This window comes from Epinephelus fuscoguttatus, linkage group LG6 (assembly GCF_011397635.1).
Source record: "Epinephelus fuscoguttatus linkage group LG6, E.fuscoguttatus.final_Chr_v1".
NCBI classification, from domain to species: Eukaryota; Metazoa; Chordata; class Actinopteri; order Perciformes; family Serranidae; genus Epinephelus; species Epinephelus fuscoguttatus.
Window position 1 is genome coordinate 35354428 of NC_064757.1, and position 70710 is coordinate 35425137.

General features: G+C 40.1%; 6 protein-coding genes across 7 annotated transcripts in view; all 6 read right to left on the bottom strand.

The window, feature by feature from the left end:
- Window positions 1-27: 27 nt before the first annotated feature.
- On the bottom strand, window positions 28-10380 carry LOC125890686 (UDP-glucuronosyltransferase 2A1-like). The gene is made up of 7 exons (XM_049579439.1): window positions 9619-10380; window positions 4222-4848; window positions 3874-4022; window positions 3117-3248; window positions 2552-2639; window positions 1033-1252; window positions 28-652 (listed from the first exon to the last, which is right to left on the bottom strand). Exons 1-7 carry the CDS (start codon window positions 10340-10342, stop codon window positions 361-363), a joined length of 2232 nt encoding a protein of 743 aa, XP_049435396.1. The 5' UTR covers window positions 10343-10380; the 3' UTR covers window positions 28-360.
- Window positions 5513-7440, bottom strand: LOC125889784 (UDP-glucuronosyltransferase 2B15-like). Its single transcript, XM_049577929.1, has 2 exons — window positions 7199-7440; window positions 5513-6818 (listed from the first exon to the last, which is right to left on the bottom strand). The coding sequence occupies exons 1-2, from the start codon at window positions 7438-7440 to the stop codon at window positions 6533-6535; spliced, it is 528 nt and encodes a 175-aa protein (XP_049433886.1). The 3' UTR covers window positions 5513-6532.
- A 5890-nt stretch (window positions 10381-16270) lies between the features above and the next one.
- Window positions 16271-18163, bottom strand: tal2 (T-cell acute lymphocytic leukemia 2). The gene is made up of 2 exons (XM_049579438.1): window positions 17994-18163; window positions 16271-16623 (listed from the first exon to the last, which is right to left on the bottom strand). The coding sequence occupies exon 2, from the start codon at window positions 16607-16609 to the stop codon at window positions 16271-16273; it is 339 nt and encodes a 112-aa protein (XP_049435395.1). The 5' UTR covers window positions 16610-16623; window positions 17994-18163.
- Window positions 18164-22597: 4434 nt separating this feature from the next.
- On the bottom strand, window positions 22598-39192 carry LOC125890683 (protein shortage in chiasmata 1 ortholog). Its single transcript, XM_049579435.1, has 28 exons — window positions 39122-39192; window positions 38689-38764; window positions 38467-38596; window positions 37953-38040; window positions 37652-37836; window positions 37400-37562; window positions 36865-36970; window positions 36639-36780; window positions 36442-36546; window positions 34963-35092; window positions 34655-34749; window positions 33570-33815; window positions 33029-33484; window positions 31278-31487; window positions 30954-31142; window positions 30742-30834; window positions 30301-30482; window positions 30148-30220; window positions 29880-29949; window positions 28792-28967; window positions 28595-28700; window positions 27881-27992; window positions 27544-27665; window positions 27355-27442; window positions 27001-27132; window positions 26581-26730; window positions 24420-25221; window positions 22598-22923 (listed from the first exon to the last, which is right to left on the bottom strand). Coding segments are annotated over exons 1-28 (4515 nt in total). The 5' UTR covers window positions 39124-39192; the 3' UTR covers window positions 22598-22837.
- Window positions 39193-41982: 2790 nt separating this feature from the next.
- Window positions 41983-52399, bottom strand: krt1-c5 (keratin, type 1, gene c5). Its single transcript, XM_049578458.1, has 9 exons — window positions 52249-52399; window positions 50740-51134; window positions 50292-50374; window positions 47866-48022; window positions 46352-46516; window positions 46137-46262; window positions 45390-45607; window positions 44892-44920; window positions 41983-44231 (listed from the first exon to the last, which is right to left on the bottom strand). The coding sequence occupies exons 2-9, from the start codon at window positions 51124-51126 to the stop codon at window positions 44116-44118; spliced, it is 1281 nt and encodes a 426-aa protein (XP_049434415.1). The 5' UTR covers window positions 51127-51134; window positions 52249-52399; the 3' UTR covers window positions 41983-44115.
- A 12239-nt stretch (window positions 52400-64638) lies between these two features.
- The window catches only part of lhx6b (LIM homeobox 6b), a 9971-nt gene continuing 3899 nt past the window's right edge, over window positions 64639-70710 (bottom strand). The window contains exons 5-9 of one of the 2 annotated variants that reach the window (XM_049578739.1): window positions 69895-70112; window positions 69052-69152; window positions 68867-68962; window positions 66814-66985; window positions 64639-65275 (exon numbers count right to left, since the gene is read on the bottom strand). In XM_049578739.1, the coding sequence (XP_049434696.1) occupies window positions 65193-65275; window positions 66814-66985; window positions 68867-68962; window positions 69052-69152; window positions 69895-70112 (670 nt within the window). In that variant the 3' untranslated portion in view covers window positions 64639-65192. Of the gene's footprint in view, window positions 65276-66813; window positions 66986-68866; window positions 68963-69051; window positions 69153-69894; window positions 70116-70710 lie in introns of both variants that reach the window. The other variant, XM_049578738.1, reaches the window with a different exon arrangement.

Consider the following 70710-nt stretch of genomic DNA (forward strand, 5'->3'; position numbering starts at 1 on the left):
TTAGGTGCAGTTGTCTCTATTTATAATGTAAAGCAAAAACATGGTATTTGTTCAGGCTGTTTTTATTTCAGTTTACAGGCTTACTGAACTTGAGTTTATGGTGACAAAACAAGTGAAATAAATGGCACAACACATGGTACATTGTTTGGAGATTCAGGATAATACTGGACACTGTAAAATCATTTTTTAATGTATTTTCACGTTTTTTTGTCAAAATTATTAATTACAAATTTCTGGATCTAATCCACATATTCCAATCCAGGGCATTATGTTTACATCACATGATTTAGACCAACAGGACAACCAGAGAACTGTTGTTTTTCAGCCATTACTTATTTAACCAACTACATTTCTGTTCATTTACTCAGCCTTTCTCTTTCTCTTTCTCTTTTCCTTTCTGCCACAGCACCCCCGGAGGCAGAAACTGCAGGTCTTGATGAAGAGAAAGACGAGAAGCAGAATGATGGCAAGGAGGAAGGCCAGGACATCCAAGCAGTGATACTGGTACCAGGTGAGCTCATGGGCCTGAACCCTCAGGTGCTCGGCCCCTTTGTTTCTCATGGTGTACTCAATCCAGAATACTGCCTCATCCAGAGGACTCATTGGTCTGTCATGATGGATGCTGGACAGCTGCATGACATTTTCCTTGTACCTATGAATGTGAATACACAGGTGGAAATGTGGATTTAGGTCTTATGTATTTTTTTATATTCATACTTAAGTTTTCTTTGCTTTACTAAGAACAGGGATAAAACAGGTTGAATTATTTAGTTTCATGTATTCTAAAACCTAAATATCAAAAGGAGGGAGCCAGTACATGAGGAGAAAAGGCCATCCAGTGGTTTAGTAATTTCTTTGTGACCTTGAAACTCTGTGATGGTAATTAAACAGTCACACTGCATTCCACCATGCCTCCTTTATAGCATGTTGTCAATCTTGCGTCTGTATTATTAATGTGAAGTCTCCAGAAATGCAATCATTTTTCAGTAATACCCTTAAATAGACGAAGTGGAGATAGGTAAAATAACTTACGATTTGTCATTGATGACAGTATTGATAGCATCTCTCAGGTCCTCTGTCTTCATGAAGTTCAAGTCTGCAATAATTGCAGCTCCCTTAGCCTTCATGTGGACCATGTTGTCTGGCTGGTCAGCAAACATGGGGATGCCCACCATGGGAACACCGTGGTAGATGGCCTCATAAATCCCATTTGTGCCACCATGGGTGACAAAAGCTCTTGCCTTGGGGTGACCTGATAGGTTACCAAAAATCATGAAACCTACATTATTTTTCCAATCAAAGCAGGCTGTTAAAGGACATCTTATCACCTCTACATTATGTAATTGTTATACACATATACTGAACTTTGGCAAAGGCTTGTAAGTGGAAGCTATCCAGATCAGATCCCATAGAGACTTTGGAAAAACAGCAGAAAGAGACAATCATACACCCACACCCCCCCCCCCCCCCCCAGGATTTTTGCTTTTATCACACCTTTTCCACACTTTCTTTTTTTTTTTTTGGTCCAAGTCAGTCTTAAGCTGTGTCCCAATACAATTTCCTAAATCTAAGCAGGTAATAAGTGTGTACTGTATGCACACTTTAAAAGGGGAAGTAAACATATACACTCAAAGCAGTCAGAATGTAAACTAAACAACGCTTTATTTTTATGTGTGCTGTTGATGGACACTATTGTCACACAATGTAAAGTATAATATAAATGAAGGAAATGCACACAGCCTGAAAAAACTAATTGTGGATGTTGGTCAAACAACTTTAGGCATGCTGTAGTAAAACAGGAAATAATAACATTTTTGGAAAACCATCGTTCTGTGTGAAGTTGACAATGACATCACAAAGTTGCAGTTTGAGTGACATCTGACACTACAAGCATTGTATCATTTCCTGTTTGTCCAAAACAATTAGGTAAGTTAACTTTTCATGCTTCTGTGCCGGTGATAGCTGTGGCAGAAGGCATTATGTTTTCCGGTTGTCTGTCCGACTGTTTGTCCCATCCTCATGAATGCAGTATCTCAAGAATGCCTTGAAGGAATTTCTTCAGACAACCACTTCAGTGATCAACTGGTTAGATTTTGGTGATCAGAGGTCAAGGCCATTGTGACCACGTCTTCTTGATTCTTGTGTATATCTATCTATCTATCTATCTATCTATCTATATATATATATATATATATATATATATATATATATATATATATCTTGATGAGTTGATCAAAACCACAAATAGATAGATGAATGTGTGTGAAACCCTTGTATTATGGAATTGGGACACAGCTTTGTTGTGTGGACCTGTTTGCATAGTTAACTTTTTACTGGATGAATATCACCACCTGAAATGACGTTCTCTTTCTTGCCAGACAACAAAGTTCATCAAAGTATTCTTGCTATGTTTTATCTCCTACTGTATGCCCCTTTGGTATTTTGTACTGTCAAAGTGAATAGTGAAATAAATGTGGTGGATACCCCAATAAATGTAAATGTAAAAGTCATAAGAATTACTGTCGAAGGCTTTTATAAAAGCTTTACTTGCCCAGTAGGTCATTCTGAGGGATCCAGTCGTATAGTCTGGTGTTGGCACCCAGAGTCGCTGGTTTTTCTCCACTGTATCTCCACAGCACCTGTAAACAATAGTAAAAACACTTTCAGACCCACACAGTGCCAATTTTATTTTATCATAGACCATATAGCAGTACATTTAATTAGGGCTTAAGGATATGGGAAAATGATCTAATTGTGATTTTTTTTTTTAAGACCAAAGTTGCTTATCTTTATCTTCAACTTTATCTATCATTTTATTGCTGTTGAAAAATAAACATGAATCTTACAGATCTCCCGTCAGTAACAGTTTTGTTAGAATCACACAAATGAAATTTCACAGACTGCAGTTCTACTGCGCATCCACCGTTTCTTTTCCTCTAGACCACACACTCATTATGCACACAGTACGCTACGCTACTCTTACAACAATGTAATATGCAGACGGATGTGGATGCTCTTAAACTGGGCTTCGACCCATTTTCACAGTAGTATTGCGAGCCCTAGAACTTGTGTGTGGCACATTAATTCCAGGTGGCACATAGAGATTGTCCTCTGACCTTTTGTGGTAACTGAGCGAGGGCTGAGGCGATCATGTTTCCCTTCTCTGTGGTGATGTTCGTGATGAATGACCCCAAAGTGAAGACCACGATACCAGCATCTCCAGAACTCTGCACAAACTCTTCCATATCCTGCAAGAGGAGTAACGTTACCAAACATCATGCAAACCAACCAGCATTTTCCTTTTTTCCCCTCAGCATACTATTTGCTTTATTCTCTTCATTGTTTAAGTCAGGAATACTGTGACGGTGTGATAAAACATTAATAGGAGTAACGTTACCTTAATGCAAACCAACCAGCATTTTCTTTTCTTTCCTCAGCATTTTATTGTCTAATTCTCCTCCCTAGTTTAAAGGAATACTTCACCCACAAAATCACCATTAGTATGTCTGTAACTCACTCAATGTTATACTGAATTTGCTAAGAAAACTTTGTCTTTCTCACATGCCTCAAAGATAAATGAAGAATCCAAAAACAGCCAACATTCTTGATGAATTAAAATAAAGGGGGACTGCATTTAACAAAAGCAACAGACCCCATTTATTTAAGTCATCAAGAATGTTTACTGTTTTTGGATTCTTCGTTCACCGTGGAGGCACATAAGTAAAACAAAGTTTTCGTATTGAATTAAACTCAACATGGGGCGAGTTACAGAAATACTAATGGTTATTTTGTGAGTAATATTCCTTTCAATCAGGATTACTTTGGAGGTTAAATAAAACATTAATAGGTGTGTAATAGTGGAGACAGCTCTACCTCTGGTAAAGGTTTAGCAGGTCTGCAGTGGATCCCACCAACGAATTTGAAGTTAGGGAGAGAAGGACGAGGGAAATCAAAGTCCCAGTAGGTTCGCATCAACCAGATGTCTGCTCTACCCATCATCTCACAGGCGCTGGTGGGTTTTCCTGTCACAATGCAAAAGTAAAGGCTGCTAGCAGTACATTGAAAAGTATAACAAAAACGTCAAATAATTATTATTTATTTATTTTTTTTTAACAATAAAGTGTTAAGTGTGTTGATAGATAAACATTGTGATTTATTCAGTCATCATTGGACTTTATGTGATCCATAAAAAAACAGTTGTTACACAAAGTTGTAGCTCACCTCTGATTTCAGAGTAATATTTATCTAATCCTTTCCAAGAAACATGATCGATCACAACGTCCTGCAGTGCGTAGAAGAGGAAGTTCCACACTCTGTCTCGGAAGTCCATCTTGTCAGTCAGTTTGCTCATAGCACCAGGGACAAAGGATGGAGGAGCAGGTAGCTGACCACAATGTCTCTCCCAGTTATGGGCTAGGGAAAACCGAAAGGAGAAGACCAGGGGGATGCCCAAAATATCTGCTACTAAGTCACTGCCGGGATAGATGGGGTCAGCCAGGAGAAGGTCATATTTTCCCTCCTTCAGCTTCCTCATGATGGTCTCCGATTTCACCACGCCATCCAAAAACTTCAAAGAATACTGCAGGTCAACCGTCATCATATCCATGTATTTGATGTACATCTGCAAGTAGCTCATATGATCAATCTCATACATGGAGAAGTGAAGGTACTCTTCAAAAAACTCCATCATGGTCTCCATTGAGACAGAGACGTTAAAGGGTTCATAGCCAAAACGAGAAGGCTCACTTGTATTCATGAACATTGATGTGCTCGGGACCAGAACCGTCACCTGGTGTCCCCTGTCAATCAGCGACTCCAGCACAGGCTTCATGTTAATCCAGTGGCTTCCTTCAGTGTACCACACCAAAATGTTCCCTCCATCTGCGCTCTGTGTCACACAAAGTAGCAGCAGGACACAAACCGAGAGACGCTGCCCCAGCTTCATGGTGCCTGTTTGTCAAAGTGGAAGTTGGCCAGATCACCTTTAAAATGTACCTCTGGAAAAATAATTATTAACAAACAAAGCTGAACTCTGGCTTGTAGGTCCTCTTTGTGCTGCATTGAACGTTAGATAACAGACCCACCCCAAGCAAATGGCTAGAGGTAAAAGGTAACGGCTCTAAAGTTGACAGTCTTACAGTATTACAAAACAAGAATAATTTCTATGCTGTACTAGAAATCCATGGAAAGTAGCTCCCCAGATTTTAGTTTGACTTTATCTCTTCACAGCTAACAGACATATAATGCTGCTTGTGCTGTTTTTTTGCTGACAGTAAGAAAGGAACTAGAGAGCATAAGTGTGAATGTCATACTCCATTAAAAGACAATTTGATCTGTTCTCATATAAGATCACTAGAGGGCACAGTTGACATGTGCTGTACTTGCAATGAGGCTTTCTTATCTCAGCACATTTAAGTTTAAGTTTATTCACTTTATTAATTTATTCTCTTATGATTTGATTTTTCTGTTCTGATGGTTGAAACCCTCAAGAGGATCTGTTGTCGATGTAGAGCTACAAACTCTGACACAAACTGGCAAACATCTGTAAGGAGGAGTGTAAAAACAACAATGGAAAAGGTGTTTCATGGAAAGGTGAGTATGGTTTATGCTTTAAAAACATCCAAAGTGTTTACTTTACAGCTTACACCATCAGATCATTGTCTGTATTTTTAAACTTTTAACATGGGAGCACCTGGATGTCAGGTGTTCCAGGTAGGAAAAGACATAAAGAGAGTTTATTCCATAACTTCTTACCAGTGGGAACATGTCTAATTGCTTTGGTTTTATGTTTTGTCTTGTCTTCACCAGCTGCATGTCCATGATTCCCTCAGCCTGGACGGGTCCATGTTTATCGTCTCCAGACCTTTGTCAGATACGAGCTGTCCTAGGGTCTACTCCTTGAATTGTGAAATAGTAATCGTCTTTTCTATAATTTTCTTCATGCTGAGCACCAAACCCCAACTAAACTCCAACTAAGTTGTGGAAGTTATGTCAGAATCCTTGATTAAAACTGATGATATATGACCACAGAAATTTATTCTCACGTAAAAGTAAAACTAATGTGTTTTTAAAAGAAGAAAATCTAACTTTGGGTAACTGACATAATGGAAATTAGATCACACTCGTCTGCAGTTGATGCTGGAACAAACGAGAAGAGTGTCCACCTACAGTATGTTGAGATGCAAATTCATGGTGTTGTCCATGGAGAGTCGAACAGTGTTTTTACTTCAGTTTACAGGTTGACTTAATCTGAATTCATGGTGACAAAGCAAGTGAAACAAGTAGTACAAAACATGTTACATCATTTGGAGTTTCACAGTCATACTGGACACTGTAGAGAGATTTTTTGAATGTATTTTCAGTTTTGTTACCCAAATTATTTATTTCAAAGTTGTGACAGTTTCTGGTCCCATGCCACAAATTACAGTCCAGGGCACTGTGGTTACATCACATGATTTAGACCAACAGGAGAACCAGCGGACTGTTTTTTTTATCCATCAGTTTTTTACCAGCTTCATTTCAGTTCATTCAGTTACTCAGCCTTTCTCTTTCTCTTTTCCTTTCTGCCACAGCACCTCCGGAGGCAGAAACTGCAGGTCTTGATGACAAGAAATATGAGGAGCAGAACGATGGCGAAGAAGAAGGCCAGGACATCCAAGCAGTGATACTGGTACCAGGTGAGCTCATGGGCCTGAACCCTCAGGTGCTTGGCCCCTTTGTTTCTCATGGTGTACTCAATCCAGAATACTGCCTCATCCAGAGGACTCATTGGTCTGTCATGATGGATGCTGGACAGCTGCATGACATTCTCCTTGTACCTATGAATGTGAATATACAGGTGAAAATGTGCATTAATGTGTTATGTATTTTTTATTTTCATGATTCAGTGTCTTTGCTTTACCAAGAATGGTGATACAAAAAGTTTAATTCTTCAGTTTTTGTTATTTTAATACCTAAATATCAAAAGGAGGGAGCCAGTACATGAGGAGAAAGGGCCATCCAGTGGTTTAATAATTTCTTTGTGACCTTGAAACTCTGTGATGGTAATTAAACAGAGTCACACTGCATTCCACCATGTCTCCTTTATAGCATGTTGTCAATCTTGCGTCTGTATTATTAATGTGAAGTCTCCAGAAATGCAATCATTTTTCAGTAATACCCTTAAATAGACGAAGTGCAGATCGGTAGAATAACTTACGATTTGTCATTGATGACAGTATTGAGAGCATCTCTCAGGTCCTCAGTCTTCATGAAGTTCAAGTCTGCAATAATTGCAGCTCCCTTAGCCTTCATGTGGACCATGTTGTCTGGCTGGTCAGCAAACATGGGGATGCCCACCATGGGAACACCATGGTAGATGGCCTCATAAATCCCATTTGTGCCACCATGGGTGATGAAAGCTCTTGTCTTGGGGTGACCTGATAGGTTACCAAAAATCATGAAATCTCCATTATTTTTCCAACCAGAACAGGCTGTTAAAGCACATATCATCTCTTCTGTATAATGTAAAAGTAAAGGTAAACATTTTGACCCATTGCTGGATTACGCTGTTTCCATGGGAGTGCAGCCCGGTACATCATTAGTAGTTTGGAAAAAAGGATGGACAACACTTAAGTGAGAGCGCTGTTGTACTAAGAAATAGAGCATTCTATTTCTATATGAATTAATAAATTGTTAAGTTTCAAATTTACTGAGCCCAGAGTACACTCTGCACTGTGGGTTTTACGGGGAATGATATATATTAACAGCACTTTGAATTAACGGTCCAGCTCCAAAAATAGAACATCAATTGGTGGAGGAAAAATCATGATATCATGGTGGTTACCTCCACAAATAAATGAATGTGTGTGAAACCCTTGTAGAATAGAATTAGGACGCAGCTTTATTGTCTGGACCTGCTTGCATAGTTAACTTTTCACTGGATGTATACCACCACCTGAACTGACGTTCTCTTTCTTGCCAGAGAACAAAGTTCATCAGAGTATTCTCACTATGTCTTATCTGCCCCTTTGGGAATTTGTACTGTCAAACTGAATAGTGATATTAGCGATACCCTATTAAATGTAAAAGTCATAAGAATTACTTTCGAAGGCTTTTATAAAAGCTTTACTTGCCCAGTAGGTCATTCTGAGGGATCCAGTCGTATATTCTGGTGTTGGCACCCAGAGTCGCTGGTTTTTCTCCACTGTATCTCCACAGCACCTACAAACAATAGTAAAAACCCACACAGTGCTAATTCTATACCATAATGCATATGATGCACATTTTAGTTGATGAAATGTAAAACAAAGAAATTATTTGTTGCACAGACTGTACATTTCTTCATTTCTATGTAATTTTCTATATAATCTTATCATCGTGAAGGTTGCTTCAGTGAGGGGCACCTTGGTAGTGCCCAGGAGTTTAACTGGAACCTCTCCAGTCACCAGCCCACACTTTGTAGCTGGACTGAGCTGAACTTGACCTGCCGCCTTGTGTAGGTCTAACTCGGCATCATTCGTACCCAGGTGGCACATAGAGATTGTCCACTGACCTTTTGTGGGATCTGAGCAAGGGCTGAGGCGATCATGTTCCCCTTCTCTGTGGTGATGTTTTTGATCAGTGATCCCAAAGTGAAGACCACGATGCCAGCATCTCCAGAACTCTGCACAAACTCTTCCATATCCTACAAGAAGAGTAACGTTACCTCAACGCAAACCAACCAGCATTTTCTTTTCTTTCCTCAGCATTTTATTGTCTAATTCTCCTCCCTAGTTTAAAGGAATACTTCACCCACAAAATCACCATTAGTATGTCTGTAACTCACCCAATGTTATACTGAATTTGCTAAGAAAGCTTTGTCTTTCTCACATGCCTCAAAGATAAATGAAGAGTCCAAAAATGGTGAACATCATTGTTGACTTGAATTAAAGGGGGACTGCATTTAACAACAGCAAAACATCAGTTTACAAACTCTCACATAGCTCTTGCAGAATAAACCACGTCTTATTTTCCCAGGCGTCTGCTCAGAACTTCCCAAACACATGCATTTTCGCTAAAACCTTGCCTTTTTAAACACTGACTCCTTTTAGTTAAGGTCATTTAGAATTTTTACTGTTTTTGGATTCTTCGTTCACTGTGGAGGCAAACAAAAAAACAAAGTCCTCTTCATGAATTTAACTTAACACAAGGTCAGTTACAGAAATACTCATGGTGATTTTGTGGGTAATGTTCGTTTAAGTCAGGATTACTTCAGAGATTTAATAAAACATTAATAGGTGTGTGTGATAGTGGAGACAGCGTTACCTCTGGTAAAGGTTTAGCAGGTCTACAGTGGATCCCACCAACGAATTTGAAGTTAGGGAGAGAAGGACGAGGGAAATCAAAGTCCCAGTAGGTTCGCATCAACCAGATATCTGCTGTACCCATCATCTCACAGGCACTGGTGGGTTTTCCTGTCACGATGCAAAAGTAAAGGCTGCTAGCAGTACATTTATTTTCTTAAAACATAAAACTGTTGATGATTGTTTTGATAAAAAAACAACAAAAAAAAAAACCAATTGCAATTAATCCAATCATCATTAGACCTGTGACCATGCGATCCATAAAAAACAGTTGCTACACACAGTTTTTGCTCACCTTTGATTTCGGAGTAATATTTATCTACTTCTTTAAAAAAAAAGTTATCGATCACAACGTCCTGCAGTGCGTAGAAGAGGAAGTTCCACACTCTGTCTCGGAAGTCCATCTTGTCAGTCAGTTTGCTCATAGTGCCTGGAACAAAGGAAGGAGGAGCAGGTAGCTGACCACAATGTCTCTCCCATGTATTGCCTATGGAAAACCGAAGGGAGAAGACCAGGGGGATGCCCAAAATATCTGCTACTAAGTCACTGCCGGGATAGACGGGGTCAGCCAGGAGAAGGTCATATTTTCCCTCCTTCAGCTTCTTCATGATGGTCTCTGATTTTACCACGCCATCCAAAAACTTCAAAGAGTTCTGCAGATTGCCCTTCATCAGCTCAATGAATCTGATGTAAATCTGCAAGTAACTCATATGATCCATTTCATACATGGAGAAGTGAAAGAATTCTTTCATCAAGTCCTCCATTGTCTCCTTCGAGACAGAGACGTTGAAGGGTTCGTAGCCAAAGCGAGAAGGCTCATTGGTGTTCATGAACATTGACGTGCTCGGGACCAGAACCGTCACCTGGTGTCCCCTGTCAATCAGCGACTCCAGCACAGGCTTCATGTTAATCCAGTGGCTGCCTTCAGTGTACCACACCAAAATGTTCCCTCCATCTGCGCTCTGTGTCACACAAAGTAGCAGCAGGACACAAACCGAGAGACGCTGCCCCAGCTTCATGGTGCCTGTTTGTCAGCTTGCTGTGGCCGGATCCTTTTCAAAAGCCGCTCCTAGAAAAATAATAATTAACTAAACAAAGCTGAACTCTGGCTCGTAGTTCCCCTCTGTGCTTCATGGCATATTATATAACAGACACACCCCAAGCAAGTCGTCAGAGGGAAAAGGTAATCGTGTAAAGTTACCAGTAAATATAAAAAAAACCCCAAAGCAGTCTCTAAATCCACAACAGAAAGTTAATAAAACTGGATTCTAGTTAGTGGTGGAGAGACAGAGTGAATTAACACAGATGGATCATGATTTTGTGAGTGTAGGAGTATGAGTGTGACCAAGGATGTGTTGGTTTTTGTGAGAGGGGAAATGTATCATTATTGTGATTTTAGGATTATTGGTGAGTAAGGATTGTGTCTACAAGAATTTGATGCGTGGACACTTTCATGTCCTTTTGAGGATGAATTGTAATGAGTTTGGTGAGCCTATCATCAGGTCAAATTTTCAGTTTGTCCAGCACTTTGGATCATGACCAAATACCTGATGAACTAATGACATTCCCATCAGCCTCAGCTGTAGCTTTGTTTCATGCTAATTATCAAATGTTAGCATGCTGACATGTTGAACATGAACATTACACCTGTTATTCATCAGCATGTTAAAGCTGGAATAGGCAGAAGTCTGGAAAAGGCAACAAAACCTACAATAATTCTGCCCTTTTCCCTCTCTGTGCTTGGCCCCTCCTAACAGATGACCACGGGTATTTGCACACACTTCATACAGTAACCCACTGTTCCCCATACATTGATTTATTTAACCTTATTTCACTATAGAGTAGTGCATTCACTCTGAAAATCTGTCTTTATCAGACCACAAACTAGACAAGAATTACCCAGCCACCCCATGGCCTCTCCGCCTTGTTCCCTGCCTCTACGGACTGCTTCACTTAGGGGGGAGTGGGCAGCAGCTCCAGAGACCAACGTTCAGTTGGCAGCTGTAGCAGCTTGAACTCGAGCACGCATAGCAGGCTGGTGGCCAGCGGTAGCTCCATGTCTAACCTGTGTAACAGAAGCAACAGACAGTTGCTCTTCCGGCAGGGAGTTGGGACTGTCCGGTTACCCAGAGCTGTGGTTTGCACTGGCTGGATTAAGGTTGCTGTGGCAGCTGACTTTGAGGCTCTTGCTAACTTTAGCAACATAAACATGAGCTTGAATACGCACCGTAAGCCTTTTGGTCCAGTTTACAAAAGGCTAACAATTAGCAACATTTTCTCTCCATCTCTAAGTGTTTCACCAGTATTGACGTGATTTATCTTGTTTATTTCAGACTCTTTTATAAGTCCGTCTTCCTTTTTTGGGTTGCTTTGCAGTGTAGGCAGTTGTTGCCAATGCTGAAGTAGCAACTTTCTCTGTAAGATTCTCTGCCAGTGAATCAGGCTTTTATCGAAGGGACATGCTCGTGCATCTGCATTTGTAAAAAAGCCAATGGAACACCCTCTCCCTGAAATAACCGGTGGTTTGTCAAAGTCTCCTGCCCTGGTGCAGAAGTCCACTGTTCTCTCAGTCCACTGTAATTACAATGTGTTTCAAGTTTATCATAGGATTTTTGTGCAGTGATGCCCAGACTAAGCTGCCAGTCATTGTGAGCATGTTAGCATTTAGCTCAGAATACTGCCTCACAGAGCCGTCAGCATGGCAGTAGACTGTTGTCTTGTTTCAGAGATGTATCTAGCCGTAGAATGAGGCAGCTGATTTGAGCAACCGACTGGGGCCAGAGGGGTCAGCTTGGTGTGAAAATTTAGTAGGCGGGGGTTGTCGACCATGCCTTTATGAATCAGTGGTGTTGAGGCTGTGTTGTTCTTGGGAAATGTCACCTTGGACTGTTTGGGCGTTTAAATCTTCACTCTGGGTACTTTGGCCCCCTCATTAACATTGTAGATTCCTTTTGAGGCTGGTTTCAGGAGCGTCTGGAAAAACAATAAGCATTTGAATATTGAATTCAATGCCCTGTTGAGGGAGTCAGTGGCCATTCAGAGTGTGTAAGTGTGCACTGTTTCGTCCTCAGACCTCCCCTGGTGGTACAGAGGACGTGGAAGTGAAGCTAATGATAGGTATATCAGGGTGTCTGGTACAATTGCAGAATCATTGAGTCTGAATGTGCATTTTGCCCTTCATTTTTTTTCTTGGGAATTCAAACATCTACCCATCCCTCTGCACATTCCTGCTGCTTCCTCTCCTCCTGTCCTCCTTCCTTGCTCTGTCTTTCCACCACAGGGTAAGGGTTACAGCGTATTGCTTTTTGAAGTAGATATTTGCATAATCAGATTAGGATGCGTGATTGTCAGTGGGCTCCCCCATCAGAGGGTGCTCCAGAGGAGAGAGGGTGCTGTCCAGCCCAACAATGGATGACTCCCCTCCTCTCTCACCCTCCAACCAGCCTGCACCTGCATCCCACCCACCCGTCCGGGCTGCAGGCCGGCCGCGGCAGCAGTCCACGCTTGGACTTGCAGCCGTGGAAGGGTGAGAGAGAGCGAGAGGAAAGGGAAGAAGGAGGAGGGGGTTTGAGTGCATGACGGGAGTGGAAGGGCAGGGGTTGAGCTGAGATATTTAAACATGCAGAGTGTGAATTGGCTTTAAGGGGATAAAGAGCTCAGGGCCTATCGGTTGGCACCCAACTCCAGAAATTCTTTTTCATGGGCGCCTCAGCCGGGAGAGCGAGGGGCTGCCTGCACTGATCTGGCCCATTGTGATAACAGATTCAGACAGTGTGCTAGACGCTGATAAGGAAATGTGCTCTCAATAGACGATTACCCTCATACTTGGGAGAGAATAGTCAATCAGGCAAATATACTTGGTGGAGGGAATGAGAAGCGTACAGATTTGTTATTATTTTCAATGCAGGGTTTCATAATCCTGCTAGAAAGTTGAGGTCAGAGTAATGCTCACACTGTGATTGGGCGTTTTCTGTAAATAAGGTGTATCAGCAAAATGCATTTCACAGCCTGACAGCATGTGTGCAAAAGCTGTCACACGCTTTGCTATCCAGTTTCAAATGATGACTGAATAATTAAATATTAGGGAGTCTGAATTACACCATAACAGCAAACATACAAAGAAATACTGTTTTTTTAATATTGCATCTCATAATAACTCCAGCTATTAATAACCACAGCAGTTTTATTTGGTGTTATTTCACTTCACCATGAAATTGCTCAGTTCACTGTGAAATTGCACAAGAGGTAAATACCTCCCAAATTCATGCTGTGGGAGAGGCAGGCTGCTGCTGTACAGTTGTTTCTCACTCTCCCAGTACAATATGATTTATTTAGTATTTTTGCAGGATTACAAAGAGTCACCTGTCAGTTCCCACAGGCCTCCAGTCAGTGTGTCCAGCTGCCCTCTGCTCCGTTTACACACCATTAGCCAGAGTTTAACAGCCAGAGTGAAAGCGCCTGAAACCTACTCAGTGTTTACTCTTCAGCTCAGTTAGTTGCAGCCTTTTCCCTGAAAATGGGGCACATTTTCTGCAGTCACAATAGGTGATTAGGCATGTAAATGTCTGACCTCAGTTTAAATGACAAACAAGAAGATGGGTGCAAACAAAACTGCTGGTATCGGAACTAGAGCTGAAACACATAATCCATTAATCAGTTTGTCGATTGACAGAAATCTATTTTGATAGTTGATAAAATGCCTTAGTAATTAATACGCAAAAATTACAAATGTTTTTTTCGGTAGGAGCTTCTCCAGTGTGAGGGTGCTGCTTTTCTCTGTTTCACGTTATTGTAAACTGAATCTTTTTTTTGTTTTGGACTGTTGGTCTAATAAAACAAGTCATGTGAAGACCTGGAAATTATAATGAGCCTTTTTCACTATTTTCTGAGATTTTATAGACTTGACAATTAATTGATTAACTGAAAAAAAATGATAGTCTAATCAGTAATGAAAATGATATTCAATTGCAGCCCTAAGTGGAGCTGTAGTTGATTTTCATATGTTGTTTTTTGATAGTTTGATGGTGTTTCCCATCAAAAACATCAATCTAATCTAAGTAAAATTTTGTTCATTAATACGTTGAATTAAAGGGTTTACATGGACGATTAAATCCAACATGAATGAGTTGATGGCTTCTGTAATTTCTGTTAAGAAATCCCTGCCTTTATAGTTGATGGTTATGACATCAGTGCTGTCAAATACTACACATTGCAACAAAGTGATGTTTACCTTAAGAGAAAACTCCATCTGCACGTTAGTCAACCGGACAGTGTTTGACTGCAGAGTGACCTCCCACCCCAGGGTCATAAGTTAAGCTGTCACTTTCAGGGCTCTTCTCACAGACCTCTGGTCAGTGGACAGAGAGCAGAGGTCAGCTTTGTGTCCACATAGTCATCATAGGACTTGTGGACAAATGTTTCTGGGCTTATTAAGCACGAACAAAGACGTAGCAGCTCCACTCTTAACTTATGGTCAGATGTGTCTCACAAAGTGTGAAATAATTTCATTAGAGTAGAGAGAACAGTGTGCTCTAATGTCACACCACGTACTATTTTATATACAGTTTATACTTCTTGTCTCAGTAAATGTTATTTTTCTAGGTGGTATACAAAACAATTAACATTCTAAATTGTGTTATACTATATGGAAATGATACAGCATTTGTGCAGATGCATTTTATTTAGCTGTGACTGACAATGTTTATCCAAGGATTTAATCGTAATTTTTTGCTTTCTTAGGTGTTTCTGGGCTGTTATATCACAACTTATATATATTTCTTTGCAGCTTCTCCTCAATTTTCTTTGTGCAATGCAAAAAAAAAAAACTTTGAAAAATCATTCAAAGTGATGTGCATACAGACTGGAATATACTTTCTTTTGTCATTTTTTCAGTGCGATCACACTTAGATATAGTGAAGAGCTTGGAGTCCACTCGGAAATTCAATGTTTGGTAGCGCTTAAGTGTTTCCTGCAAAACATATGATTGATTTAAGTGATTTGATTAAAAAGATTCAGAAGGTGTTTTATTAACAAATCATTTATTAAATAAATAGTTCAAATAAATAACATACTGTATATTCACAAGCACACCAAAATAAGTTACAAAAAGAGGTATCAGAAGATAATTAGCACACTCTTCACAGTAGACAATCAATTCATAATCTTTGGCTATATGACATGCGTATTTTACAAAAACTCAAATAAAAACACATTTAAATGTAATTACTGAAAGAGGATTGTCAGTTTTGCCGAAATTCCTCAGCCCAGTCCTAAATACCACATATCTGTAATCAACAAATACTGAACATTGTTGTGTAAAAGGGTGAGAAACAGGAAAAGTGTTTCACAGAACTGATATTTCTGAAGTCAGGTAACCTTGGTAAGTGAAAATAAAGGCCAGATTTTGTCTTCTTGAGAAAAAAAAACAGCATGTCGATGAAAAAGAAAAAAAGAAGATGAAGAAAAAGTGCCCTTGGCTATTTTGAGACGATTGCAGTCTGGAGAATTGGCTGAGCCATTATCTATTTAAATGCTGATCTATTGCTTGAAATGAGAAATTCCTTAATCCCCTCCATTTTCCTCATCGGCAAAACACCCCGTCACTGCAAAACTAAATTAGTTCCAGGCGGGCCGGCAACAAGGAATATTAATATGAAGACATGAGGGGAATATTGTACATCCAGGTTTTTACACATCCATGCAGAATACAAATTAATTTTCACCTGCAAATTATATTTCAACACTGATCAGCGTGAAGGCTGCGCCCACATTTTCAACCACGTTTGGAGTCCACAATTATCACACAATATTGCATCTCCTGCACTGAAATGAGTCACACACAGGGTGAGAAATGCAGAGACAAAAAGAGTCTTGAGGAAGGACTAGATCAGTTTTTAAACCCAGTGAAAGGGTCAGAAGGTCCACTCAAGAGTTTATTTTTTGTGCTTCTACCAGGCCTCGGAGCTGTCGCAGCTGGATCCAGGTGACGGGACTTCTGTGTCGCTGGTCATAGCCCAGGGGTGCGGAGGGGAGTGCAGCTGCTCCATATTCCCTCTGAGAAAGGTGAGCAGTGCGGTGGGGGAGTGGCTGGCCGGCTGACCGCTCTGGCTCTCCAGCAGCTGCACCAGGAAGTTGATGTAGCGCATGGCCAGACGCAGGATCTCATTCTTGCTCAGCTTCTTCTCTGGAGGGTGGGTGGGGATGAGCTTGCGGAGCTCGGCGAAGGCAGTGTTGACGTTGTGCTGGCGCCAGCGCTCCCTCGTGTTGGTGAACACCTTCCTGGTCATGGTGCTGAGTAGAGCTGCAACGATCAGTAGAGTTACTGATTAGTCAATTGACAGAAAATTATTTAGCAACTATTTTGACAACTGAATAACTAAGTAAACGTGAAAGTTCCAGCTTCTTTGACGTGAATAATCCATGCTTGTCTTTGTCTGGTATGATAATTAAGTAAATATGGGTTTTGTACTCTTTGGTACTCCTCTGGCTATACATTTTATAGACATTGATTAATCAAAAGGGTTAGGATTAGGATATGTTCGGAGGGAAATGGGCCCCCTTATTAAATTAGGGGGCCCATATTGATAGAAATCATTCATAAAATCCTATGAAAACATTTTACAGAATTATTTTGTAGTTTGTTACTTTTTTCTGCAAAATACAACTCTTGATATTCCTCCATATTCAAGAGGCTGCTTGACTCGCACCAGGTATTCACTTTAAATATAGACATCAGTAACACTTTAACCCCGCCTAGAGTATATCAGCAGTTTATCAACTTTTAACGGATGGTTTGAAACCTCACTACAATGTAGCTGTAAACAGATACAACTTAAATTCCTCCTGTGGACACCAACAAATAGAGGCTGGTGTAAAGACAGATAATGAATGCCAATATAGTAAAATACAGGTGTAATAATATAAAATATGTTTTCATAGGAGGGTATTTAACTGTTGACAAATTCAGCACATTTTGAAACACTTAAAATATCTATTATAGCTACATTATAGTGAATTGTAAGAATAATAATGTCTTTCCAGGAATTAAATAGTTATGTTTTGATTTCCTAGGTGTTTCTGGGTTTTATCACAATTTATTTATTTTCCAGCCACTCCTCCATTTCCTTTGTGCATTGCATTGTGGAACAATTGTGTCCTTAGACAAAAGCAGGTGTATTACTAAATGTATTACTATGTGTACTCACTGTGAGCATGCCCCTTCCTGTATATACCTCCTACACATCATCATTTTTTTCCAGTGTGAACACACTACAGTTCAAAACAGGCTCAGATTTTGTAAATAGTTTTAAGTCCACTCAGGAATTGATTGGTTTGGTAGCTCCAAAATGTTTGCTGCCGTAAAATGTATTCGATTTAAATTTGTCGATTTAAAAATGGTTATATGGTGCTAAACTGAATGTTTACATAAGGCTGTTCTATGACAACAAAAAACCCTCTGAAATTATCATTATGAACAGATTTAAGAACATTTTATCTTAAGGCAAAGTCTGGCATAAATGCACATGATTTATTTACCTTAAGCATCAAGCAAAGAGTACACATTATCTTTTTACAATAAAACCTTTTGTCGATTAATTATTTATGTGTGTATACAGGACACACATGGCCTAAAGGGGGAAAAAATCCTTCAATATACCATAAACATCTCACCTGTATGTGTGTCGAAATGTGCAGAAATGTCAGTTGCAGAGTCGTCCTCTGCAGGTCATCAGTGTCCAGGAGTCCGGTGTGAATGTCCTCTCAGTGTCTTCTCATGCTCACTGAGAGATCCTTGTGAGCGAAAGGGAAGGAGAGAGTAAAAGAGAGAGTATGAGGGAGGGAGGGAGGGATGGGGTAAGACTGCTGCATGCTCGCATCCCACATTTTATAGCAGGGTGAACCCTATTGTGTGACGTGTGCTGTCGTGGAGCCTCTGTGGCATTGTGTGTGAGGTTGGTGTTAACTGAGGGGTGATTGTTAAAACACCCCCTCCCCTTCTATCATTTAGAACCAATGGAGGTGGCTTTATGATTACATTGTCCATAAATCATCACGTTAAATGATTTCTAGAGGTGTCTCTGTGTATCATTTGAAGGGATTCTGGGTCTTTTTTTCCCCAACAGCCTTTTAAGTGACTATTCGTGCTGCTTTTATGATTCATTGCTGGTTTAATCCTTGAAGGTTCGCACTAAAGGTGACAAATACATTTCTATTGAAGTGAAACTGAGACGTTCATCTCTCTGATCCTTCTCTTACTGCTGTGGACACTTGTTCCTTTCTGTTTCTCTGACATTAGGCATGGACAACCCACCATCCCCTGCACCGCGGAAAAGACCTTGATATCGCTGCCCGCTCCGCTATTGAATTCAGCCTGATTGGGCCACAAAAGGTAAAAATACCATATCCAGATTGACAGTTGAACAATACAGGTTTTGTTATGACTATGGTAATCTTGTTGAGCCATTCCATGGGGCCACACATAAATTACAGCGTCCTGACTCACCTCTCTCCAACCACTCCTCACTCCTCTCTCTCCCCCCTCCTCTGCCTCCCACTTTCAACCTCCCTTCAGATAAAAAAAACAAGTCTAGTTTAACCAATTGTCACTGTTCCTTTTACACCCTTCAAGTGTTGTTTCAAAGACGCAGCCTTCCATAAAAGTCTCTGTGTGGAGTAGGAATTTACATAATCCGATTAGGGGCTGGGATTAGCCCTGGGCCTGGAGAACAGGCCCGATGGGGGCCGTTTTCTGAATCGGCCATTCATGGGCCCTGCTGCACGTCCAAGAGGCTGCACCTGCAGGCCAGGCGCCGCCGCTCTCTGGATCCATCCAGCCTCCACTGCAGGCTGAGGGTCTGCAGACACACTCACTGTAGGCTATGGTCAGTGTCAGTGTGGTAACTTTCATTACGCCAACAAGGCCAGGTGAAGATTATACCTGATGTGTTGTAATTTATCCATAATTCAGGTTTGGGCTGAAGGCAGAATGACAGGCTGTGTAGCCACTTGTTAATCATGTTGAATTAAGAGCAGTATTTTGATACGTAAGCACCCTGTGAGAGACAAAATGAGATGACTCATAAAGCCATTCTCATGAGGACAAGTCTCGCAGTGAGGACCTTGAATAACAGAAGTTACTGCTGTGTTGTGTGCTGATATGTGCAGAACATTTTTGAGCACAGAATTGGTAATGCAGCTTCAGAGTAGGTTGAGTAAGTTGGTCGTCAAACTCCATGTGATTCTCTGCTGACTGTTGTAAACTATGTGTGCTTTGGAGCTGATATATGGGAGCAAAAGAGTGAACATGTGCGTGTTTTTCCCTTCACATGCCACTGTTGTTTCGTAAAGAAGTAAAAGTTGGTACCCTAAGTTAGATAAATAAAATAAATATGGTTTTAGTGCCCCAGTGCTGGTCACTCTTAAATGCCCTCACACACCAAGCAGACAGTTGGCCGTCAGTGAGTGTCTGTTGCCCTAGATTCTGTGCTGTGTCTCACACTGTTGGCCTTCCTCGGCCCTTGTTGGCTTTTTTTTTTTTTTTTGGCTGATTCAGCAAGTTGAATCGTCATCAGAGACGGCGGAGCCCATAGATGAGTGAAATCACTCTGACTGGTAGTTTAGCTCACTCCATGATAAGACAAACAAAAGCAAGGAATGTGAACAGACACATTGAGTCAAAAAGGATTGAGATCGAAAAAAATGTGTTAGATTAGGTAAGATTTTGTTTTGTCAACCACTAAGCTCTTTAGCAGAAACGGTTCGTAATTGTTTGTGTTATTAACTGGCTAAGTGGTGTTTTGAATCTGTCCTGTCGGTCTACGGTTTTCCTTTTTTATGACTAATACAGACTACTACTTCCTGCTGACAGGGAGAATTATTTCCTCTCATGCAGGCGCTGAATGTATGTCGTAGTTGGCTGTTGGTTGTAGTCTTTGTAGTGTGTTCATGTGCAACTTTTTTGGGTGAGGTGACGTGAGGCAATGCAACAGTTGGACTTTGTCCACACCAGTTCTTTGATGTTAGTTTGGTGTGCCCTTGTTTAGAGTTGCCCTTTCTTGCTTGCAAGATGCAGTGACATTGATTGTAAACCAATTAACAGTTAATTAAATTACGTTCTGCCAGCAGATTTATTCATAAGACTTGTGGTAGGTCAAAATACCATGACTTCATATTGTTTTTTAAAGTAAATAAATACGTTGAATATGCCTGTCATGATAATTACAATCGATATTTCGAAGTCCGCATAAATTATCAAGGTCATATACTGTATAATATTTCCCTTGTGTTTATATGCATTTGTTTATGGAAGAACATCACCAACATTTAAGCCAACATGTCAGAATAAGCAGTAAGGTTTTCCCTACGATTCTAAGACTTAAACGCAGTTTTTTTCAAGTGCCTGTGCTGAAAAAGAAAAGTAGGTTGAGACATGTTTGGCTGCCCTCTTGTCTGCTCTCTGTCACGTTCACTGTGGGTAGTGCTCCTCCTCACACAGACACACACACACAAACACACACACATTTATTTGTTCAGGATATTTTAGTTTTTTTGTCTATTTCAGTTCGAACGTATAAATAGTCTTAAAAATTGAAAGTTCACTGCTCTTTAAAAAGCATGTACTTGCAGTCTTGTGCCATTATATAATGGCTTTATTAGTGGCATAAAACAGTCTTAAAATAACCACAATTACTTCTTATTTCTTAGTTGCTCACCTAAAGTAATTTTTGTGACAGGCCTGACAATGAACCCATGGTATAATTGAGCTGCAATTCTGCATTCTGTGTGTCCATACACTGTCTATAGGAAGGATAAACTGGGCACTTTATCACTTTTTGTTTTATTTTTTATCTACTTAATGCTGTTTGTCCTGATGATGATGCACGGTGCCTCATCTTTCATTAGCTCATCTTATTATCATGTTGCAGTGTTGGTTATTGTGTTGCTTCTGCTGATATTTCCTCCAGGGAAATGTCCTTTGTCTTATCTTGAATCACTTCAGGTGTTAACAAATACATGTGCACCTTAGTCACAGGACCCCTCCCCCCCCCTCTGCTGAGGCTGTGCGTTTTATTTACAGAGGAGCGGAAACACACAGGTGACACAGTTAACTGCTGCCTGTGATTAACAGATAACAGCGGTGTGACCTTTACAGCTGCAGTCAGAGTGGGATCCAAATCTAAAGGATGGCTTCGGTTCAAACAGCCTGTTAATTCCCACAATGTGTCCCCTGTCCCATTCAGTCCAGAGCTGTAAGTATAGTCAGGGGCAATTACTGCACCATTACTGCTGCTATTTACCGAGCCTTCATATGGGGACTCCTTTGACCGTCCTGCCCCACAGCTTTTGTTGCTGTGCCATTAAAAAACAAAACATTTAGTCTGTCTCTTTGTTTGCCTGCTGCTTGTTAGAAGGCAGAGGCCACGAAGACACACACATAGAGCAAGAGAGATGTTTAAAAAAAAAAAAAAAGCTGGCAGGTTATTGATGGTGACCAGCCAGTGCTGGATATGGCCGTCCGGAGGCAGGGAGGCTTGGAGTCGGTGTCCCCCGGGGTTGTCTTTGTCTGGGGATCATTCCTGAGGGAGCTGGCTTCACTCTGCTGGCTCGTGAAGATAAGCACTCTCTCCACATGCTGAGAGACGATGATAAGGGGATTGCTTCACTAAATGAAAAAAAAAAAAAAAGAAAAGAAATGGCCCCACCATTGGAGCTGCTAAAATGAGAGGCTTTATCAGTGTAGCTGGGAAAGACCCTCGATCCCATTCCATAAATCACAATTTGTTTTTCTCTACTGAGCATGCTCAGTGCGGAGGAAAAATCAAAACAAAAGCAAAATGAGCACACAGTTGTAATCCTTATTTCTTATTTTATAAAAAAAATAATCTGTAATGACCCCTTTATATATTATGTAGAAGCATTATATAAACAAATTATTAAAATGCACTATAATGTAGTTGTAAGGTGTTAATGTGCCTGTTTTCAACAATTACAATCTTACCTAAAAACACATTTTCTAAGATAACAAATCGGCATTAATTATCTGTTTATAAATCAGCATCCAGTTATGAATGCTTTGCAGGAGGAGTTACAAGGTGCAGAACACTAAAATAATATGTAAAATATTTAACAAGTGTTGCAATTTTAATTTAATAAATGAATCAGTACCATTTCTGCTGTGCAATACAAAGTTAAAATCTTAAAACAAGTCATACTATACTGTAACACTATATTTTACAAAACAAACTGATAGTAGATTAGTGTTTATAAATCATTTACTTCATGTTACTGTTTTTTTTTAACAGCAAAAAAAACAGGAATGAACAAGAGCACTGTTGACATTTTATCTAAAAAATAAACCTAAAATAGAAACCTTTTAGCAGATTAACATGGCAAACATACATTAATTCATCAGGATAAAAATTCAGAAGCAGAAGTTGAATTATGCAATAAATAACTTTAACTCAACAAATCATTCTTGTCTTTACAAACAAGCCACAGGAACAAACCACTCATGCCTAAAATAATTTCAGCCTCGTCTGTCCATCAGTTCTGCCGGGCACCTTCTCATAGCTTAATCTCCCCCTCTTCAGTGGCGTCAACACTGCAACATTAACACAAAAAAATCTGTTTATTACCATTAAAGTTAAAAAAAAAGAAGAAAGAATCAAAAACAGACATAAGACGTTTCATCCAAATGTAGTGAAAAAGTTTAAAAAAAAAAAAAAAAAAAGGCAAAAGAAAATTGCAATTTAAGGCCCCAGAGTGTTTTTAAATTGTTTCCAATGAGAGTGAAGCGTTTTGCTCGCTGTTTGTGCTAAGTGCCTTCCGTTTTACAGCTCATGAGCCTCGTGTTTTTGCAGGAAAACTCGAACGCCTCAAGTTGACAACTTAAACTCAGAGCAGAAAAGCGGTTATTATTGTTATCCATTGTTCAATTAGATGTATTGAAAATCAGGCCTCATCTGGCAGTGATGACAAGTGGTAGTTAAGCTAATGTTAACTCACTTCCATTGTCGCCCTACGCAAGCCGCAAGAAATTTTTGAGAAAACTGTAGCCTCATATACGTTCTAATCTTTTACTAACTGCAGTTAGGCCCAATGATTGGCAGAAGATCGTCACACTGTCCTTGACTCGTCTTAAAATAAGCCTTAAACTGGCATTCATCCAGGTAAAACTCGCAGACCAGACATTGGTACTCTGTAATTTCTCCTCCTTATGAGGGTCTCATGTATCCACATAGATCTCTGCCCAAGTGCCCTCTGCCTGTCCATATTTTAGGCAGATCATAAAGGTCCATTGTTTAGGATTTAGGGGCATCTACTGGCAAAAATAGAACATAATATTTTAAATTACTTTATCATCACCTTGAACTAAGAATCGTGCTTTCTTTACCTTAGAACGAGCTGCTATATCTACATATGAACCAAGTTCTCTTCCATGGAATCTGCCATGTTGTTTCTACAGTAGTCCAAAACAGACAAACCAAACAGTGGCTCTAGATAGAGTCATTTGTGTTTTTGCGTTTTTACGTCAGCCACTGTAGTTCTTCTACACGCCTGGCACTCAGGAGAAGTTTCAGTTCTGCAATCTCACTACTAGATGCCACTAAATCCTTTACACAGGACCTTTAAGGTACAGATCTGTGAGTTTACGTCACAGCAAACTAGCAGATAAGCTATGGACTGGTGATTCTGTAATTAGGTTAAAAAAAAAAAAAAAGACGCAGCAAGCTGCAAAAAGTGCTCTGTTTGATCGGGTCAGGCTTCAACAAAAGTGACCTCGTATTTTGCAACCTGCAATACATGCTCTGTCTGACTGGGGCCTATTTTTTGTTTCCATCCACTACTGTTATGCTAATATTAAGAGATGACTCACTGTGAAACTGCTGTGGCTATTTAACAACTGCAGAAGAAGAGGGTGAAGACAAGATGATGTAAGTTAAGTGTGCTGGTTAAACCTCAGGTGGTGGAAAATATGATGCAAATATGGCATTTATGTTTATATTATGTGCTATTTTTAGTCTCTTCCCACACCACTTTGTTGCATTTATTTAAAAACAGGGTGATTGAAACCTGATTATAGCCACTATCACTCACCTGCTCCCACCAAACCTGCAGCCTCGCCCCTCCTCTTCCTTTCTTGTCTGATCCAGCATTTGGATCCATAGATGGCTGAAACCTTTGTTGTCTCTCCACTGTTGGTGAGACTGTTGTTGCCGCTTTGACCTTGACCCCACAGCATGACCTCTGTAGGGGGGCTCAGACTGTGGGAAACATGGTGGCTGTCTGGATGCTGGGGGTCGCTGTAGACTGTAGCGTATGTGGACATTTGACTGTTGGTTGGCTGCTGCAGGATCGGGCTGTAACTGAATGTTGAGTCCAGCTTGAAAGGACTGTTGAGCAGGACTCCAGGCATGTACGAGTGTGTTTGTTTGTTTGTAGCCCTCGGTGTCCACTCATCGTTTACTCTTCCAACAACTCTCCCTGCTGCTCCAGCTCTGCCTCCCCAGCCAGAAAACTTCACCTCCCCTGTGCCTCTGTCCTCCTCTTTCCATGGATCACTGCTGGTCCAGCTCCTCTGGAAGTGAACCTCTGGGCTGCCAAAGGAAGAACTCAGGTCGAGTCTGAAATCTGTGTTGCCCTCCTGCACCATTGAGTCTGGGTCTGGTTCACAAAAGCTGCAGTCAGCTCCAAACAGGAAGCTGGTGTTTTGGTCACCACAGAATAGTTCAGGATGAGGGCTGATGAACAGTTCTGGTTGTGGGTTCAAGTGCTCGGGGTCCCAGGTGACCCAGGGGCTGTTTGGGTGACTGGTTTGTTGGTGTGTCTCAGTGTTGATGGTCTGAGACTCTGGCTGGTCTGTGGTCAGTGTGTACAGGGACGTGGTGTCACTGAACAGCTAAAAACAGAAACAGAACAGGGACTATTAAGTACTGAAATGTCACTGAAAAAGATTCAGTTTTCCTTGAAGAGATAGTGCACACAAAAATGAAAATTCAGCCATTATCTACTCACCCATATGCCGACGGAGGCCCTGGTGAAGTTTTAGAGTCCTCACATCCCTTGTGGAGATTGGCGGGAGGAGCGGCTAGCACACCTAATGGCAGACGGCGCCCCGGACTAACATCCAAGAACACAAAACTGAATCCACAAAGTATCTCCATACTGCTCATCCGTAGTGATCCAAGTGTGCTGCAGCCCCGACATAAAAAGTTGTTTCGAAAAACGTCATATGAACTCTGTTTTTAGCCTCACTGTAGCCTGTAGCTCTGACTGCTTCTCTGTGCTCTGCGTGTACGTGCTCAGGGTGATCGGTGATGCACGTCCTCTGAAGAGCAGCTGTCTCGTCAGTACTGATGTCCAGATTCTCAAGTGCAGGCATCGCCAATTCCCAGTCTGAGCAGCAAAGACTTTCCTCATCCGTTGGCAACAACACCACCAGGTTTCCAGTGCTCGACTCCGGTATTCTGCGGCTGGCTGAGGCTCATGAGGTGCGGCGGCTGCTTCGTCCAGTAGCCTGAGTTCCGTCCGTATACTCGGGCTCAAACAAATACGGCTCAACAAAGAAATGCTGTTCCTCCTCAATTTCAAAGTCTTCAGACATGTTGGGCTGTCCTTTGCTAAAAGACCATAGTGCAAATTATCTTTTAGCTCTGTGGTTACTGCTGTCTCCCCCCTGCATTGCACGTGTCACGTGATGTAAACACAGGTGAGCAAAGCTCATGCTTTTGCTGGTCTCGCTTTTGCTGGTCTCTATGCTCCATGAACGCAGAGCACAGAGAAGCAGTCAGAGCTACAGGCTACAGTGAGGCTAAAAACAGAGTTCATATGACGTTTTTCGAAACAACTTTTTATGTCGGGGCTGCAGCACACTTGGATCACTACGGATGAGCAGTATGGAGATACATTGTGAATTCAATTTTGTGTTCTTGGACGTTAGTCTGGGGCGCCATCTGCCATTAGGTGTGCTAGCCACTCCCCCCGCCGATCTCCGCAAGAGATGTGAAGACTCTAAAACTTCACCAGGGCCTCCTTCGGCATATGGCTGAGTAGATAATAGCTGAATTTTCATTTTTGGGTGGACTATCCCTTTAAGCCACTTAGTTTTTTTTTATGTGATAACACTTTGATAAAACTTGGGAAATGCAAAAACACATTGCTATTTTAGCAGAGCTAAAAATAATTTTGACTATTTTAATCGACTGCATCCATGTCACAGGTATTTCGGCTGTAAAAGTAGTGAAATATCTGTGATCACCTTGAGGACTTTATGTGGCACCTCAGGGAGCTGCTCCGTCAGCTGAGACAGAGAGGCCCCCAGAAGCCACTGGATGGATGGTGCTCTCCTCAGCATGCGCTGACCAACCAGGGGGTTAATGCATGGGAACTTCAGCAGACACTTTTCCTCCTGGAGGGACAGAAAACAACAGCAGCACACAACTCTTATTAGAAGAGGGAGGAAAAAATGAAAGCCATCTATGGTGTTGAGTTGCAAGGTATATGTGTTAAGTAATAATACCTATAAATAACAAGAATTCAAAGCTCAAATTGGAGCCACAGCAGAGGCCTTTCTTCAGGCATTTTACACTTTAAATAGACTGTATGAGTTAGGCTGAAGTAGCTCATGAAACCAAAGAAGAACCAGACAAATCTGTGTAACTTGTTGTGTACAGATCACCTCTGAGGGAATCACAGTAAGCCAATCTCTGTCCAGGTAGCTGAGAGGATCCTTCTCACTGGCCATCAGGCTGTGGAAGCAGATCTGGCTGATCCATTTGGCTATTTCCATCACCTCAGACACAATCAGCACCTGAAAAACACAAGCGAAGAATAAGTGGTTTGTATTGTTGTTATATTATAGAAGAATAACATGTGGAGTTTAGAGCAATTCAAGTCTTGGTTGAAGACAACTATTTGTATTTAAATGATGTGGTGAACTTTTCAGACTTTGAGATTTTTTGACAGCAAGGACATTTAGTTGAAAGAACATATTGAGTTGAGGGCAGAAAAATAAATCATGTTTGTTTTCTGCCTTGACGTCTAGATCCTCTGACTTCATGCCGAACAGCACCAGAGACGAATAAATCAACACCAAGTTGCTGAAAGCTTCGCTGGTAAATCTGCCAACACAGCAACAGACAGAAGCAGTGACGGTGAGCCTTTGTGTACAAGATGCATGTGTGTGTACTGTATTTACATATGTATGTGTGTGGACACTGACCCTCCTCCCTGGCTGTCTCTGCAGTGCAGGATGAGCCAGCAGCAGTTATATTGCAGCGAGAGAGCAGTCAGCCTCATCACTACTCTCTCACTGGCTCGCTCCTGACACAGCTCATCCTCCTCCTACACACACACACACACACACACACAGTTGAAGAATTAAAGTATTAGTTGTTGCTTTCAAGGTGGAAATTTTGTTTTTCAGCATTTTCATGCAATACCCAATAAGCTCAGTAGAGGGAGATAAAACAAGGAACAAATTCAGCATCATAATGGATTATTGTGTGTGTGTGCATGCGTGCACTGAAGGATGCAGTATGTATCTCTGCCCCTTGTACCTGAATGAGGATAGCGGTGCTTTCGTCCACTGTGATCACAGCGTAGTGATCGGTCCCTCCAAGCATCTGCAGGGATGGATGGTGGCTCCTCTCCAGCACAGTTATATTAAACCTTTAAAACAACACACAATATGGTATTTAAATGATAACTTATCACTGGCAAGTATGGTAGAAACACAAATTTTCAAAAGTCTGCTGTAAAAATAGTGTTGGAGAGATGTATTCTCTAAATGATATGATGAGAAATGATAATAGAGATACAGTAGTATAACCACTAAAGTTGAGACAATAAATTGACTGCGAAGTGTCAGTTGCATGAGTCTACGGTTGATGTGTGAAACTTGCCAGTTGTACCAAGTTACATGCCCCACTGCATGTAGAGCTAAGAATTGCATGCACAGCTCAAATTTTACATACACTATTGTGAAGATGCATGTGGTATTTCAACCTCTGAGAGCATAATCTTCCAGTGGATCATATAAAATGTAGATTATGGTGCAGGTTTGTGGTTGCCATGGACTAATGATGTAAGTAAAAAAATACCAAACCATTTTATGAATCGTAAAATTATCAGACTATTGATTTTTGGTAATATCATGTCTAATTAGTATTGTCTCAATGTGGCAGTGTAATGGAACTTCAGGTATGTATCATTGTTACTAGCTGGATATCATTTAATATGACTGACTGGATGAGTGGGGGGAAAAAAGTTACCCTGACTCGAGTGTCTGTAGCAGCAGTGGACAGTTGAGAAGTCCCTCTGTCACAAACAACACATATGGAACATTGTCCTCCAGGCACCACAGAGCTTTTTCCTCCTCTTTTGAGAAAAACACATTAACAGAAAAAAAAATTCAAACAACACATAACTGAACAACTGTGTGAGTAATGTGTATTTGGTGGCAGCTGACCAGTGTGAGTGATGATGGTGTTGAAGGTGAGATGATTTATACTCCTCTCTAGGCAGATGGTGGCCCACGGTGACTGGCCTGGATGGTTGTACTCCACCACCATAGAGAAACAGCTCCAGGGGAAGTCGGGCCCTATGTGCTGCTCATACACCACCACACACACACTGTCGCACACGCTGGCGGAACAGGATGGGAGTGAGAAAACAATGTGTTCAACATAACACAGCAGCTTGAAGTATTTCCTTTAACACAGCAAAACAATCACCATTTAGTCCCATAAATCAAAACACCCTTGTTACTTAATCACAGAGTAGGAATGAGATGAGGAATGACTTGATTTTACTTGTTCTTAAAAAACAACCTCAAACTAAAAAGTACTTTAATTATTTGCTGTATATGTCATATTAGTACCATGGTATTAAAGGTCCAGTGTGTAGGATTTAGGGGAATATACTGGCAGGACTTAAGTATTTTATATTCAGTATGTTTTCTGTTTTTTAATTTTAAATGCTCTTGACAATAAGAACCAGCATGTTGTCATTGCCTTAGAATGAGCTGTTTATATCTACATAGGGAGCTGGTCCTCATCCACTGAGTCTGCCATGTTGTACCACCATGTTTCTACAGAAGCCCAGAACAGACGGACCAAACGCTGACTATAGACAGAGCCATTCACGTTTTTGCATTGGCCAGCTAAGTTAGCAACCCCTCAACGATGAGCCTTGTCTGAAAAACACTTTTTTTTTTCTTTTTAACATAAACTGCTCTATTTAGCCTTTTTCCCAGTTTAAATAACCTGGGGTCTCATTTATGAACATTGCATGCGCACAAAACGAGGCCTGAAAGAGGGGTACGCCACATCCCATGCAGAAGTTGTGATCTATAAAAACAGACTTAATTGGGGAAACTTTGACCCATGCTTACGAACATTTTGGAGACAGGAAATTGGCGACGCAGATGGTGAGGTGGGCGCCTGATTGCAGAAATTATATATTATATATATATTAAATATTTTTTGGCACACGCCATTTTTGGTTTTGTCCTATGTACATTTTTAAATACTGATAAAACCAACTGTTCATTTTTACCTGCTGACCACACTGGCACCATTCAGTTTTTTCTTGTCCTCCTCAGGACAAATCACAGTAACAGCAGCACCTGAGACGACAATGAAGCAAACATACTTTGTGACACGTATGTGATCATGTGTTTATTTGATGTAAATCAGTTGACTGGATTCCTTAACAAACGTTTATTTGTAGCCACAACACTTGTTCCCACAGTTGCATTTAGTTTATTAGTAGTGCTGTTGTAGCTGATTAGTGAAACTTTTCTTTTCTTCTAAGAGTTGCTCACCAGTCACTTGGCTCAAGCTGCTGATGATTAAAGAGCTGATGTCATCAGAGTCGACTGATATTATGACAAGAATCTACAGAAAGAAAAAATCAACCAGGGTCTCAGTGTTTCACAGTTAAACATTGAAATGTGATGGATGTTTGTGAAACTGACTTTCTCCGCAGTGCTCTGTCCTGTCCTGCTGTGCAGCCATGCAGCCAGCAGCTGCAGCAGCTCCTGCAGTTTGAAGTTGGACTCCTGGTTCTTTTGACTGAGGTGGAAGATGATCTGCATCCTCTTCACCAGCTGCTTCAGACTTTGCTCTGCACACGCCTCAGCTGCCTTAGTCAGGTAGTCTTTAGTGCAGGAGGAGACAATAATGACCGAAACATCACAATATTGTATATACACCATGCTACAGTTAGGGTTGGGAACTTGTTTAAACACACACAAATATGAACATCCTTACAAGTGTAAAGGCCCTGAAAACCCTTCATTTTCATTCAGCTTCATATCATGAGTGATGGTGAGTTATGGTTAAAAGAGAGAGTCAGAAATAGTTTGTTAAAATAATCTGCAGTGGACATCACTCAATTGAAAAAAGTTTATACTGACCCAAAGCAGTGCTGAGGTCACACTTCAGCAGCAGCTCCTTGAATGTCACCAGCACATGAATCAGAGCGGCCTGGTTGAAAAGCAGCTCCTGATCTGTATACAACACAAGCCAGCAGTGGGACTTTACGCCTTTTCTAACACAGATTTATTAAATTAATATCTTAGTTCTACAATGAATGTGTTTTTTTGGATTATGAAATGTTATTCTGTACCTCTGATCTGCTCTTCGTTCTGTGTCCTGCAGAGTGCCTTCTCCTGCTGTTTGAGGAGGAAGTGTGTTTGGTCCGGGGCCAGGCAGCTGAAGTCTCCCCATGCCGGGAAGTGGAGCCCCAGCTGTCTGGCAGAGTTTAAACGAGGCTGAGCGAAGGCCAGTAGCTCACAGTGGGCGCGCTGCTGGCTGTCTGCAGTGAGCGAGAACACCAGGGGATAAAATAACAAACTTCTAAACCATCTGAACCATGCTCTTCTCCACAAAGGACAATTTAAGACACATGGTTTTGTATATTTTCACTGAAGGTAGCGTGAAAGTGTCATACCAGTAGCTTGGACCTGTACGACTCTGCTGTCCTGAGGGATGGACTGACAGACAGGTTGACCCATCGACTGAAAAGCTGCTTTCTGCTCTCTGGTAGCATTTCCAGACACAGCACCGCTTATATATTTTGGCCTCTGATCTGATCTTTGTATCTTCTCTGGAGGAGGCTGATGATGCTGGGATGGAGGCGTTTGTTGGTCCACATTTGGTTCTGATAAAAAGGGGATGAGGTTAAAGTGTGCAGCATGAATGTATCTTTAGATCATGAGTAGAGTAAGCTATGTATTCAAATGAGGTATCTTGAACTTGAAACAAAAAAAGGTTAGCATTTTGGAGCCACCTTCCTGACTGCTGAATTTCATTTAATAAGTTCATGATAATTCAGTCATGTAAGGGGGATGCTAGTATGTTTAACACTTTAACTAATGATTAGTTACATAATCAATTGAAGGGACAGTTCTAACGAGATGGCACTCGGTTTGCGGTGCACAAAGCACCCAAAAAACAACAACAAACAACAGTATCATCGCGCAGAAGGAACCATGCATCTACTCCTAGCTCACCTTGCACCACTGAGCTACCTACTGTCACAGTTCAGCCGAGCCATTAATGTGTACAATTCACGATGTCACAAGTACAAGCCTCTTGTCCATGAGTAGATGCATGCTTCCTTCTGCACAATGATACAGTTGGCAGGTGTAGATCCATAGAGAGAAAATAGTTCCTACATGACACTGCTCACAACAAGGTCTGTGGATTATCTTGAGTAACCGCGTCATGATTTCTGGAAAGAGACATTGCTGTTGAGTTTTTTGGGTGCTTTGAGCACCACAAGCCGAGTGCCATCTAGTTCTGTTATATTTAAGAGAAAGCAGACATCTGTACAGCTGATATCTCCAACGCTCAGCAACTCATTGATAAATAATAGCACTACAGGTAAGAGGAAAAATATGTATTTTTGATTTCGGGGTGAACTGTCCCTTTCAGATGTCGTCTTTTGTCCTACCAACAGTACAAAACCCAAATATATTCAGTTTTACTATAGACTTAAAAAGAACTTTGAACGTTAACATTTGAAAAGCCCAAAACAGAGATTTTATCTTAAAAAATTGTAACAACTAATCATTTATCAAAATTTGTATTAACTTAAACTTGATTGATTGACAAATTGCTTTGGCTCTGTGTTATTTATAATTTTGTTCAGCAATAAAAATAAAACATTTAAAACCACGTACATAAATAATGTCAAGTACTATGTGGGGACTTTTATAGTCACATTAAAAAAAAAAAAAAAAAAAAAAACATTGGTGGGCACATTCTTAATATGACCACTAGATGGAGCCAAAGTTTAAAAACTAAATCATAACCTCAATGCACATTTCTGTTGCCTAAAAAAGGACCAAAAAGATATTTTGCCCTCAAAAATATATATATGAAAATCTTAACAAAATAGAAAAATAAAATGTTTCCAAAGACTTATTAGTACCATAAAGGCTTAAACTGAAAATCATCAATTTCACTATGTGGTTTTGATATCAGTATGTCCAGCTAATGTTGATCATTTTTTTTACCGACCTACTACTAACCTATAATTCATATATTTTTTGTAGCAAGCATACAAACTAAAAACATCAAAGTTACCAGGAGAAAAATGTACAGTTGCAAATTATATTGAGGCTTTTTTTTTTACGGAGATACACTTAATAAATGCATCATCTGCGTTTTCATTTCATCCGCATTATCACAGCGTACCTGGAGTTGAGCTCTGAGGTGTTGCGGTGACTGGAGCAGTCTGCTGAGATCTCAGTAACATGAAGGTGGACAGAGGATCCAAGTCCTTCTCTGGTGGACGTCTCTTAACCAGTGGACCTCTGGGATAGTCTCTGAGGGACGCCGCTCTCTGCTCCACCTTGTAGTCATCTCTACCCTTGTTGAGGACGTTCTTGCGTGCAGAAAACATGGCTGCAACTTCTGAAAACCTCTTGTCTGAAACTTGATCTCTAATGTTGGGTGTAGATTTTACTTCCTTATTGTCTGTGTTGACGGTGTGCATCAGGAAGGCGTTCTGAGACATAACAGCAGCTGTTTCGTTTTGAAGATGGGCGTCGTCTGCAAGAGCTTCAGCATGAAAAGCAGCAATTTCAGATTTCTTCAAGAGAGGTAACTGAGTTTTGTTTGTGGGGTTCTTCAGGATGGATCTGAGTGGGACTGAAACCAGAGGATGATGTCAGAAATCTGCTGCCACATTCATTCTAATCTTCTAATAAACCTAATAAAATAAATACCTACTCACTCTCCACATGTTCAAGTGACAGTTTTTTGAAATCCTCCATCTTTTCCTCATTGGTTGAAGGAGACTCGCACCTCAGGCTCTCTGTGAACTCAAGACTGCTGCACAAGTACACCTGTGGAGCTCCTGTCTCCACCTGTAACTGCAGTTTGTCACCACTGCAGACGAAGCTTTGATCCTCCAACTTCATGACTTTACAGGCTTCAGACAGCGGCTGGAAGTCAACGGCTGCTTCATATATATGTGGCTCTGTGAGACAATACAGCAGATTAAATATTTAATGACATCATTTGTAGATTTATTTGTATTGTAGGTCTCTATAACTGTCAAGATTAGAGATTCAGTAACCACATTAAACTTGTAAAGACTCAATTCTACAACAGCACTTCACATTTGTCAAAATTTTGTGATTAATTAACACATTTCACAATAAAGTGTTTAAAAATAAGGTTTGCTGATACTGTGAATAAATAATGCACCAGCAAACTATCTTCTTCAAATGACTATCTACTTCTCAGGGTTGCACTGCAGCAGGAGCTGAGATGTCCTGACTTAAAGTCTCGTCAAAATCTAAAAACTCAGATGAAACTTTGTGAGGCTTTGGAGCTTTCTTTTTGTTTGTGCTGAAAAAAGATGACATCTGGTGGTTTGATACGCTTGTAACAGCCCTTCAAGACTGAGGTAAAAGCAATATAACATGGATTTTCCATGTGAATTCTGTACTGTATCTGCACTAGGATCTAACAGCAACTTTACTTTTTGCACTCATGGTGTTTGGGGCTGGACAGAGGGTAATGATATTATATCATCATGCTAGGATAGTATCTTAAATTGCAATATCTCAGCTTGGTTTGGTAATTTATCAGTCAAGTCCACACAGCAATGAAAGTGATGGGGGTGAGGGAGCAGGCTCTCCACAAATGTTTATTCATTTACATATTTTTTATGTCCAAGACAAATTTCCCTAGGGACAAATAAAGTAAACTTGAATTTTGAACATGCTGCTATTTGTGAAATTTTAATCTTATAAGCTCTGATTCAACATCATGAAAACACTGAACAATAAATCTGTAAAACTTAACATGTACCTGCCAACAGAAAGCCCACCACAAAGTTTGGATGCTTCTCCGCCATCCAAAGTGCTGCCTCCATCTCTTCCTGAGCTTTGGCCGACACCAAAGATCTACATGATGATCAGATAAGTTACAAGAGCTTTTCTACATACTTATTTATTGATTTATCCTCTGTATGTGTGACAGGAGAGTTTGGCATTTAAACTGAGACCATGTTAACTATCAGCTATTTTAGTTTTCTTCATTAACTTGGTAATTAGCTCTTTATTTGTAAGTTCAGTGAAAATAAATTGTGACTTGTTTAACCACATGTTGTCACTTACTGTCTGCAGAGCTCCGACATCTCTTCTTCTTGGAGGTCACATGTAGAGACACAGATTTGGGTTTGACTTATCTTGGGAGTCGCAGTCAAAGTCACGTCCAGCTCCATTTCAGTCAGAAGCGTCAGTCGTCCTTAAAGGAAGATTAAGTTTAATCACAGGTTTACAGCAGCAGCTGATAAATACTTATGAAAAAGAGTTGTAGCTGCAGTTGGTTCGTCTTTCAGCCACATTCGGATGCATCAGTGGGCAGTGGAGGAAAAAGTACATTTACAGAGGTCCAATTTTGAGTATGTGTTCTTTACTTAAATATTTGTATTTTATACCACTTCATACTTCTAATCCACTTCATTTCAGAGGGAAACATTATGTTTTTTTAGTAGATTTATTTAACACTTATAGTTACTTTTCAGATTAAGATCTAATTTAGACATGTATGGACATGTTTGACGAATTTATCAAATATGATCTAATATTATAGATTAAACTATCAAACGGTGTAGAAAGCGATGAAATAGCTTCACCTCAACCATTACAAAATGTAAGCACATATTCAATGTAGTCAGTTACTGAATACAAATTACACGGCAATTTTTATAATTAGTACTTGTAATCCATTGAATTACAAAAAAAAATTTAATCTGAATATTTCTGAATTCCTACAAAACTGAACATTGAAAACTGTGTACCTTATATTAAATAAATTGACACAGCAACAAAAATGTGAGTTACATGAATATTCCTTTTTCTTTTTAAACATCACAAAAAAAGGATCAGATATATTAGAAATGAGCAGGTGAATTTATTTGAAGCCATTCAATATCTGGAGAAGATAACAGTGTAATGCCATTTGCAGATTCTTAAATGTAGGATCCTTCAATTTTGTTTTGGGTGTCTCGATTCGGTGCTTTATCTTTTTTTCTTTCTGTTGTGTTTATTTCCTTATTTGTATATATTCTAAAAGACAACAGTGTCTATCAGTTTTATAAATGCACTAATTATCTAATCAAGTAATCCTTGGCAATGTTACTGTTAGATAACTACATTTTTTTCCCCAATGTAATCTAAGATGATTATAGTTATTTTTTTGTAATCTGATTACTAAATCCTGATAAAGTGTAATCTGCCTGACCATGTTTATACATAAATAATAATGATCCGATAACATAACACTGACAGGGCCAGTCTGTCTATGAGTACCATTAATTTTGATATTTTAAGTACATTTGTTGGTAATACTTTCATACTTTTACTCAAGTAAAGTTAAGTAAAATGTTGAATGCAGGACTTGAGAAACTGAGTATTTTAATAGTGTGGTATTTCTACTTTACTGAAGAAGTAAATTGTTTGAGTATGTCTTCCACCACATCTGATGAGTATTAAGTGGTAGATTTATATAAACCAGCTGCTGTATAAAAGATTTCTGTCCAAACATGATAAACTAACATGTTGTTCTTTATGTTTTCTCTCTGTAACTCTTACCTGTCAGCTCTGACTCCATCAGGCCTCCATCCATGCTGCATTCTTTACTGGCCTCTTCTGGTGCTTCATAATGGGAAATGTCCACTGACACTGACACCTGTGAAGCTGAGAGAAATGTGACTCTAGTATATCAGGTTAACTTTCTGACCTACTGTGCAACTGTACTTATCTTATGTAAGTTATATATTGATCATTACATTTATGAAGCATATCCAGGACTGGAGGCTCCTCATCAAGCTGTTCAGGAGCAACATCCATGTGAGTACAGATGTTTGATAAGGCGGAGCAGTTTGCTTGGCTCAGACTCAGCGTGTCCATGGTAACCGGCAACAACAGATACTACACAGAAAAAAAGTTTTCAATTTTAAAGTCTTCCTACACAAGAATTCCTACATTGAATTTGTCATTTTTATTACTAGTTACCTTGTCTTTCATCAGTGACTCTTTACCAAACTCCTCGTGAATGTGTGAACTTGACTGAATGTCGCTGGTGCACACATCAGGAGGTTTTTCATAAGACGCGTAGTGCCTGAAAAGCAGCAGTGGAAAGTAACTTAGTTAATCTACTCAAGTACAATTTTGATGCACTGGTACTTTGAGTATTTACATTTTCTGCTACTTCATACTCCAACAGTAGAAGTACTTTTTACTCCACTACATTTATTTGATACCTTTAGTTAAATTGCAGATTCAGATCAACAAATAAATTATGATGAAAGATTAAGATAAAACTTGATTGATCCTCAGGGGAAAACACATTTAGTCACTAACCCACTATGTTTATCATAAATATTACCAGTATTATGCTGCAACATTTCTGGAGCGTTCTGCATAATGACCACTACTTACTTTTGGTACTTAAACTATATTTTGATGCTAATACTTGTTGGTAATTTTAAGGTGCAACAACCTCTTCATCACATAACTATGAAACACATGTCAGGATGAACATATACACCTGAATATGCCGTCTTCAGTGATAACATCTCCTGTTGAGCTCAGCAGAGGGTCAGCCACAGGAAGCGTCCTCAGACGGGACAGTTTGGCTTTCAGTGTGGGTAAATGCCTCTTAAAGTGTGGCAGGTAATCAACAGCCATGAGCTCCTCTGGCAGGAAGAGATCTGTGACAGAGGAGAGACGATCAGTGAGAATAGACAATCCACTGCACGAGGGAACGATGAAATTAAATAGCTGACAGATGTTGAATTACCTTTGTCCTCATTTTCATGTTTCATCTGGTCAGTTGTCCACTTGAAAAATGATTCCTGACATGGATTATTTATCTGTGACTCTTTTAAAAGGCAGACATACTCATCCTGGTCTAGATCCTTCAGTGAGTCAGGATTAGAGCTGGGAATCATGTCCAAGTTCACCTCACTCAGAGTCACTGTAAATCTGGAATGTAACAAAACTTTTAATCAAAACTATTCATCTTGAACTGCTCAGCAAGTACAACTCAAACAATAAAAGATAAGAAGGGTAAATTGATACATAGTGAAACTGTTTTTAACCTTTCTGGTGGAATAACTTCTTGTTTCTGGCCCAGGTCTTCAAGCACAGAACCACTGACAAAGAGTTTGCAGGTGGAGATCACCTTTCCTATAATAATACAAAACAATTAAAAACCCCAGGGTAGTTTGATACCAATAAGTGTTTATGTACTACATTTCAGTAGGACTTTACTGAACTATGTTAGCTATCTGCCAAAGAGTGATGAATAATTTGCAGAAAAGCTGTGAAAATAGCTTTTAGAGAAACTAGTTTTAGAGAGACTAAAACCTGAGTAGTTCCTAACTGATGGGTCCCAGTCCAAAAGTCCATTCACTTTAATTTCCTTCTCCCACAAATGATGCAGTTGGTGCACAATGGACCAAGGTAGAGATCTTGGGCTATATACTGTGTTAAAATTAAAAATAAAACCCCTTGCTGAAACATAAAACATGGCAAAACCAGTAAATATGGTGGTTCTTTGACCTTTGCTGGACCAACAGACCAATTATTTCTGTGGTCGGACCACTTGAATACCTCTGATCCACGGTGTCCTGTAGGTGACTTCAGGTAGTTTTCCACTGTGTGGGTACAGGTCACTGGTATCAGTGTAGTAAGGTGCTGGCAGTGCCAGTAGGTTCATCATTACTTTTAGACTGGTGGTGGTCTGAAATAAAGATATAAGAGGGAGGCAGGACAGCTTATCCTTGGGGTTTAATGATAACACTCTGCGGAAAAATTAACAAGTCACAACCTCACCTCAAACACATAATCCAGAGCTTTAAATCTGACAGCAGAGAAAGCCTGAGCTGGAAAACAACTGTCGTTTTCACACCTGTTAATATAATAAAAACCACAATTCAATCATAAATTAGTATATTTTTAGGAAAATATTAAATTCTTAATCATTATTTTTCTTAATGAAAACCTAAAATAGATCACTCTAAACAAGTAACTATTACTAAACTAAAATAAGGGAGTCTATCACAAAATAACTCTTTAACAGCAACGTTAGCTAGCTTTGTTTAGCTAACGTTAGCTTAGCTAGCTATTACAAGTATAGCAAATTTAGCTAACTTGTTTTCGACGAACTTTTAATTAATGACACTTTTCGATTAAATTTAAGATTAACAGCATTGATTGAACAATATAACTTGAATAATTAGACCGTGTTGGTTAAATTCAAACTTACATAATAACTTCGCTTTATTTTGGCGTTTTCTGACAGGTGAGGTGTCAATCGAGCTAATGAGCCAGACTCACTTTCTGAACTACAAAGATGGGTTTTAACTGTCACGCATGCGCTTTAGGGCGTGCGTAGAGCATCTTCAACTGGAGTTGAAAAGAATAATACTATTATTAGAATAATAAAATAAAATAAATTCTAATTGTAATAATCAATAAACAATAAAATAAACAAGAAATAAAATAATCATTTAGAAAATGCTGTAATTGTTTTATTTCCCAATAGTGTAAAAGTGCTAATTATCAGTAGAGTGACATTCCCAATAGCTCAAAAAGCAGTTACATTTTTATTCTATGTGTTGTTATTTTATTTTATTTGTTTTTGATATGTTATTATTTTGTTTTATTTTTTAGAATATATTTCAGTACAATGTATGTGTTAGATTATTTGCTTTAGGGTTATTACTTTATTTATTTATTCATTACCACAACAGTAGGTTCGGTTCATTATTAGTAACATGTTATATAGGCTAGGTCATTATCACTGTTTTACTTTACTTAAGTTGATGTATCATAATCGTGTATTTGTACAGACGGTAATGTTCACATTTTTCCACATACAATGACAAGATGCCGTAAATACATTATTTAGAATTTAAAAAAAAAAAGAAAAAAAGTTTAGAGACATACAGAGAGCATCGGAATCATCATGAGGGTAAAACTTTTATAAAATCCATGAAGTGCGTTTGTTTTTTTTCCTGTAGGGAGCAGTGAATGCTTTTAACCACAAGGAGACGCTGCTCACCAACTATCAGTAGAGCTCACACCGAAGATGTTAAGTGAATCTGTGCAGGCACCATGTGCAGGTAAATCTGCCCCTGTCCAGGTCACCAAATCTTAAACATGATATAAAATCATGAAATCAGACAGTAACACAGACACTGAGTCACTCAATCACTCCATGAGTTACTCTACATCAAATATGACAGCGTGTTCTGTTATATTGCAATTCAAAGATGAAGATGAAAAAAGAAGACTTTGGGGTCAGGTGTGTCTCATGTCTTTTTTCTGGGTTTCACAAAACAGCTGTTGTCTCCTCTGTGTGCCTGTAAATCTGCTGAATGGCCTCATGGGACGGTTAACACGTTAAGAGACTCCTAAAGCTTGATGGGAAACATCCATGTTTGGATTTTTACAAGTTTGTCACCAAGGTGTCAAAAACAATATCATTCACTGCTGATGACAAGGCTGCAGTTTAAGACTCAGACATTATCAGTGACATCTGACTCTGGGAATGTGTGTTTTCTTACTGCGTCATAGTAAAACTTTTCACACTGGAGTGACAAACTATAAAATATTCACATTGACATGACACTGCACAAAATGAGTGCTTACATAGGCTGAGGTTTCTCTCGGTTTCCACATTAGGTGCACATCAAATAATAGAGAAATATTGTACAACAGAAATTAAAAAAACAACATAAAACACTAGTGAGTTAAAAGTAATCAGTGACATCTTAAAATCTATTCCAAAACAAACTGGGAGCTGGTGTAAAGAGGCTAAAACCGGAGTGATGTGATCACTTCTCTTGGCTCTGGTTAAAACTCTGGCAGCTTAAATCTGTACATTCTGGAGTCGACTGATAGATTTTTGATTCAGGCAAGAAAAGAGGCTGTTGCAGTAATCCAGGCGTGGAGAGATGAAGGGGTGTAAAATTGTCTCAGTGTTAAAATGGATTGTATTTTTGAAATATTTCTAAGATGATGAAAACATACACTCTCTGGCCATCTTATCAGGTAAACCTTGCTAGTACCAGGTTGGACCCCTTTTGCATTCAGAACTGCCTTAATTCTTCATGGCATACATTGTTAGCTGACAGGAGTGGCACCTGGTGTGGTCTTCTGCTGCTGTAGCCCATCTGCTTCAAGGTTGGACATGTTGTTGGTTCAGAGATGGTCTTCTGCAGACCTTGGTTGTAACCAGTGGTTATTTGAGTTACTGTTGCCTTGAACCATTCTGGCCATTCTCCTCTGACCTCTGGCATCAACAAGGCATTTTTGCATTTTCTCTTTTGGGACCATCCTCTGTAAACCCTAGAGATGGTTCTGTGTGAAAATCCCAGTAGATCAGCAGTATCTGAAATACTCAGACCAGCCCGTCTGGCACCAACAACCGGTTTGAACTTAAGCAGATCGTTCTCACCATGTCTACATGCCTAAATTGTGTTGCTGCCATGTCATTGGCTGATTAGCTGTTTGCGTAAATGAGCAGCTGAACAGGTGTACCTAATAAAGGAGCCGGTGAGTGTAGCTGCACTGTTCACACTGTTAGGGAGTTTTAATTTATAACAAAAACATTGTATTTTATAAGCTTTTTTTTATGTTTGTGTACAGTCACTAGTAGCAGAAGCTCAAATAATTTTTGTGGAGTAAAAAGGTTTGTATTTTCTCTAAAATGTAGTGAAGTAAAAGTAGAAAGTGACATGGAGGAAAATACCTCAAATTTGTACTTGAGTAAATGTACTTAATTACATTCCACCACTGCAAACACACACCCATCTGAGGAACTTCTCACACCAACAAAACACTTCAGTGATCAGCTACAAAACTCGAAGTCGCTGAAATCCCCAAATGATGGTCAAATTTCAAAACAAGAAAAGAAAGAAAAACAATTTCACAATAAAAAAAACCCACCAGAATCCTGAAATGCTTTCAGCCCAAATCTCAGGTGGAGAAACCTTTGACATAATTTTAAACTCTTGTTGTTAAACTGTGAACTCATTGTCTCCATGTTGCCATGACACCTGACCTGTTCCTTCTTGTATCACAGTGACCCAGAATGACAACACAATAACTTTCATTCACTGTACCTTGGGATTTTACTTTGACCTTTTTATTCTTATTTCACTTTGTTAACATTTAAAATACATTTTCAGCATGTAGTGTCTTCATGTTCCAACATTACTTTAAGTCCTCTGAGCTGTTTGTACACGTGCACAGAAACACTGAAACACAACACTCACACAAATACACAAAAGCCCGTCACCTGAAACTACTGTATGTAGGTTTTGTAGTTTCTGCCCTCTTGGTGCAAAATCTTTGTCTCTCCATGCTATTATGTTCCTCCAGTATCAGTCGAAGTTTCTGTTTCAGCTGAAAATGAGCAGGGACACTTTTCTTTCTTTTAAACACTGTTTTATTTACTGACACTGTACAGCTGCTTTGGTTGATTTGTTCCTGCCTATCATAAAACTGCAACACATTAAAACACTCCCATTACTTTTTTACAGTGACACTGTCGTGCACAGATAGATAATGCAAGATCAAGACATTTTCTAAAAGCTTCAGTCACTATTAAAGAAAATCTGGAAAATCACTTACTGGCTTTCATGCTGGGAGTTAGATGAGAAGACTTTCATGTTTGCATTAAATATGAAGCTATGTCCTTTCATCAAACTCTCAGCAATAAAGCAAATAATCATAATTACCAAAAAATGAGAAACTATTTGTTTAAATTCAAATGAAATGAGCGTTAGAGCTCAAAAACAGTAGTGTCACAAAAACATCTGAATGCAAAAGGTCCAGGTGCTTTCTTTTTCTCGATGTTTCATATTTTGATGACTACAGAGCAAACTCAATCTGCTGTAGAAGACTGCATGTTTCATTCAGTTCCAGCACAATCTGCACATAAATCCTTGGACAAGCATTCTTAAACAGACTATTCAAACATTTCAGAGGATCATATAACAGGATTAAGAGTTTCTTCTTACATTTAGAGATCATATGTACAGATATATATAGGGATAGGTATCGGTCATCAACAGCTTTAAGGTATCGACCAAAATAACCCAGTACCAAGTTGTAGATCTAGAAAAATGTTAAGTATGTCTTCTTTGATTTAATGTGACGCGTAATTTGCCTTCTACTGCACTGCATAGGCATTACAGCAATTAGCCACAGGCTTGTGTGGTGGTGTGGGAGTATCACTGAAATGGCGCATTTGTTATGTTATCTGTAACACCCTTTTGATTATCATTATGTTAGTATCTTTACTGCCACAATAGACAGACGTGTGCACACACGCAAACAAATCGAGCACTCTCCTTTGTAAGATAGTACATACTCTTAATACACATTTTATTTTTTTACTCAATATAATATTTAACAATAGAAAGAGACATTACTTATCCTGGACAGGTCACCAGACTATCACAGGGCTGACACATAGAGACAGACAACCATTCACGCTCACATTCACACCTACGGGCAATTTAGAGTCACCAATTAACCTGCATGTCTTTGGACTGTGGGAGGAAGCTGGAGCACCTGGAGAAAACCCACAGTGACACTGGAAGAAGACAATGCCAACCACTGCGTCACCATGCTTCCCACACAACCAACGGGATGTGTTTTTACAAAAGTTAAACCTTTTTCAGGCTGCTACTTTTTTTCAGCCTCCTCCTCTGGCCCCAGCAACAGAGCCTAGATATTCTACCCACATTCAAATTAATAGGAGAACTGGATTCTGTTTTCTTTACTGCAAGGCCGGATTTGGTGTGAATGCAGCCATGCAGTCTGTGGTGAGGTCAAGTTAAGCATTTGACATTGGAGTTGGCTGTTGAGCACACGGAGTTGCTGCCAAAATGTTCAAAAGTATGGCTATACTACACACACGAATGCTTCCATTCACATGATGGGTATCAAATGAAGTACTGTAGAAAAAAAAAGGTATCAACTGAAGCACTCTGTTGGTATCTGTATCACCCTAAAGGTACTGGTATTGTAATGTTTTAAATGATATGTAGACCAAAAATATATCATGTTGCTGCAAAGGACTATAATATTTTAGGTTGAACTTATTTCCACACATTTCAGTCTATTTTGCAAACTTTAAGGCATTAAAACAAAAACGTAATAAAAAAAAACAAAAAGGTTGTGGTGATATTTGATCCACTTCAGGTTTAACAGACATCATTGCTTCTTCTCTTCACACACTTTGACTCATTTTTTGTGCTCCTCAATCTGCTCCACCTCACTGGACTCATCCACCACCTTGCCGTTTATCATGGTCTGAGTGACGACTTTTACGATCTTCCTGGTCCTTACGTCGGGGTCTTCTGTGGAACAGAATGAAAGCAGGGTCAGTAAAAAAAACTCTGTCGTCTTGTGAAACAGCACTTAAAGGCGGTGTTCGTTTGCAGTATTGAGGTTATGAGGCTGTGCTGAAAGGTAATATTTTAACAACTTTGACCATCAATACTCAAACGTAACCTAATGTCAGTAAAGTTCATGCCAAAAAAAAAATACAAAAGGGAGGAAAAAGAGAAGAGATTGGATGTCAGTGATTTCAACTTCCATTGAGAGAATCATCATTTCTTTGGTGCTGTGTTTTGTCTTTTTCTGCTCTTATCAGATCCTGTGTGGGTGTCTACCGACCACACCTGAGGCCGGAATTCATATGGGCAAAAGGGAGAGTCTGGAAATTTTAGGAAAGGTTTGGATGCTCCTGCAACATGTGGTCATCTGATCCTTTCCTAAATTTTGCAAAACCTCCCTGATGCCCACATGGTAATGGAGCTGGCCTTGGGTGTGGTTATTTGACTATCCTCACTGGATCAGATAAGAGCGAAACACTGAAGTTAACAAACACAGCACAAGTAACCTGCTGCAAGATTTGCCACAGGACCATGTGAAGATGTGAGACTTTAAATAAAGAATCCTTACAGCAAATACCATTAGCATTCAATAAATAGTAAATGAAAAAAATCTGAACTTACTTTTAGGAGGTGGAGGTGTTTCTTTCACCCTGTTGGACAAGAGTATGAAAAAAATAAGCATAAATCATGTTCATTCAATATCTGATGCCATTAGCCGTGGGACACTTTAAAGAAACATTTCCACATTTTCAAAAATATGCTTACTCTGCTCCTCTCTGAGAGTTAGATGAGAAGATTGATATCAGTGACTGATGTATCTGCAGCTGCTGATGACTGAGGTATCGATCATCTAATCAAACTCAGAGTCAGACTTTTCAAAGTCTTACAGTAACCACAAACTACATGTACTCTTGTGTAGCAAAAAGAAATATGAGCGAGTAAAAAAAATACCATATTTGCAGTTACAAGATTTTTAAGTTCTTTTCTAAATTATACTCAGTGGCATGTTAGCAATACTCAAAAACACAAATGCATTCAAACAGTAATTCTTGCTCGAAAATGTGAAGTTATATGTATGTAATGATGGGTACTGATCGTGGTTTCCTTGCCCTCACTTACATCTCCTCCCCCTCCAGCAGCCTCCTGTAGGTGGCGATTTCCATCTCCAGATTCTGTTTGATGCGCAGCAGCTGCTCGTAGTCGGTCTTGTTGCGCTGCATGTCCAAGCGCAGCTGAGACAGCTCGTCCTCCAGCTGGGTCAGCGTGGCCTGAAGACGGTCCATCTCCACGGAATACTTGTGCCCTGTTTCTCCAAGGTTTCCTTCCAATACGCCCACCTATTACCAGAACATACAGGTATACAGTTTCAAACAATGTACATTTTTACCACCCAGTATTGCTTTATATGTTTACCTGTTGAGCTCATCCATTCATGGCCCCTCACCACTCATCCAAAGACACTTAACACTGTCAACGCGATAATATCTCTGCATTCAATACAGTGTGCTCACTATTAGGCAAACATCCATGAGCTATATTTGCCTCCACTGTGCAGCTCTATTTGCTGACCTGTGTTCACATGTAGCGGGAGCACAGACAAAACCTCGGCTTGTTTGACTATTCGTCTTGTCACACTGATTGATTATTGGGGCAGAATAAATTGCTGTGTACACTGTGCTGCTAAAAGCTATTTGTTGACAAGGAGAAAGCAGCTGTAATCTACAGATAACACGTGTCCAGAGGAGAAGGTGAGGACAAGGTTGAGCTCTAAAGAAGCAGAGGAATGGTAGCTAACATGAAACTTTATAAAATAGGTGATTACATACAGACGTTCACATATTCACCCCTGCACCCTGTGTACTCTACCTGCTTCCGAAGACTGTCGAGTTCGACCTCCAGCGCCTGCAGGAAACGTCGCCTCTCACTGAGCTCACTTTGGGCACAGCGCAGAGCCTCGTTGCTTTCTTTGACTTCTGACTGCACTGCTTCTAACTGCAAACACATACATTAAATATTTAATGTACAGTATGCAGTCCATACGTATTAATACCGGACAAATAAGAGCTGATTCAAGCAGTGACCTTCTTGAGATACCAGGCCTCGGCCTCCTCCTTGTTCTTGCGAGCAATGCCCTCATACTGGACCCTCAGCTCAGCCATGATGGCCCCGAGATCAGGACCCTGAGCCGCATCCACCTCCACGCTCACCTGCTCGTTGGCCAGACGAGACTTCAATGAGTTCATCTCCTGTGATGAATTGAAGAGGGGAAAGGAAAAGCAGAATTTAGGTTATACCTCACAAAGAGGACAACTTTAAGTGTCTAACTGATCCACTATCCAGCAGTGAAACAAGTATTCAGCAGTGAAACAAGTATTCAGAGCCTTTGCATGAGTGAAAGTGGTCATACCAAATTACAAAAATACGTAAAGGGCTTCATTCAAAATCCTACTTAAAGGTATACTACGCAGGATTTTCCTGAAAACAAAGTATAGACTCGACTAACTAGAAGTGTGTGGTGGTGTATATTTTTTTGCAGCAACCCTGCCCTGTGCCTTTATTTTCTTATTTTGCTGTGTTTAGGACTTTCCTGAGCACAGCGGTAGATGAGGTCTATTTTCATCTGCTAATCTGGGCCTGGGTTGCGGGGCAGCAGGCCAAGCAAAGCACCCCAGATGTCCCTCTCCCGAGCAACACTTTCCAGCTCCTCCTGGGGGACCCCAAGTTGGTGTAGATTGACCAGTAAATTATAAGGTTCAACAAGTGAAAGGTAGTAAGGATATTTTTGTTTAAAAATACTAAAGAGAGAACAAATAAGGAAGTTTGGCAGCACTAGAATTATGAACATTTTTCAAAAATATGTTTAAAAAATCACTCTATTGCAAAACTACTTTAGTGCACTGAAAAATGCATCATGTTTTACAAACACAAAACACAAAGTGTATGTAAAATGACTAATAATTTAAGGGGTCCAAAAATGTACTGATGTAGACTACAATATTTCAGTTTTGGTTGTTTGTAGCATTTTCTGTCATCCAGTTCATGATGTAGCTGTGATGCTGCGGTGAACTTTAATTGTTCCTGACTAACCTCTTTGTTCTATTATTTCTTGTGATCACCTCAGTAAGTGCAAGATAAATATTTAAATAAAATCCATTGTGTTCACAGTCTACAGTTAACATCCTGGACACCACACCTCACAGTCTAAACACACATATAATCCCAGCTGCTGGATGGGCTCAGATACTCCTGTGTTGTGTACATGGGTGTTGTCTTGAAGAACTATGGCTACAAAGACAAAGGGTATGTATACACTTAACATGATCATGTTTCAGATACTGAAAACTGTTAAACCTTCTGCTACTGTGCTGCTGATAGAAAAACTGGAATGTTTTACAGCTCTGTGGTTTTAGGATGACATTAATCATGTTCAGATGCAGTAAACTGGTTTTCATGCAGCTCAGACGACCCACCATGCTTCAAAGACATCCTTCGTTTAAACAAGACAACACCTGACAACTTGTAAAGTCATTATCTTGATGAGTCAACACACATTTATCATAGTCTGATGTGACCTTCACCTTGGCAGGGATCTCACCTCATCATGATTCTTCTTAAGGAAGTAGAGCTCCTCCTTCAGACTGTCCAGGTCTCCTCGCAGAGTGGCGATGATCTGGTCGTGGTCGGACTTTGCTCTCCTCAGAGCCTGACAGTCTCTCTCTACTGACTGGCACAGGGTGGCTTCTGCCTCCCATCTGCAGCAGGGAGAATTAAAATTAGAGGAAGGGAGGTCATCAACAGACATGTGCAACACTGGTCCCAGTCTGTGTCTCTCATGCATTGTAATGACAGTTCAGTTACGGTTTAAACACACGTTGGCAGATTTTACAAAAACCACAAAATGCCATTTCATCCAGAAGTTAAGCACCCTCAAAAAGTCTTCTGTTCATGTGCGTAATCAAATATTTCATTAGCTGCAACATTTATAAGATCTTAAAGAAGTTTTCCAAGTTGTGAATAATCCAAACAAAGATGGCTGCCAGGCGTATCTTCCACTTAATTCTTATGATGCATCAACAAAATTAAGTTTCAGTCTATGTTGATGTTGTGTGTCAAAGTTCATACTTGGGAAATTTTGTTTCAGCTCAAGCCTTCAGTCAGGTGATGAAGGTCATGAGATGCTCAGAAGAGAACTAGTAAGTGGATCCTGATTGAAGATGATTTTGTCAAACTGTATTAATGTCATTCAGAAAAAATATTTTCAATTTTGTCTATGTGTCTTCCTGCTGTCATCTTTTAATCTTTATCTTTATTAGAAATAAACGTGCAAGTTAGTGAGTCTATGAGGACATTGGAAATACCTTTAAAACAGGAGTATGTGTTATTAAATAGTCAGAAGTGGATATTTTTGTCACTCAAATTTAATAATAATTGGCGGTGGCAAAAGTAGTCAGATTGCCTCCTAAAATCACACTGTAAAAAATACTCTATTACAAGTTAAATAGTCCAGTATTTTCAGCAGATCATACCTTAAAGTAAAGTATACTATATTTTACTGAAGTTGATATATTATGGAATTATTAAGGGTCTGAGGCAGTGTTTTTGCAAGAAAGCCACTTTTGCAAAATGACAGGGGGCAGGGGCCAGTTAATAAACAAACATTAATAAATAATTTATTAATAATGAGAGAGGCGAGAGGCAGGGTACACCCTGGACAGGTCACGAGACTATCACAGGGTTGATACATAGAGACAGACAACCATTCACACTCACATTCACACCTACGGACTTTTTTGAGTCACCAATTAACCTGCATGTCTTTGGACTGTGGGAGGAAGCTGGAGCACCTGGAGAAAACCCACGCTGACACAGGGAGAACATGCAAACTCCACACAGAAGGGCTCCCCAACCCTGGGTTCAAAACAGGAACCCTCTTGCTTTGAGGCAACAATGCTAACCACTACGCCTGTGCCACCCTTTTTTGATACTCAGGTTCTATTTTGTTGCCTTTTATGCAGTCTTGCAGTTTTTTACATTCAAAGTATTAAAAAAAAAAATCCCCATGTGCAACAAATTATTTTCATCATGAATTAGAAATTGACCCTCTGGTCATAGATTGAGTGTCACTGGTCTAAGAAGAGAGGATGTCATATGCTTTACAGATTGTTGAGATCCTGCATAAATAAAACTGTCGTGACTTGGTTTCAAATATTGATGCAATAACATAAAAGCAGCAATTGCTGAAGCTGAAGCTACTGTAAACCGCTTAATAAATGTTACATGTTTTTTTTTTTGTATGTAAAATCTTAATTTGAATAATCACTAGTAACTACAACTGTTAGATTAAAAGAACTATTTTATTTCCTCTGAAATGTAGTGCAGTTGATTTAGAAAGTAGCATAAAATAAAAATATTTAGGTATTTAGGCCAATAAATATTTAGTACAAGTACCTTGAAACTAAGTAACGATCCACCACTGACGAGACTGAATCAACATGAGAAGCACAAACTGGAAATGGTGTAACACATGCAGCTGAGAACAGGATGCATAAAACCTTTCAGGATATAATCCCAGTATGGGTGCACACATGTGAAAAATACCATAAAAACTCGTGCAAAGATCTGCATGTAAGGTACACATGCACTTTGCTGCTAATGCCATAAATCACTGCCAATTGATGCATCAGTCCTTCACATCAGGCCACAGAACATACCATCAACACATTGTGAAAACACCAGCAGTGGGTGGGTGTTTCCCGACTCTGACCATCTTTCCCTCATCTCCACTTTGCCAACTCTGGACCTCAGAAACTGATGACGTCTCTCTGACCTGCACAATCTATCACATCCTGCGCTCACTGATGGCAATCTTCGTCTCCTGCGGGTGCCTGAGCACCGTGGGAATGGGGCTCTGATTTCACAGCCTGACATAAAGGTCATTTATTCACATTGCTTTGCAGTCTGGCGCTCCCATGTGAACACTCACAGGCAAGTAAAAGAAAGGAACCTCTGTGTGACACTCACTTGACCCTGAAGTCATCGGCCGCCAGCTTGGCATTATCAATCTCCAGCATGATTCGGGCATTCTCCAGCGTCTTCTTTCTCACCTGAGCAGGGAACAAGGTGAGAAGTGCCATCAAGGAGATGATATGTGCTTTTTATAATGTTAGTGTTCTGGTTTGTTTACTGCAAAATCATACATGCTCTTACAAAAGCACCCTGAACATCCAAATCCATCTGGCTGCAGGAGCTTTGTCCTGCCTCTCTTATCACTGGCTTTAACTAAGTTTCTTAAAGGGACAGTTCACCCCAAAATTAAAAAAAGGCAAACATAATCTGAAGAGAAAAAGATGGCCACACATTGAAAAGATGGTCCCAGAAGTACACATCAGAATCGATGGAGTACAATTAAATGTGTGAAACAAAACTCTCTTGGAAAGCAAGTTCATAAATCTGATCCTCAGACACTGACCTCCTGCCCGATGGCATGTGCCTGGGCCATCAACCCCTCGATGTCGTGCCCTTTTGGAGCCCTCTCCAACATGAGCTGCTTGATCTTCACCTCCAGCTCAGCGTTGGACCTCTCCAGCGAGCGCACCTTATCCAGATAGTTGGCCAGCCGGTCGTTCAGGCCCTGCATGGTCTCCTTCTCACTGGCGGTGACACCGAGGCCATTGATGGAGAGGCTGGAGCCCAGCATGTTGAGGCCGTTGCCCATTGAGACGGAACGGGACAGAGACAACGTGCCCAGAGGGACAGGAGGCTTGGAGCGGATGCTGCGCCCGCTGTCCCTCACAGACATGCTGGAGAAGGAGGGCTGACGCACCGAGTAGCTGCGCATAGAGACGGTGGAGGCCATGGTGTCCACTGCAAGAGAGTCAGATGGAGTTTAATCAGTGCTCTTATGAAGATATGAAGTCTGCCTGTGTACAAGGACAGACAGGACCGGAAGTACTGCTGTTATTTCAAGACAGAATCACAGGCCTGAAAGGGTGCATTTGCAGCAGCAATCAAGAATTAACTTTCTCTGTTGTCACTTTAAGTCCCTCTGTAGTTTTGTCTGTAATCATTTTGCCTTTCTTTGTGGTCACTTCCTGTCTCTTTTTAGTCATTCTGTGTCTCTCTGTAGTCATTTTGCATCTTTGTAGTCTTGTTTCGCACTGTACTAGCTTTGCATCTCTTTGTAGTTGTTTTGTGTTTCTTTGTGGTTGTTTTGTGTCTCTCTGTAGTCCCTTTGCCTCTGTTTAAGGACATTTTATGTCTCTTTATTTTTATTTTGTGTGTCTTTGTAGTCGTTTTGCATCTCTGTAGTCATTTTGTGTCTCTGTGTAGTTGTTATGAATCCCTTCAAAGTTGTTTTGCATCTCTTTGAAGTCGTTTTGTGTCCTATTGTGGTCGTTTTTAGTCTCTTTATGTAGTTACTTTGTGTCTCTCTGCAGTCGTTTTGCATATCTTTGTAGTTGTTTTGTGTTCCTTTGTAGTCACTGTGCATCTCTGTAGTCTTTTTAGGTCTCTTAGTAATAATTTTGCATCCCTCTGTCATCATTTTGTCTATCTTTGCCATTGTTTTGTGTCTCTTTGTAGCTGTTTTGTGTCTCTTTGAGGGCGACTGATTAACTTCCCAACAAGAAATGTTAACTATCACTTCAAACAGAGGCTCAGTAGGCTCCTTCAGTAATCAGTTCATCTCTCAGGAGTCAGGAAAGCTCCCAAGTAAAACCTGTGGTGAGTCAACTTGACTGATGATGGTTAAACTACAAGTGCTTATAAATATTAAACAACTGTCTTTGTTGTAACTTATTTAAAAAGCAAAGAGAACAAATAAGGAGGATCTACTAGATTTCAAGGCATCTCTCCATCTGTGTCAGAACAGCTGTGAGCTTTAAATCTGCTCCTGAGTGAAACTTTATCACTTATTCAGTGACATTAAATGGTCATTTAATGAATAACAAGAGTGGAGAAAGGACAGAACAGTACTTACATTGATCAGTTCTTCAGCAGGTCTTCTCTCGTGCTGCTCGGTCAGGTCTCGACCCTGATGGTGCAAGTGACCGTTGTTTGTTGCTGGACCAGATTTCACAGGTGAGCTATTCTGCAGAGGCACGACTCTCTTTGTCAGGGTGGAGCTACACTTGGTGTGTCCAACCCCACAGCAACAAGGAGGAGGATGCAACTTGACACCTTGTGGAGGAGTGAAAAAAATAACTGTGGTGCACATTAACTACACAGGTGGGTGTCAAAATTTAAATGCAGTTCCTTGTCTACAGCAGCGCAAGTTTGCAAACAGCAGGTATCAGCTGAGACGCCTGATTTATTTCCTGTAACACTCTTTTTGTTTGTCTGTTTAAAACTAAAAACTTTGTTTATTAGTGTAGTATGGTGTTTTTTAGTGCATTTAAACCTTGCTTGTCTTAAAGTTTTACCAAAAATGCTTGAATAGTGATGAAGATAACAGTACTCTGACTATTACAGCTAATGAGATAATGAAAATTAAAAACAATCGTGAGAAAATGGATAACTAGCTAGAACAAAATGCAATAGTCTGACCCTATGTGTATTTCCTTTACTCCTGTACAACACACAAACTGACTGTTGGAGCTATATTTGGCTTCATATTCAGGTCTTTGTCTGCCCTGCAGGGTGATACTGGGAGGACAAACTGGTGTTGCTAGCAGGCTTGGAAACAGGGACTCTGCTGTCTCCACAGTGATCCCATTGAGCGTGCACACAATGCACAGAGTGATGTGAGACGCCGGCTTCACCTGAGGACAGTCCAGCGGGATCATGGGTAGAAACGGGAGGAAGCGGGAACAATGGAGGGAGAGACTGAAAAGAAAGTGAAGACCCCTGAGAAATGCAGGGCGTAGGGCTGGCTGAACTGGAAACCTGGCTTAAATTCACGCACACACAGACAGAAACACACCTTTTTGTACATTCGATAAGTGTCAGCTATCTCTCAGCCATCTCTACAGTATGCAATCCCCTGTTACTGTATTGTAAAATTCCTCTGGTGAGCATTATTCTCCCTGTAGGATCAGATCACACAGTCACACTGACCTGGTTTGGTGCCTCACCCAGCTCCACCCACCCCCTGTCCTGCACACACACAATCACAAAAAAAGGTGACAATGATCCACAAGGTGCTGAGATCATCTACGTGACCAGATTGAACTTTAACAGCCAGTAAAGGAGGAGATGTAATTTCTGGGTTGAGGCTGGTTGATTACATTCTTGGACTATGCAGCATGAAAACTTTCTTTTGTAATCTGAATACAGAAGTTAGCACCTGTCCAGCTTCTGACACAGTAACATAAATACCTTTGCTCTGTTCAGCTGTTCACAGTGAGGTTGAATCAAGTCCAACAAAGTCCCAACAACAAAAGAAAAATACATTTCCTCTCTACCAAAGGCTCCTCTTTATTACTGGACTATTGTGCTGGATTCCATTAGACTGTAAAGGTGTTTGTGGAAACATTGCAAAAAAAACACGTCATCACATATTAATGTCATGCATGAATGTCATGTGCATCTGTGAGAGATTATTCCCACATGAATTTCACCTACTCCACCACATGCAGCATGTATATGATGTAGCATGGATGTACTGCCATCTTGTGGGTAAGAAATGTATTACATTAGAATTCAAATAACTTTTAGTTTCAATGTTAAAGTTAAAAAAAAAAAAAAGCAGAACAATAAAGATCTGTTATATACACCAATCAGCCAAAACATTAAAACCGCTTGCAGGTGAAGTAAGTAACATTAATCATCGGATTACAATGTAATGTTCTGTTGGGAAACCTTTGGTCCTGGCATTCATGTGGATGCCACACACAATGCTCTCAAACATCATTGCATGGCAACAGCTCTACACGATGGCAGCAGCTTCCCAACAGGACAACACATCATGCCACACTGCAAAAACTGGTCAGAGGAACATGACAAAGAGCTCAGGTCATCTACTTGGCCTAAAATTCCCCAGATCCCAATCTGACTGAGCATCTGTGGGGGTTTCTGGCACCAGGGCGTTGACAGTGGATCGTTTGAGTCCTGTGGGTTGTAAGGTGGGGTACCAGAATGTCCCACGGATGTGCTGTCCTGCTGGGGGCTGCCATTTGGGAGTGCTACTGCCATGAGGGGGTTACATAGTCTGCACCACTGTTTGGGTCAGTGGAGTATGTAAAGGGGCATCCACATGAATACCTGAAAGATTCCCAGCAGAACTATATCTTACTATATAATGATGAAAATTCTGTGTGTGTGTGTGTGTGTGTGTGTGTGTGTGTGTCTGTTCCACGTTTTTCTCCTCACTGACTTGGTCAATCCATGTGAAATTTGGCACAGTGGTAGAGGGTCACGGGAGGATGCGAATGAAGCAATATTACATCAATTGGCCAAAGGGGGGCGCCATAGCAACCGATTGAAATTGCAAACTTTGAATGGGCATATCTCATGCCCCGTATGTTGTAGAGACATGAAACTTTGCACAGAGATGCCTCTCCTCATGAGGAACAAATCTGCCTCAAGAACCCATAACTTCCTGTTATATAGATTTTCCGCCATTTTGAATTTTTTGAAAAACAGTTCAAATTGATCTCTTCCTAGGAAGTTTGAGCGATCTGCATGAAACTGGGTGAACATAATCTAGGGACCAATATCTAAAGTTCCCTCTTGGCAAAAGTTGGAAAACTTCCTAAAACTGAGCTTCTATAAGGCAATGAATATTGCGGAGGGCGTGGCTCATTACATAAAGGTGTATAACATCTCAAGGGTTTCACCCATCACCACGCAACTTTGTAGGCATATGACCACACATAATCTGAGGGGACCCCTCCATTACTGACCCCATCAAACAAAATGGGGGCGCTAGAGAGCTAATTTCTTATCTAGGCCTAACCGCCATATCGATTTTTACTAAACTTGGTAGATATGTAGAACAGGATGCCTCAAGGTGACTGGAGAAATTTAACTCTAACTGGCAACTGGGTGGCGCTATAACAACAGAAAAATGCTTAAAAATGGCTAAAATGTGACCGATCGCTGTGGCTCCCCCTGTGGACCAATTTTTGGTATGACTAAGTCATGGTATGGTATGCTGGAAACTGTCAGTGTGTCATTCTGTCTGTCCCATGTTTTTCTATTCACTGACATGGTCAATCTATGTGAAACTGCACATTGGCATTGAGGACTGTCATAGGTAGAAGGTGACAAAGCTACCAATGGGTATGGACTAGTATATATATACTTTTATAAATACACCTGTGCGGTGTGTTTTGGTGTAAGATTTGGTGTGTGATTATTAAACTAACAACCTCTTAAATCATAAGGGATCATATTTTATACAGATGAGCCATTTATGCACTTTACTTTGTAACTTGTCAATACAGGACACGACACATAAATTAATATATTATGTACTGAAAAGCAGCAGACATGAATGTCCCAAAGATGATTCATAAAGTGCAAACACAATTTTAAATGTCCAATCTTGTTAAGGTTTTTGTATCCTTAATTTGGTCTCCACTAACTCCTGAGAAAATATTTGTGTCTTTATCTGATACATGTTCTTGACATGATAGACACAAACTTTGTCTGTCTGAAATCGGGTTCTTGGGACTCTAAAGTTAGTGCAGCTTTTACCTTCACTGACTTGTCAAAACATTTGTACCTTGTACTTCAGATGTGCACTTACAGGTGCTTACTGCTGTTTGTGTGTAGCTAATGGAGAGTAGAGTGAGCATTAGGACCACAGCTTGATAAGCCATCATATTATATTATCATAATCATAATATTTTAACAGTCATCAATAGCTAATTGCCCCATTCCCTGTATAACATGATAATGTGTGTGAGAGGTCAAAGCATTTAAACATGTTGTTTCTGAGATCATATCTATAACACAGATTAATGCACTACATCAACGTCCTTTTTTTTTTTTTTTTTTACAGTTTTCTGTCAGCAGGGGACATTTTGATTTTTTAATTTTCCAGATGTCTTCATTTATAATAAAGATATATTTTCCTAAATTTGACCTTGAAAATATGAGGAAATTTTAGTAAGACATATTCATATTCATATTCAGTAGTGGAAAGTACCAGTTTACTGAAGCACTGTACCTACAGCAAGAACGATTTTGGGTTACATGTGCTTTACTTCAGTATTTCCAATTTCTGCTACCTTACTCTACTAAATTTTAGAGGGAAATATTATCCTTTTACTACATTTAGCAGTAACCCAGATCACCTTTTGTTTCAGATCACTTCACTTCCTGCCCCTGTGTGTTTTCCCTCCCTTTTGATGACTTCACCTGTGTCTGATTGTCTGTCCCGCCCTGATTTGCCTCACCTGTGAATCATTATCCTTCCCCTCACCAGAGTATTTAATGTGTGTCTTGTTTTCTCTCAGTGCCAGTTTGTCTTAGCCCCCTGTGTGTCTAGTGTTCCAGCCTTTTGTTTCCCTGTGTCCTTTTCTTGTTTTTGATTTAGCCTGTTGACTGACTTTGCCTCATCCCTGTGATAAAGACTTTGTTATTTTACCCAAACTGTCTCCAGAGTCCACTCTCACCTGGTTGAACTTAATTGATCCCTTGGTAAAATTCACAATTCATTCTTGTTGGCAGTAACTAAATTTAAAAAAGAGCCCTAGTACCAAATGCAACATTAAAGCAATGTTATTAATGCCTAAATAATGATTTAAAATCATAATATACATTTTTAATGGAATGGGGCATGCTGCATAAGAAGCACTATAACTCTCTGAACTTTATTTTGATGCCAATAGAAACTTTTTGAATGCAGGACTTTTATTCCTAACAGAGTATTTTTATACTGTGGAATTGCTACTTTTACTTATTAAACAGGAGTTGTTGACTACTGTCTGCTAACAGTATCGCTAGAGTGTGAAAGTGATGGTAAATTCATCCCCAAGTTTGTCTGCTTTCACCTTTGCAGTTTTTTTTTTTGACTCTGTGTCCACCATTTTTGATTGTCTTCCTTTTGGATGCATGCTGCTTACGATCTAACACCTGGGGCCTTACTCACAGAGAACACTCTCAGAGAGCTCCTAACTTAGCCTAAAAATGTTAGTAAGGAGTCCTAGCTGAGGAGTGATTTAAAAAATTTCTCATAGAAACTTAGTGAGGAGATGTGGTTGACCCCGTTGCTAGGTGTGATGCATTCTTTTAACAGATGTGATTGGTTGTCACAGACACACCCTTTTGTGAGCCTGCAAAGTGTGGACACTCAGTGGAAATGAAATGAACTGCTGACAGTGAAAGTGTTGTTATTGTTAGTGAGATCACTCTGCTGATGGAGGGTTGAGACGGATCCAAGTTATCACTGCTGCTCTGTGGCATTTTTCCAGTTTTCCAAATGTTTTAGTGTTGTGATCATTTTTGTTTCTGGCGCTATAGTGTTAATGCGTTGGGTAGGAAATGTGTGTGTATCCCTAATGAAACTGCCCACAATTATCATCCCTGCACAATCTAATCTGTAGCATTTAATTTACTCACTGTCACCCAGCGTTTGGAGAATATTTCTCCGACATCTTTGTCTTTCTGCCATTTTCTTCTCGACTTAAGAAACTCTTAAGCCTCTTAAAAGTCCTCCTCCCTGCTCCTGACAGTTTTTCACCTTAGGAGTTCTCTTAAGGTCTAAGAGGCTTTGTGAATATCATTGATCTTCACAAGGACCTAGTCTTAACTTTAGGGGGAAATTCTAAGAAAACGTCACAATTCTAAGAATTTTCTTGGAATTTTGTCACTAGGAGCAACTCTTTGTATGAGGAAGCTTTGTGAATTCGGCCCCTGGTCACTACCTTTTGATAAAGGATCTCATCTTTATGCTTTGCCCATGAATGTCCCAAACACAGCAAAGTAAGAGGAAAATACAGGCAGAGGACAAAGTTCCTGCAAATGCACCACCACACACTTCTAGTGGGTAATAAGCAATGATTGAGAGGGATTACTTCTGTATGAGTCTATACATTGTTTCTTTAGGCAAATCCTGCATAGTATTACTTCTCCCACCACTGTTCATATTTGTTGTTTTTAAGCTTAATAGTATTGAAAAGCAATTTTTTTTTCAGTGTTTCCTCCCACACTATGTGACAGTTAGCTGTAAACCTAATAGTGTGTAATGCCCAGTCTTCCAGAGTGCTGTAGCGCCACCATCTGTTCCCAACATGCAGCAATCAGGCAATTCTACCTCAGTCATGCCTCAGGAGAGTGATTTAAATCCTGCTCTAGCTTATTATAAATCAAACTGAAGTGCTGTGATATTTCAAAAGCTGTTGTCGTCTCCCCCAAAATAAACACATTCTGGGAACCTGCTGTGGAGTCCCGTGTTTATTTTTGCATGGTGCACGGTTGGCCGTCAGCCTGGGTGAAGTGAATCATATGTTTCAGCTATTTCCTTGCTTTTCGTCAGCCTTCTTCCTGCTCTCGTGTGCTACTGTAAGAGTCATAGTTTACACATGAAAGAGAGTTTCTTTGTTTACTTCTTAGACTTTCTATAGCACACTATGTGCTGACCCAAGGTCCAGAGTCAAATAAATTCATTTTGCTTTGTTTTGGCTTTGTTTGGAAACTCGATACTGAATCCAGTTGTGTGGAGCTTTTATAGCCAGGGTTAAATGGTAGGCCTGTGCAATATCCACATTTAAACAAAACACCCTGAGCCACAAAGTAAATTCATTGTGGTCCGGTTTGCCTAAGGAGAGGACATTTCACCTAAAAAAGTTCACTCATGTAGTCTTAACCCTCCCTCTGTTGTTTGTTGACGTGGTCCTGCTCTGAAGCCTCAGATAGTCCAGGTCTGAGCAACCAATTTAGATATTTTAGTCTTAAAGGGACTCAGATTTTCACTCAGTAGTCTTAAACTGTTGTTTGTTGACGTGGTCCTGCTCTGAAGCCTCAGATAGTCCAGGTCTGAGCAACCAATTTAGATATTTTAGTCTTAAAGGGACTCAGATTGTTGGCTTTCTCTCATGTCAGCAAACAGCTGATGGATGGCATTACACTGAGATGTGATGCTTTAGGTGCTTCCAGAAATAAGCAGCTGTTTTTGAAGGAAAACAACAGAATAGTACTTTGAAGAGCGTTTATTTGGTTGAGAACAAATTGGAAAACAAGAGACAAGACAACAAAAGGTATCATTCTCTGATGCAGAAAGCAATTTTACAACTAATTAAAAACTAAACTTAACATTGCCCTAAATGTGTTGAGTTTATTCTTAAAAGATGACAGATTTATGACCCAAAATTCATATCAGTGTTTGAAACATTTGGGTCCTTGATTCAGACAGAGGTGGACAAATGCAATGGAAAACCAGTGCATTGTTTTTATTGAACAAATAGGCTTCAGTTAGCCAATTCAAAGTTTATGTAAGAAAAATCTGTAAACTTTCTGTTGCTGCCATTACATAGGTTAGACACAACGCTAAATGATTATCTTCAGAGCTGCTCTCCCGGTCAGTTCAAACACAGCAGCAGCGGCTAACATCTGACACTGAGCTGTTAAACGGTCCCAACAAACTCACAGTGACACTAAAACTGCTCGACTTTGTCTTCAAATCTGATAATAAGCATTAGATAATGTTAGTGGTGTCACTGTGTGTGTATGCGGCACAGAGCTCACACTCTTGCAGCAGTAGTGTCCTAGTGTCTCATCTCACGATAAACAGAGAAAGAGAGCAGAGCGAGGAGGTTCTCAGCTAATGAAATAGGATTTTACCCATTTTACATGGCCAACTGTCAGCATCACACATCTAATGTTATCTAACGGCTATTAATGGGTTTAACAACACAGTTGAGCTGCATCTATGTCTTGTGAGTTTGTTGGGACAGCTAGGTGTGCGATGTCAGCCACTGATGCTGTGTTAGCTCATCCGAACCAGGTAGACATTGATCTGACCTGGAGGAAAGCAGCTGCAGACTCTGAGGCGGTCCATCAGTGCTGCATCTAACCTATGTAACAGCAGCAAGCTAAAGTTTGCTGATTTTTCTTCAGTCAACTTCGAATGTATGGTTTAATAGGCTAATTGAAGCCTGGTTGTTTAACAAATGAATTTCAAATTGCACCTCTTTTCATTGTTGGCTAATTTACATTCCTGTTTTTACATTAAACGTATTTTTGTGAGTACTCAAGTACTCTATAATGATGTCATGTGAGTACTCAAATATGTAAGTTACTTAAAATGCCGATCTACAGGTCACATGTAGGAGGCTGGTATACTCATATGTTGAATGAACACTGATGTTCAAATTGAGCACTCAGGTTCTCATGCCCATCCCTTCCTTTTAACATAGTGAAACGTATGGCTTAGCCCCACCCCAGTCTATTGGACAGTCCCTGAACTGCTTATTTTATCAGAAGATAGTGACACAATTATGTACCACCTGCACAGACAACTGATAACTTATGTTTCCTTATGACTATTTAAAACAGTCATATGATGAAGCCTGTCTGTGCTTGTATTTACCTCTACATGGTCAGTTTGTGATACAGCAAGATATCTTTTCAATCTCATGAGATATTTTTAAAATTCATAATCCAAATTCTGTTATTTAAGACTTGCAACTGAGACACGATGCTCATCAGCAAGTCAGATACTTTGCATGCCGTCATCAGCTCAGTCAAATAATATCCTCAAGTGAAGCAGGGGTAAAAAAAAAAAATTAGAAGACCCTGCCAGCATATGGCAGCATATGAAATAAACTTGAGGAGGAGGAGGAGGAGGGTGCTGATGAAGATGGCTCACGTTGCAATCTTCCACAGAGGTTTTGTTGACTGTTGTGCAAGGGGAGAGCTCATCAGCGTGAAGGAGAGAAATGTGAATACGCAGAGACGAGGGGCACTGCAGTGTATCTGCTCATTAGGTGGGCGACGCTGTAATTCAGAGAGCGAGCAGCTCTGCAATCAGGGGCCTATTCATTAGCATGGGGGGCCCGCTTTCATCTGTAACCACTTGAAGCTGCCAATCACCAAGGCGGACGCATGACATGATGACAAAACGGGGCGGCTTAAACGCTCGGGGATGCTTGTGCATGGAGAGAAGACATGCCTAAACGCTGCCTCGAGCGCTCGTATCTGAGAGGGACTTTAATGGGGAAGAAATGTGCGTTTTTACAGTGTAGTGCTGGCAGGTGGCCCAAACTGTGTCAGCCTGATAATCATCTCTCTGCTCAGCATATAGACATCTTTTGTTCTAAGATTTCACAAGGACGATCGTTTTCCTGAACAGGCTTCCTCCTGGATTGAATTGATTAAAAGTGATTGATTGGGGGGGAAAGTTTGGTTTAAAGGTAAAGTTTAGGAAAGAATTAAAGTACTCCATCTATCTTCTTCCTCTCCGTCTTCCACACACTCACACACACACACACACACACACACACACACACACACACACACACACACACACACACACACGTACCTAAGTATCCAGCAGTTATGTAGACACACACAGACACTCAGACACACCTGGTCCAGTCAGTGTGTGGACATCTTTAATTAAATCTCTGAGCGTTATAAGGAAACCATTGTGTGTATTTTTATCTGCTGTAGTTGTGATGTCTGTGTGAAGGCACTGCGGGGTCAAACTCCTCTACAAGCAACAAGAGAAACACTGCTGTCATTTGAAACTGTAATGCAGATGTGATAGCATTCTCTCTGTATTTCAGATGTGTGTGTGTTCACCTGTTTTATTCCCACAGGGAAAACCTATTCAAAACATATCAAACATTTGAGGAAATATGTAGCCAGCAACCTAAATCTGTTAATGGATGTGTTACCAATAACCCACAGGAGTTCAGGAGTACAGTAGCTTCAATAGCCATAATCATTACAACCAAAGCACGGCCATCATAATCACCTTCAAATAACACACACGGGAAGCAGAAACAAAACATCTTCTCTAACAAGCTAACCTTTACAACCACCCCAGTTAACTTTTTTACCAGAGGTTTATCCTGCGGCCGATGGGCTCTGAGGTTTTCAATCTCAACATATTCTTCAAAGACAGACTTTCCAGTCTGTGCTGTAGTAGATAATCCCCATCTTTCATGGTTTACCAAGAAATACTAACATTTGCCAACCCTAAACATCCAATCAAACTGCAGCTGGGCAACTGGCAATCAGCTTTGGGCATGCGCGCTGTTGTTTTCCCACACATGTAACACTTGACATTGTGAGCATGCGGCCCTCTGGAGCCAAGCATAATTAATACACAATTTTAGATAAATATTTTAGATAAAAAAAATTAATAACAATAAACAGTAATGGCAACCAAATGTGTTTTTGATGTCATGCATTTGTCCAGAATCAGGCTACATTTATTCCTAAGTTAGTTCTACTTAAACCACAGTTTTGTTCTGCTGCTAGCAGGTGGAGCTTTACCAGTATGGGTAAATTAATTGGATAGATAAAGATATATTTGAGGTGATACAAACAGTGGCACCAATGCAGAGTTACATAATTTTCGCATGGGAAAGAGCACTGACAGGTTTATTATTTTAACTGCAAAACTTTCTAACTCTTAAAAGAAATAGTTAGACACTTAGGAGATACACTTATTCACTTTCCTTAGTTTGATAGGAAAATATGAATATAATTCTAATGTCTGTATACTAAATATATGACTGTAGCCAGAGACCTTTTGGCTTTGCTAAGCATAAAGACTGGAAACAGCCAATCAGCTAGCCTAGCTCTGTCTAAGAAAAGTAATATCAACTGTTTTTGCATGGCTACAATCACTGCGGCTGTAGCACTATTTCTATTTCAAATAAAATATAATGTGTTAAAATGTGGGATTTAGTGGCACCTGTGTGCAGATATTAAATTCCACCTTAGGACAGAGCAACACATTCTCACTCCGACCTCGTCACATATTGACGTTTGGTCATGGACTTTCCAGATTGACATATGACATGAAAGGTACCCTGGGTGCGTTGGTTGTTGACATTCTGGGAACGCAGTGTCAACTTCAGCCTTTTACATTCATTGTCTATTTTCAAAATACACCTCTGTTTTCACAGGAAATGTACAGTTTGCATATAGTCTCTTTCAAAATAAACGCACTATGTCTGTACAGCACTGAAAGAGCAGCAAAAAACTGGTGTTTTTTTCCTCCAACAACATACACACATGTGCTTACGTTCGGCCAACACACTTAGATGGTTGGGTTTAGGCAAGAAAAGCATGTGGTTGGGTGTAGAAACAAAGAACAGGCTTTGGCTTTACAATCATATGGGAAGTGAACACCAGCCTCCTGAAGGAAAGTTGGGGGTTGGTCCCTCCCACCTGTCCCACTTGGAATTTTGCACCCTTAACTTATGTTGCTGTCCTGCTGTGTTCCCCCCCCAATGTCGGTGTCTGACGCCAGAAGTCACTGCCCAAGTGCCGATATTCGACAACTTCGGAGTGAGACCGAGCTGGACAGAGACGGGCCAGCTGTTGCCCCCATTTCCAGTGTTGAGCTACGCTAACTGGTGGCTAGCCTATCAATCGTATTTAACTTTCTGCATGAAAGCAAATAAGTGTAGCCTATTTTCCAAAATATTGCTTAATAAAAGAAACCAAATATAAGGGATCTTTTGTGTATGTTATGTCTTAATGGAAAAAAAACATCATCAGATTTTCTTAAACACCTAAATATCAATATCTCTGCCAGCCTCAAAAATCCTGTGTCAGTGCCTGGCTGCATGTTGCTCTCCGGGTTGTGAAACTGGGAGTGCATGGGTGTGGCACACTCATGAATTTACTTTAGTGTGCACATTGATCCAGTTTGGAAAATCCAAATTTAATGATATCCTTTAACTCAAAGTATCCCATTCATTCTTAACATCGCAGCCCTTTAAGTGCCGTCAATCAATGTAACAGCTGTAGATAATCTGTGTTAAAAGGCCTCGTAAGAGCCAACGAGCTGCCCGATCAATCACCACGCTTTCACAGTGGGATTGATCAAATTTCCTGTTAAGTACAGTGTGTAAATTAGAGGTTTGCAGTAGGATGTTGCTCTTAATAACTGGCTGCTGCAGGTACTGGTCTCTGACAGGTGACCTTTTGATTTTTTGTAGCTCTCTGTGTAAAATAGTGACCTGATATAATGTGAACATGTGCTCACATTTCTGTGTTTGGAAATCAGTGACATTTTCACACACACACACACACACACACACACACACACACACACACACACACACACACACACACACACACACACACACACACACACTCGCCCTCTGCATCAGTAAATCACCCTGATCCTCAGTTATTCATTTCCATAACAGCTCTGATACATTTTTATTAAACTGTAGCAGTATTTACAATGTACAATCACTGAATAATTCCATTTCAAGACACATTTAAAAGTGCTTTTTTTAAAAGTGAAGTTTTGTTCTGAATAAATAAGAGTTTTCGGACAACAATACAACAACAAACAACAGTAAAGCTGCAAATGTGCTCAACACCAACACAAAAAAAAACAAAAAAAACAAATGATGAGGTTTTACTGTAATACTGCTACAACACTCCTTTTTATCATATTGCATATCCAGCAATACAATTAAAATACCTTGTATGAGTGGGTAAACAAAAGGAAAACAATCCTGACCTGATGCAATGTTTTATGTCCCATCAAAAAGAGGAAAAATAAAATAAAAGTGGTCTTCTTTTCTGCAGCATTAAAAAAAAAACTCCCATGTTGGCATGGAGGTGGGACATTTCTCCACAGTCTGCTGTCTTTAAAAGACAAGTTAAGCTCAGCAGTCTCACAGCGAAGAAGAATCCAACTGATTGAAAACAGATCACCAAGGTCCGTCATGCCTCCGGAGATTAGACTCCCAAACAGAGCAGATTATTGACAGTACGTCCCAAAGGATTTTTTTTTTCACATCAGAGTGGTGACGACGCAGAAAAAGCAGACGCAGAGGGTCAGCGGCTGATGGGAAGCTGTGGTAAGGAGATGGACGGATGAGTCAAGTGGCCCGGGGCAGCGAGGACGGAGAAGGGATGAGCTGCACGTAGGAGAAGACAAGAGAGAGACGACATGAGTTTGTGGAGCAACGTGAGCATGTTAATGTAATTTAGTTCAAGAAAATGCTGCTGATGAGGGACAGAAACCTCAAAATGATGACTGAAGCAGCGCAGACATATTTGTGCCCAATGTCAGGAAAGAAACCCAGGACTGATTCAATGTTTCAGACCTGGGCCTTCAACACTTTCATACAATGTGCTTAAATCCTTTCAAGTCAAGCCATTTTATTTGTATAGTTTAAACATTTACCTCAAAAGGCTTTTCAGTCTCTACAACCTACAGCACCCTTTTGTTTCTGATAAAGAAAGACTCCCCTGAAAAACACTTAAACAGGGACGAAAAGAAAGAAACCTCAGGAAGAGCAACAGAATCCAAAAATCCTTCACACTGACTTGCACATTTGCCTCATTTCACTGGAGTGTAATTTAAATGTTACTGTGTAATGTGCCTTAGAGTTGTGATAAACTCTGTATATTTTATTTTTTATGTGCTGAAAAATTGCACAGCACTCCTGCATGTACACACCAACACTCTTTTAATACTTATATTGAAAGCATTTATATTTTTTTATTCTTGATTTTTTGTCCTCTATATTTATTTTCCTAATCTGTATTTATACTCTTGTTCTGATTATTATTCTTTATTGCACATAAGCTGTTTCATCACGAGCCTCAAGAGTACTTCACCCTGCATTTCACCACTCATATTTTATACTCATACTCAAATTAGCAATACTGCATTATGGGATACTCTGTTACAGGCTGCATTTAAAATAGATTTAACAAAATGTACCTAAAGTGTCAAAAATAACATATCAAAAATATTAAAGTTCTGTATGTGTGCCTGAGTAAAGTACCTAAAGCTAATGTGTAAGTAGCATTCTACTGTTATAGTTGGTCGAGATGGAGCCAATTTGAACTATTGCATATGCTTTTGGGTATTTTAATGTGTACCAGTGCGTCATATTTTATATACTGATATAGGTGTAGATTTCGGGGGGCAATCAGAGGACATTTCCCCCTCATTAATAAGCATCTAATGCCACCTCAGTGAAAACATGAGAGTAGCAGAGGACTTGAGTTGAAAGACATTTGCACCATAAATTGATCCAGAAAAGGTACAAAGTGGTGCATGAGAAATTCACCACAATGCAGAAAAATTAAGTTTAATGCTAAATTTCCTGGTGGAGGACCCTAAACCCCCAATTACATATGTGCCACCCCACAATGTTGAAACAAAACCTATTTGATACAGATATCTAGTCTTACTGTGGCTGATTACTGGTGGCTTGTAATAATGGAGTTTAAAAGTACAATATTTCCATCTAATATGTGGAGTAAAAGTACAAGTATCTTAAATTCCTACTATGAACAGCTGAATATGGACTTCAAATGTTGGGAAATAGATTAATACATACTCTAATGGAAGCATTTAAAGTAGTGCATGGGATTCTACTTTTTACTTATTTTGTTTTACAGTAACACAAAGTGGCACTGACATAAAGATCCATAAACTCACTGTCCAGGTATCCGTGCAGGGCGAGCAGATGTGGTCGGTCCGGGCTGCTGAATGGTGAGTAGTGGATATCGTCTGGCAGCGATGGAGGCATCCTGGACATCGGAGCGCTCTGAGAGAAGCCTCCCTGAGGCGGCTGCTTTTTGTGTCGCGCACGGCAGTTCTGAAACCAGACCTGGTGAAGTATGACAGATAATGTTATACTCTGCAACAAACACAGGATTGGACTGTTGTTCCTCACACCAAACCTGAGTTATGTATTTGTTTGTTTATCCGTGCCAGAGGAATCATTCCAGTGTGGTATGGGAGGATTTAATGGTGTTAGTGTGTAAAACACAGTGGTGGAATCTAGCTAAGCACATTTACTCAAGTATTATACATAAGTACAATTTTATAGGTACTTAATATTCCATTTTATGCTACTTATTACTTCTACCCCACCACATTTTGGAGGCAAGTGTTGCACTTTCTACTCACTTTGCAGATTCAGATTATTAATACCAAATATAAATCAACTAATAGATTATCATGGACTAAACTACCTGACCATTTGTCAAGTAGTTGAAATACGTATTACCTTTAACAGCTGACTTTTACCTTTAACACTATAATGCTTTTCCTCAAGTAAAAGATCTGAGTACTTCTTCCACCACTGCTTAAAATTTAAAGTGAAACTCCTCTTACTCTGAGTACAACACTGCCAGTTGTTTTCCTGAAATAATTTAATTAGTCAAGGTTTAATTGGAGAAATTAAGTGTTTAAAATGGTCTAAATCAGTAGTTTCCATTCAAAATCTAAAGGGTCCCAAGTTGATTAAGAGTATATAGATTATAAATTGCCCCTTTCTTTTTAAACTCTGGCTACTTCACCTCCTCCTTTTGTCTCTAAAAATCCTTTAAATCAGGCATTTTCAGGAGGTCACAGGTAAACATCGCTTCATTTCAAAGTGTTACCAGGAGGAACATTTGGGAACCACTTGTCTAAATGATTTTCCGGAGAATTTTCCAGCCCGCCACGATGAACTCTGTAGAAAAATTCTCTGGATTTTTGTGGTTATTTGTCTCAAAAACGCAACAAAATTCCAAGAATGTGAACACAAACAAAAAGTGGTCTGTTTATTAACAAAATTCTGCCTTTGGAAAAACCTTATGTGAGTATCAGATTCTACATATTCCAGAAACTAATGTGTTGCTTTCAGTATATGAGTGGTTGCCGAGCTTTTGGCTTGAGACATCTTTAAAACAAAGCAGTGTCTGTAGTATTCTGTAGCTCTCCATTACAGGTCGCATGTCTACAGAACAAAGAGTGATTTTCAATTGTCAGATGGTTTCATTTGAACAGTTTTTCGGACGCCTAAGGACGTAAATCAATCCGGTATTTCAAAATAACAAAAAAGATGACTGAAGTTACTTTCCGTCTTTCTTATCCCATTAATTATCCATACCCCCTTAAAGGGACAGTTCACCCCCAAATCAAAAACACACATTTTCCCTCTTATCCAAAGTGCTATTTATCAATTCAGATTGTTTTGGTGTGAGTTGCAGAGTGTTGGAGATACCGTGCGTCTATTGCTCGTTCACCTAGCTGAACTGAGCTAGTTCATGTTACAGCTCAGCCGAGGAGGACGCCATAAATGTTTACATGTTGCACTATGAGCCTCTCATCCATGAGTAGATGCACTCTTCCTTCTGCACAGTGATTCAGTTTGTGGATGTAGTCCAGTAGAAAGAAAATAGTTCCTGCATGAAACTGTTCACAACAAAGTCTGTAGATTATCTTGAGTAACTTTAGAGTTTTTTTTCAAATTTATTTTTTTTGCCGCTTTGAGCACCACAAGCTGAGTGCCATCTAGTTCTATTATATTGGAGAGAAGGCAGACGTCTCTACGACTGATATCTCCAACACTCTGCAACTTACACGGAAACAATCTAGACTGATAAAAACCACTACAGGAAAGAGGAAAAATATTTTGATTTTGTGGTGAACTGTTCCTTTAAATGGGTTTCTGATCTTACAAATGTAAAATTGCATCAGAGTGTAATATTAAATGTCCTACCTGTATGACTCGTCTGCTCAGTCCCGTCATCTCTGCCAGTTTCTGTAGAGTCTGAGCGTCAGGGTTGTTGTCCTGAGCGAACTGAGACTGCATCACCTGTAAGGACACACAGTCATGAACCCACCCACACACACACATATACAGGCAACAACACGTAATACTCCACTGACTGCCCCTAAACACACCTGCAACTGCTCGGCAGTGAACGACGTCCGCGCCCTCTTGGCTGGTTTTGGTTGGCCGTCCTGATCAGAGGGCAGCGCTCCCTCCAGAGTCAGTCCTGTGCCTTTAAGAGGGCACAATCACAACACACTGTCACTCTGCTTGGAAATTACATTTCAGTCAGTGTATTGTGAAGTTACACACAACAACTTAGTTATGAGTTTTACAGGCCAATCTTGTTGCAGCTCAGCTTTGTCCAAACAACTCGTGTAACACAATTAAAATGTTTTCTTGCCAACAACCGCACAGTCCAAAGTATTTATGCCATTACGGCCCACGTTTTCCTCACTGAAGGCAGAGCAGAGAGCAGTTTTCCACTACAGCAGGGTGAAAAATACGGAATATAACGAAGCTGACATGGATTTTAGGATCCATATAGAACAACAAAGGGCCTTTCTTTGTCTACAGTAGCTTATTTTCTCCTAACTTTCTCTCCACTTTTTGAAGCTCAGTTAACGTAAACCATTTGACGTCATGTTGAAGAGACAAACCTCAGATCTTTATCTTGAATTCAAGAAGTTAACAAAAATCAAATATTGGTATTTCATGTTGAAAATAAGGCACTATTTAAATTTTGCTTTAAAGATGCAAAAAGGTTTCTTGCATATTAATATTTCACTCAGTAAGAGTTAAAGTAACCCAGAGCTCAAACAGAATCTGTGACGTTGTCAACCAGTGTGGAAAAAACATACTTGAGAGGAAACTTCAGAGTTTGCCAGAATATTTCCTTCCATTTCTTGAGTCTTGCATATTTTTGCTGGTAATCCAAACTGTTACTGTCAGAGATGTTTTGTAAAGTCTGTTACCGTTTTCTGCAGCCCTGCGGAGGTTGTCCAGCATGATGTCATAGTGGCTGCGGCAGAGCACCCTGCCCTCCACCAGGCCGAACTCCTCCCCGGTGGACAGCTGCCTCTTGCAGGAGAAACAGGCAAAACAGGCCAGGTGGTACACGCTGCCCCGAGCCCGCCGAACCCAGTCACTGGCGTACACCTGCCGGCCACACTGGGCACACTTGGTGCCGAACCTACTGTGAGGAAGAAGGAAGGTGAAGGTCAGCTGCAGGATATACAGCTCAGCAGCAGTCAGGCAGACTCGCTTTATCTCCAGAGTGAAGTTCAAAATCTCTGTGTCTGGGTGTCTTGTGCCTGTCGGACGGGTGGTGGTGGTGGGGAGGCTTTTTCATGTCTGTGCCCAGGCGTCCATTGTCTCATAAATCCAGCCACGTTTATTCTTGTGCACCAGTGAGTTTGCAACTATTTGATTAAAGACAACTTCATTAAAGGAATATATATATATATATATATATATATATATATAATATATATATATATATATAAGTCATTATTTGCATCAATTACTCACCCTGTGTTACGCTGAATTCAGGAGTAAGTGAACTCACTTCCTCCCAAACACATGCATTTTCCCTAAAATGACACTATTTAAAATGCATAAACAGGTGCACTACTCTTCTATGACTCAGACTGTTTGTGCAGGAGGTTTTAAATAGTAACATTTCAGCAAAAGTGCACATGTTTGGGAAGTACTGAGCATACGACTGGATAAATGAGACTTGAATTACACTGTGCAAGTTGTGTGAGAGTTTGTAAATGGATGCTCTGATA

What these genes read in the sequence shown, in the direction of transcription:
- krt1-c5 (XM_049578458.1), bottom strand. Translation starts at nt 51,126, where the DNA reads ATGGCCTCCACCGTCTCTATGCGCAGCTACTCGGTGCGTCAGCCCTCC. An exon ending in GCCGATGACTTCAGGGTCAA is followed by an intron (nt 48,023 to 50,291) that starts GTGAGTGTCACA and finishes TCCCTGCTGCAG; the next exon opens with ATGGGAGGCAGAAGCCACCC. An exon ending in TTAAGAAGAATCATGATGAG is followed by an intron (nt 46,517 to 47,865) that starts GTGAGATCCCTG and finishes AATTCATCACAG; the next exon opens with GAGATGAACTCATTGAAGTC.
- LOC125890686 (XM_049579439.1), bottom strand. Translation starts at nt 10,342, where the DNA reads ATGAAGCTGGGGCAGCGTCTCTCGGTTTGTGTCCTGCTGCTACTTTGT. An exon ending in ATATTACTCCGAAATCAAAG is followed by an intron (nt 4,849 to 9,618) that starts GTGAGCAAAAAC and finishes GGTACACTGAAG; the next exon opens with GAAGCCACTGGATTAACATG. An exon ending in CTGCTAAACCTTTACCAGAG is followed by an intron (nt 3,249 to 3,873) that starts GTAGAGCTGTCT and finishes CTCCTCTTGCAG; the next exon opens with GATATGGAAGAGTTTGTGCA.
- LOC125890683 (XM_049579435.1), bottom strand. An exon ending in GGTGGGCTTTCTGTTGGCAG is followed by an intron (nt 33,816 to 34,654) that starts GTACATGTTAAG and finishes ATTGTCTCACAG; the next exon opens with AGCCACATATATATGAAGCA. An exon ending in GGTGCCAGTGTGGTCAGCAG is followed by an intron (nt 28,968 to 29,879) that starts GTAAAAATGAAC and finishes CTGTTCCGCCAG; the next exon opens with CGTGTGCGACAGTGTGTGTG.
- tal2 (XM_049579438.1), bottom strand. Translation starts at nt 16,609, where the DNA reads ATGACCAGGAAGGTGTTCACCAACACGAGGGAGCGCTGGCGCCAGCAC.
- LOC125889784 (XM_049577929.1), bottom strand. Translation starts at nt 7,440, where the DNA reads ATGATTTTTGGTAACCTATCAGGTCACCCCAAGACAAGAGCTTTCATC. An exon ending in ACTGTCATCAATGACAAATC is followed by an intron (nt 6,819 to 7,198) that starts GTAAGTTATTCT and finishes TCACATTCATAG; the next exon opens with GTACAAGGAGAATGTCATGC.